The following is a 72,089-nucleotide window of genomic DNA, read 5'->3' as shown; positions in this document are numbered from 1 at the left end:
TGCAAATGTATCCCAACAATTGCGGCTGGGAGAACTAGGCTGCAAACTGGGACAACTATATGTAATGTTCACAACTATATGTAGGTAGATGGCTGAGGTAGTAAACTGTCAGTATTCGCTTGGTCAGTGGGTGCATGGGTCTCTCTCACCTGATCAAGTAGTTCGGCAGATCATAGTGGTCTGTCCTTCCCTGGACAGGGTCAAGTCAACGGACTCTCTGGTTCAGACTTGGTGTTCTGTCTGGTTTCCTGCTGTCAGATTGGCCTGCTGGGCAGTGTGGCAGACCGGATAGTCAGTAGTCTCTTTCTGAGGAACTCTTTCCAACTCTGGCTCCACAACCAGTGGTGTATTTAGGTTTTGTGCTGCCCTAGGCAACACAAAATTTGGATGCCCCTCCTCCCAGGCGTAGAGAGCTCAACACCAACCAACATCAGACCCCCTTCCCCTCCCCCTGCAGAGAGAGCCTGACAGACAGTGACAAACAACACCCCTGCCCCATCATCCCCCCCCCCACCCAAGAGAGCCTTTTCCTAACACCCCCCCCCAGCGACAGATAGAAAGACACTCATCTTTACAGCTTTGGACATCCCCAGGAACAACGGTCAGGCTCTGCATACATCATCAAGTAGCCTCTCTCAGATCCCACCTGGTCCCCATACTGCATATGTCCCTTCTTCCAGGGGGCAGTGCTGCCCCCCTAAAAAATGCCGCCCTACGCAATTGCCTTGTTTGCCTTGTGGTAAATACGCCCCTGTACACAACCTAGTTCAGCACTTCAGCCATCAGCACACCTCCTTCTCCTTCAGTCTTTCCCCGCACTCTCCTGGCCAATCTCCCGGACTTTGATATTTGTATGCCCATCTCACACGCTACCACTCAAGGGAAATGTAGTCCTTGACTGCCATGCTCACCAGCTGAGTCCTGTTGTACAGCATACAAGTTCCAGAGGGCTGTTCTGTCCATGTGAGTGACCCTGAATGGCAGACCACCACCATCTGATTTCCATTTTAATGCATTGCCAGCAATCACATTTCAATGGGTTACAGATGAATAAGTAGCACCATCACTATTGTAGGTGCACATGGAGGAACCTTGCAACTATAGGAGTAAAGGAACATACAACTGAGGTTATGGCCTGGAGTTCCATATTAACAGTTTATGATCTGAATTTGGCAAAAAAAACACTTCATTCTGACCATACCTTATCTGTCTCTAACAAAGGTTATCAAAATTCTATCTTCACATCATTCCCCCATCTGATTCATACCAGGAACCCTGTTTTGTGGTTTCTTGATGACTGACCATCTATTTTATCCTCCAACCATTCATGAGTTATTTATCTAACTGGACAGGCCAATGTGAGTCATTTTTTTAATTTTAAAAGCAATTCACAATTTCCAAGTAATCAATTAATAGTTAATGGAAAAACAATTGCCAGTTAAATACAGTCAAACCCCTCAATTAACATTTCATCAATTTACATTTCCAAAAATTGCCTGTTTTTATAGCTCATCTGACACACCATTAATTTCAGCAACTGTAATTTATTCTGCACAGGGTGTCAAAATAAATTACCTTTTTCTTTTAAACCTGGAACATCATAATCTATTAGAAATTAATTTTAAACAGTTGATTGGCAAACCTTCAGCATCACCTTTTTTTTCTTTCATGTGGACCTAATCTGTAAACTGTAAAATGAGGTAGGAAATTCTTGAAGCTGTGACCTCGATGTCGATATCTTTAGAGACACCCTATAATGTCTTTAAATAAATTAAATTAGCACTACTTACCTCTGATGGCCAATGTCTCCTTCTTTCAAGCACTTTTTAAATTTGTTGTTTTAGAGGACTTTTGCCCTGGGTGCTTAAGGCGCTTATCAGGTGAGGCAATCATCTTGGGTATACTTAGTTCAGCCAAATAGCTTACCAATATGATTATGAAGTGTGGGAGGAAAGTAACACAAGCACAGGGAGAACATGCAAAATCCATCCAAGCAGTGTCCTGTTTGGGATTCAAACAGAGGACCCTGGTGCTGCAAGGTAGAAGTGCTAACTACTAAGTAAAAATGTCTTCTGCAGTGTTTTTGGCATCTAATACTTCTGACAGTGTCAGATACCCAAGTCCTAAATTGCAAACCATAGTTCCATTCTCTTACTCCTATGTCACTGCTAAGTTCTGTTTTGTTTCCATTTTTACAGCATTATGGCAGCGATTGGAACAGCTGTAAAGGTAGTTGGAGGCACCAGAAGGTGAGGGGGGATCAGAGTTTTTTTCCTCATAGGTCTGTTTTGAGTTAAATGTTGTGTTTACGGCATATCTATGTAGCACAATCCTAGTTAGCTAGTTCTTATTGTTAGAGGCTGAGTAGCAGCCTGGGTGTAATAGCCAGATGGGTCAATTTTAGGTCATAGCTGGGAGGCTCTGAAGACCAGCACTTTGGGATTTCCCCCTGCTCTAGAACTTTGGAGAAAGGTCCAGAAGCAGTGGGCAGAAGTGAGCAGTGGCTGGTCCTGTACTCTTAGAGGATCTTGGCCAATCCCCAACAGAAGACTTGGGGGCCATGACAGCCTTAAAAGAGTAACTGAACCTACTGAGCTGGAGGAGAGGTGGAGGAGGATATTTAGAGGAGAGTTTGGGTGGAAGATGAGGAAGTGAGGCTGGAGAGCAGGAGCCTGAGAAGGGGCCCAGATGGGAGAGGGGCTCACCTCCAGGCAGAAAGATCTTGGAAGGAGGAAAGCTTGAGACTTTACCAGCCCCCAGAGAGAGGACCACCTGTGTGGCAGGGAAAGAGCAGCCCAGATAGAAGGCCTGGTAGCAGCCCTAGACCCACCAGCAACACAGGAGAAGGACTGAGTGAATAAACCTGCACCCCGTGGGCCAGATAAGGGAAGGGTCACTCTGGTGAGAAATCATATTAGTGACTACCTGGGGCTGTCTTACTTTAACGTGGCAGGCACTGGATCCCCTGCTCAGGGATTTCCCTCAGATAGCTGGATGAGAAGAGGATTCATCTAGGGTCTGGAGAGGTACAACCGGCTAGCTCTCCAAAGAGGAATTTCTTTCTAAAAACTTATATACAGTTCTAGGAAGTTGTCCTCTGTTTCACAGTCTCATTGGGCATCCCGTACAGCCCCAAACCTATCCCAATTCAAATCCCCTAATGAAACTTCAAAACAAAGCTCAAGGACTAGTTGCTGTCTCCTGGAAGTTATTGTGGAAATGCATGCTGTATGGCTGTGCAGGACTATAGTGAGACCCAAAACGTCAGCAACTCCTAAGAGGGTAGTGCTACATCAACATTTGGAAAAGATTTTAGCCCCCCTGCTATCATCTATAACAGGGGTTCTGAACCTTTATATGACCCCCTCAAGAAATCCCCATTGTGCATTACTTGTAGCTGGCATTTTATCTGACACCATCACTTGTGTATTTTCCAAACATACAATTCTATAAGCAAAGAAGGCTGTTGCTGTTATGGAGCAAGCCAAGGAATAGTCGGCAAGTCTGGAAAGCCTGGCAGCCCAGCATTGGCTATGGGTAACTGTCAGGGAGCGAGGAGCCAGACACACAAGGAGGTGCAATTAAAGGTAGGTTTATTAATATAAAAATAAGACAAGAGTCTATGCAAGTCCAACAGCAGAAATCGTAGCCAAAGCCGGGATCAGGAGCCAGGAAGAATTGTCACCAGAGACGGGATCAAGAGCCAGGAAGAATCGTCACCAGAGCCGGGATCAGGAGCCAAGAAGAATGGTTGCCAGAGCCGGGGTCAGAAGCCAGGAGGAGTCTTAGCCAAAGCCGAGTCGGTATCCAGGAAAGCAATGAGTAGCTAAACAGGAGCTTGTTGCTGTGCAAGAGACAGGACACAAATGCAATGGACAGCTACAAACAGCAGACTTATATGTGATAAACCGCCACCTCCTGGGGGAGGAGCCGCAAAGGTCTGAAAGCATAAAGGATCCCACAATGCTTTGCAGACACCTAAGATGGATGCCAGCACATGGAGCAGCACAAGCCCTGAGGAAAGGTAGGACCTTAACAGTAACCTAACAAGTCAGCATGTTTTTGAGCTCACAACAAAAACCCACCAAAAATGGGAACATGAATTTTAAAGTAGTTGTAAACCTCTGACATGAAAACCGACCAGAGCATATCCTTGTATAGTGTGTATTTGCCTTGATCCAAAGCACCTAGTCTGCTCTGTCATTTCTCTGCTATCTGCATGAGTCACTTCTTGGAGTCTATGTCAACAGAAGACAATCACGGAGGTAGCCCAAGCCTGCCAGCACACAGCAGGTGATTGCCAGCCTCAACTGTGCATGATTCCTTATGAGCTTGTGTAGAGGGTGTGTGTTTATTCCTTCCACTCAAATAAAACTTATAGCATGTATGAGGATTTATTTCATCTGTGTATCACCTGAGGGTAGTCACTTCAATGGTATATGAGTTTACAACCATTTTAAGTAGAGTTAGCCTTTAATACAGAACAGCAATTCTTTGCTCAACTACTCTATTTTCCTGCTTATTGCCTAAAACTTGAGTAATGTATAGAACGTCACATTTTTTTATGGCTTCCTTACTACCTTTTCATGCTACATCAAAGCAGTGTGTCATCCACACAACATAGCTGTGTAATTATTTTTCCTTATAAAGAATAAATTGATTAGATATCATGTTGTAGGGTCAATCTAGTTGATTTTTCTCTTAAGGAAGGATGTTGAAATCAAAGGCCCTAGGACTCAGGAAACCCTGTTGAAGATCATTAGCAGATTTGACTGAAGAGAAAAATCAGAGAGGCATTTTGACAAAGGACTATTGGCATCTTGATTCATGAACACTATTACTCCTCGTCTCCATGTTAGTCTACAACGCCGAAAATTAAAAATTGACGTTTTCTATAATAGACGTGTCCCCTGCAGCTTTAAATGAGTTCTCTATAAATCTTGGATTCAATGTACTAAACAAAAAGTAGAACTTGTATTTCTTTTGAAGTTCAACTCAAGCAAAAACTTCTATTATTTCGACTATTGCTATCTGTATCTCTTTTAAGGAGAACTCCCCATTGCTTCCTACCCTGGTGACAGGGGATTAGAAAATATCCTAGATAGAGACAGAGAGGGTAACAACTTAAGACTTAAAAGATAAGTTCACCTTCTGACTAAAAATAAATGCACATTTGTTTGCAGGTAAAAAAATGTACATTTATTATTTTTTTGTTTCTGGAGCCTGTAAAGCCTTGCACCAGCGATCAGGAGATCGCTGGTGCTATGCAGGTCTCCTGCAGATATGTCAGTATATCTGCTTGGCCATACGGGATGTACGTGCAAGCAGATATATTGACAGGAAGAATCAATTAACTACTATGGCGCCCCACAGTTCTGTGATAGTTTATGGAGAACTACAAGCCGACAGCCACTAAGGCTTTCAGGACTTGTAGTTCATTCATTCACAGAACTCTGTGAATGAATGGTTCGGCAGTATGGGTAGAGCCCCGCACGGCTGCGCTGTTTTAAAAAAGTGACAGCTAGTACAGGGAACTTCTCCCCGTACTGCTGTCACAGGCAGGCGGGAGGATCGGGCAACAGTTGCAGCATTGGGAATGTGTTACATGTTCCACCCTAGATACGGGTGGAGCATGTAACATATTCCCAAAGGTGAACTTATCCTTTAAACACTTGTAGGAAGGTTGACCTCCCTACACAGGTGGTGCTGTTAGCAACCACCATGCAGGGAGAGTGGAAGACGGGGGGGGCTTATGTTCGTCTTAGGCTTCTGTAAGTTTAATCAGGTTAGCAGCTGTCCAATTGGATGCTGATGCCTTGGATGATCTCCGTGGCCATCCTTAGCAAGGGTAGTGCTTAAGAAAGCAATGACTTACCGCAGTTGACTTGCATTTCACGTGTGATCAGGATAGGGATAGGAACCTGCTGGATAGGGAGAGTGTGCTTAGCATAGGGAAAGGTTCTAGAGGATGAGTGGCAGTATATGAACTGTTCATTATTGTTGCTGTGTGGAACCTTTCTGCTTCTAGTACCTCATTGCATACTACCTGCTAGCTGCCTCCTTCGCCAGGTGTTGCCAGTCTTTTGAGCATCGCTTTCCACGAGTACTGCATAATCATCTGTGTTTCTGCCAGATTGAAACCACTACATAGACTCTTTTATAATGTGTTTGGAATGTTCTTGACAATACACTTCCTTGAAATGTCAGACCTCCATGTGTCATTCCTTGCTTCTTGGGTGCCTACCACCCTATCAAAAACACGATAGAGGTTCTTATCCTTCCTTGCCCTATTCAAAACTGGAAAAAGTTGCCTAGAGGTGGGGAATTAAAGAGACATTGTCACCTAGCCCATGCAGGACAAAGGGATTAGTTTACCAAAGGTAAAGGTACTAGACTGTTCACTTTGTAAGGAAAGTTGAACTTCTGAAGGGAATTTTTCACCAGAGCTTCATCATCTGATCACGTGCAAGCAAAAATGCAGTTTTTTTATTTACCTTAAATGTGGTTGGGTATTCTTTGCAAAGTGAACTTTTACACATTCACTAAGCTCTGGGGAAAATTTACGTGCAAAGTTCCTTGCAATGTAAACAACCAATTGGCCTTTAGTAAATCAACCGCAAAGTAACAGTGGGTTGATATATAACCCCAATTCAAAAAAATTTGGAATACTGTGTAAAATCTACATAAAAACAGAATGTACAAATTTGTAAATTTTATTAACCCATATTTTATTCACAATAGAAAATAGAAAACATATCAAATTTTTAAACTGGGGAAATGTACCATTTTAAGAAAAAAAAAAGATCATTTTGAAACTGATGGCAGCAACACATCTCAAAAAAGTTGGAAAGGCGAACTAGAGGTATGGAAAGAGTTACCACTGTCACTTGTAGGGAGAGCCCACCTCTTCAAGATGGTGAGCTTCCCGAAATTGTTATACCCTCTTCAGACCATCCCTCTACTACTTAAGCATACGGACATTCTTAGACTAAACAAAGCGCTCTCTACATTTATTTGGAAAGGACGTCGATCACGCATTTCCCTGCATAAGCTATATCTGCCTAGATGTGAGGGGGGAATTGGTCTTCCAAATATCAGAGTATATAATCTCTCATGCATCTTACGGGTGTGTATAGATTGGCTGACCAAATCCTCCAATTATTCTAATCTGCAAATAGAATCTGCCATGGCCCATCCTTTCGATCTTGCAGCCCTTTTACATTCAAACCCTAACTCACTCCCTCCACACTTAAAGTATAATCCACTCATCCGTGATACCCTTATCACATGGAGGGAGATCAGACGTAAATTAGGCGTATCCCCATGGGTTTCCCGTTTCCTCCCCATACATCATAATCCTGCTTTTTCTGTCTCTCAACAACACGCAGCTTATGATCTATGGTTGGAAAGGGACCTCAAACTAGTTAGCCAATTATACGATACGGCCTCTGGCTTTCCTTTATCTTTTTCTCAGATTTCAACTTCTTTCAATCTACCTCCTCACCATTTTCTGTATGTTTTGCAAGTTTGTAATTATGTGAACAAGATAACATTGGTTAAATCTAGTCGCTTCCGTTCCTCGTTCATAGATATCTTAGTTAGAAATCGGAAATACAAGATATCCCACATTTATGGACCATTAAACCTACACTATGTGCACCCTCTAGAGGCCTCCACTCCTACTTCTCCTTGGATCAGAGACTTTGACAATACACTCTCAATGGATCAAATTCTCACTGGTTTCAACAATACCTGTGCCTTCAACTCCAATGAATTCTGGCGGGAGAAACAATTAAAGTTAATGCACCATGCCTATATGCCATGCCTATATGTCCGTGGGAATCCCTTGGTCTCTACCTACCCTTTGTGTGGACACTATAAACCTTCGCTAAAACACAGATTTTGGGATTGCCAACTAATATCTACTTTTTGGTCCCAACTACTCAGCTATATCGCCTTCATCACTTCTCTACAACTACCAAGGAACCCTTTACCTCTTCTCTTCGGCAACTTGGAATCGGTCCCCACAGGGGCTCATCCACTTCAGCTTGCCATTCTCCGAGCCACAAAACCATGGCTGTCCTCTTGCCTGATGGTCGCGAGGAGAGCCATATTGAAAAAGTGGGTCTCCAACAGTCCTCCTAATATCTCGGATGTCAAGTCAGCTCTTAATGCACTTCTTCATCTGGACCAGCTTCACTTCCTCACCTCATCCCTCCAGCACGGTGAGGATCAATATAATTGAAAATGGAGACTCTATGTTCAAAAATCCTTTCCAACCACAGAGCATCGGTTTTTCCTTCATGGCTCTTCTGTGATGCCCCAATCTGGAAACATGATCCAGTAAACCCAGACTTATTGTCTTGATTTATGAGGATTTAAGGTGTGCATGACTATATCTAAAACATTTACAATACTCGTTTGTTGCTGCTCTCACACCGCTTCTAGCCATCCTAGGCAACCAAGCCACATTTCCTTTCATCTACTTCCTTTACCATTTCCTTTATACTTCATTTTCATCGCACATTCTTTTATAACTTCTTCCCCCACCCTTAATCAGCGAGGACTCACAACACGTATATCACTTTTTGATACAGGGAGTCGCCTCTAGCTCTATTTTTCTCTCAAACCACAGCGCTCGGCTCATTACCAAATATTCTTAACGACTTCTTGGGAGGGGATCCTCTGGCCCGTTCCAACATCATTTTCCCACCTCTTTCTTTTTTTTTTTCTTTTTCTCCATCTTTTCTCCATACTAGCTTCCTTCTCAACTTTTTTTTTTTTTTCTCCTTCTGAATAGATCTACCTATCTCCCTTATCCTTCTTCTTTGATTATCTCCTCTACATACGCTTCTCTCCTACTTCAACATTCACGTCTTACGCATGACAACTGACATACTCTAAGCACCTCAGTTCCCATTCAAAGTTCAGTGGTATGTCCTGACCTTCTTATCTTTGGATATATATCATAGCTCACCATTACACATCCCCTACACACTATACTGACTTACAATGCCTCCCCTCTTTTGTCTCATTTGCCTTCAGAGTTTCTGTTCAGAAGTTCTAACTGCTGACATATCGTGAATCTTTCTGATCAGTTTTCTATGCAAAATATTGTATTGCTCATATTGGTCAATCTATCAGTACTGTTAAAAAAAAAAGTTACTTTGTTGCCAAGAAGCATCCTTGGAGTGTTTCATCCGCTGAGTTTATGTAAATTGAAAATTCAAATAAAGCTTTGTTTAAAAAAAAAAAAAAAGTTGGAACAGGGCCATTTTTGCCATAGTGTAGCATCCTTTCCTCTTTTACCAACAGTCTGTTAATGCCTACAAACTGAAGAAACAAGTTGGTGGAGTTTTAGGAGAGGAATAGTGTCCCATTCTTCCTTAATACAGAATTCTACTTATCGGGATATATGGTGGGACTGCCCAACTGCTTGAGTCTTTTGGACAAAGATTTTTCATATGCTCTCCACTTTATTTGGTAACCCTATAGATATATGTTTCACCAAGGCTCTGTTCAGCAAGAAACCTCTAGATCTAACCTTCCATCAGTTCAATTTACTGCTACAGTACTACATTACTACTGTGGCTAAGCAAAGCATTGCAAAGGCCTGGGAATCACCCCACCTTAGCGTACTTGAAACCAAACATAGGATAACTCAGGCCATGCTTCATGCAATGGCTGAGACAACTCTTATGGATAAGGTGAATAATTATGAGAAATTGTGGAATCCCTGGGTGAAACACTATTTGCCTACTGAGTGGTCATTTGAGTTACTGTTGCCTTTCTATCATCTCCATTCTCCTCTGACCTCTGGCATCAGAGGCATTTTTGTCCACACAACTGCTGCTCGCTGGATATTTTCTCTTTTTCAGACCATTCTCTGTAAACCCTAGAGATGGTTGTGTGAGAAAATCCCAGTAGATCAGCAGCTTCTGAAATACTCAGACCAGCCCATCTGGCACCAAAAACCATGCCATGTTCAAAGTCACTTAAATCCACTTTTTTACCCATTCCGATGCTCAGTTTGAGTCTCAGCAAGTCGTCTTCACAACATCTAGGTGCCTAAATGCATTCAGTTGCTGCCATGTGATTGGCTGATTAGCAATTTGTTACCAAGCAGTTGAACAGGTGTACCTAATAAAGTGGTTGGTGAGTGTGTGTGTGTATATATATGTATATATGTGAATGTTTATGTGAATGTTACTTGATACTTACCACCTACCTAAAAATTGTTGGTTACCAAGGACACCCCTTCTTGGAAACAGCATTCCCTGATTGCAGTGGCCTCTTTCAGGGGATAATGCACCCTGTCACATGCAAAAATGGTTCAAGAATTGTTTGAGGAACAAAAGCATGAGTCTGAGGTATTGACTTGGCCTCTCCAGATCTCCAAATCCTATCCATGGAGATCCTACTTTCACAACTTACCAGGTATAACAATTAAATGATCTGTTACTGACTGCTTGGTGCCAGATACCACATCAAACTTCCATAGGTCTAGGGGCATCCATGCCTTGTTGGGTCAGGGTTGTTTTGGTGGCAAAAGGAGCTGCTTTGGTGGCAACAGGGGGGCCTACTCAATATTAGGTGGGTGGAAATAAAGTTATGGCTATATACAGTCTCTATATATATATATATACATATATATATATATTACATATATATATATATTGTATATATGCTCAGTGTGCTCTGACCCCTTGTATTTGATTAATTTGGGTGTTTTATTTAGGAACATGCTTGGTGCATGTATAGATGGTTGCTGGAGCTGTCCACCCTCCTAGACATTGTGTATTTTCCCATTGTGGACATGCATCATTAAATTTTGGTCTATTGTCATATGTGAATGCTCCAAAGAGTACTCTAAATTGGCAAATAAGAGGTTGTCAATCTACAAGTTAGAGTAGGGACTGGCCAGAGAGGGATCACATAACAGTTGTCAAGCTGGAGCATGCACTGCTATATATGCAAACTAAAAATCTCCGTTTTTATAAGAAGAGTTTGCTATGAATGGGTTAATAAGTTGTTACATCTCTTTCTCATGTGTTTTATATATGGAAGCAACTTATGACCGGAACAGATATCTCTATTTTCACAGCATAGTGACGGTTAGTAATCAAAAGGGCAGGGATGCCTGAAGTTACTGTATTCATTAATATAAGATACTATGCTGTATCCCCTTGTATTTTATGTATTTAGATAGACTCTTGTTAAAGCTTTACCTTTAAATCCATATAAAGACAGGTTTGCTTTAAATACAACTCACATTAAATAATTCTATTTTTTACCTTACTTTAATAAAGCTATACTTTGATGTAGCTAAAAGGCAATTCTTTCATGAATGATTTGTCCATCTCATCCTCCTACATACTATTTTCCTTATTCCTATGACCTCCTCACTATATCTTCCAGACATCATATCACTCTGACCCTCAGCATCCTCCCCCTCTTTTCTCTGCCTAAAATCACCTGGCAGCCATTGTCTGGAACTGTGGAGGAGAGACTTCAGCTATTGTCCACTCTCCATGGTAGAAAAGAACTCTTTTTTACCTTATGACCCCCAAGGTAGTCTGTACTTTACCTAGAGTAATAGACCTATGTGATATAAAAGAGAGGTTGACCAGTTGTATCTTACAAAAATATCACTGGTCAAGAGAATGTCTCCCTTTTCGAACACACAGTTGTTCATTTTTTCTTCAGATGGTTCTCCCTGGCAGTCAACTTTACTTTTCTAAGGCTCTTTTTATGCAGTGAATTATTTGATTGAACAGTTTTCTATAAAATGTATTTACTATGTCTAGGACTGAAAATTGATGTTTTTGAAGCATGTTTTCTTTTCAGTCTTCAGGTGAAGGTCTAGCCTCATTTTCACATTTGCATATTCGTAGCTGCTCTGAAAGGAAAAAAAGTCTGTTGTTTTCAAAGCTCAACAGCTCAAGACAACATTTATACAAAAAGGAATGACTCCTGCTGTGGGCCCACAGGGGACACCCTAGTGATGTAGGAGTTGACAGGAGGTGTTGCAAGGGACCAAGACATCACATGACTGTTGAGTAGCATAGGCATAACCAATTATCTAGCCAACTATATGAAACACCCTTTGCCCAGTTTGCAAACAATGAAATCTCAGCTGTTTCTAGTTGGAATAGGAAGGTCACAACTTTATTGATATTCAGTGCACAAGTAGGCAGTTGTGGTCTGTATTCTCCACTGGAAACGCCCAAGAAAAATACCATTTGTATATGGTTTCCTGTGTAGCACTACCCCCATAGGATTTGCTGAATTTTGGGTCCCCCTATAGTCCTGCACAGCCAGGTATCACACATTTTCCACACAGACTTGCATCCAGGAGAGAGTAACAGTCCTTGAGCTTGTTTTTTTGGGAATTTTATTAATGGGTAAATAACTTGGGTGGGGTTAGGGGTGTATGGGATGCCCAAGGGAAATGGCAACCAAGGATACATTTCCTAGAACTATCTACAAGTTTCTTTACAGCAAAAATGATCTGGAGAACTAGCCAGCATCTCTTGTTGTACGACCCCAGACCCCAGATACTCCTCTATCCAGCTGTTCTGGATGAATCCCTGAGCAGGGGATCCAGTGACTGTCACTTTAAGAGATAAGACAGTCCTGGGTAGCAGCTAATTCAGTTTCCCACTCTTTATATACTGGCCCTGGGGGAGCAGGTCTACTCACGCAGTCCTTCTCCTATGAGCTTATGGGTCAGTGGTTGCTCTCAGGCCTTCTACTGGGCCACTCCTTCCCTTCTGCATAGGTGGTTCTCACTCTGGGGGCCAATGAGGCCCTGAGTTTTCCTCTTTTCCAGCTCCTCTGCCTGTAGGTGAGCCCCTTCCCATCTGGGCCCCCTCCCAGGCTCCTGCTTTCCAGCCTCTCACTTCTCCATCTCCTTCCAACAGCTTCATTGTGCTGTAACTGTCAATTGGTTGGCTGCAGCTTCAATTTTTTTAAAATTATTTTTGAACATAGGGTTGGCTACAGTTCCGGATCCACCTCCCTACTAACCACTCAGCATTAACCTTCCTGAATAAATTAGGGAACATGCAAATAAAGTAGTGTTAAACTCTTCTATTTTTCAAGAGGAGCCCAAGAAAAAAAGGCAAATTTTTCAGCTGAGTTTGAGGTTCAGGTCCACCTTGAGGGCTTAGAAGGATTTGGTTAAAGTAGTCTTAAAGCCTTTTTAGCTTAACACATTGAGCACAATAAAATAAGCATTCCCTAGATAACTATTTGCCAAAATTCTTACCTCAGCACTTTCAATGCTGCTGTGCTCCCTCCTGCTCGCCCAGTGCTGCCTCCCCTAACTTCAGTCTTCACAGGAATTAAAGCGGAACTGAAATATCTCTTCTACAATAAAATATACTTACCTGCCTGTTCACAATCCCCTGCAGAATGTACACAGAGCTGTGCATGCACACTGCCAGTGTGGTGGAATGACTGTATGGGATTGAAGTCATCCTGCACTGGCCAATAAAAACAGCAAAAGACCAGCACCCAGAAGAACCTGGAGAGAGGATGCCAGAGCTGGCAAAGGACCTTGCGGGTGTTGAACCGGTAGAGCATAGGTGAGTATTTGTGCCTTTGGTTCTGCTTTAACAGTGGACAGTGCAGTCTCAAGTCAGTCTCTTAGCTTAAAAAAGGATAAGAGAGGAACAGGGAAGAGCCTTGCTTCCCTAGGTTGGGCTCTGTATTTCTACTGACGCTCACAGCGTATGCAGTCACAACTCTAGTCCCTGCATGCAAGGCTGGCTCCATAGGACGTTGCAAGAGAAAGGATCCCCCCTGAAAGAGGAAAACTGGGGCATTGCACCAGCTTTAACTGGGACATAGACAAGGCATACAGAATAAAGAAGTTGCTTGCTCAGTAAAAGATTAAATCAGTTGCTGAAAGTGCTTAAAAAATTGAAGGTTTATTATCACTTTAACTCCTAAACATGTCCTACTCCCAAATTTTAAGAGCGCCGCTCAATATAGTTCAAGGGTCATTTAAGATGACCAAAAAACCCCACACAACTGTTGACTCTCCCTGCCACCTAACTACTTATCTCCGCATGACTGGCCTTCCAAATGGATGAAAAACAATGCACAGCATATTACTGCCTAGACTGAACTCTCGTTTCATACCTGGAGCTCAGCCCAATAAAATCTCTTTTAATTTCCAGCTATTTATCTAAACATGGTACAAATCTGTTTACACATTTCCCAGGAGGTGAAAGTCAAAGAAATAGACTCCGTAGCCGCAGAAGAAGCAGACAGCAACAAACACAATCTGATGTCCAATAAATCATTACAGAACAATTCCCGGCCTCAGCCTTGATGGACGGATAAATATGTGGGAGTTGCCTATCGCCACAGTCACAAATATGATTAATTCTCCATAATAACCTTCGGAACAGTCTGTTTTCTACTGCTGAGATTGCATTTCAAGGTGACACATATCTGTTCAGAGGATCTCGTCCGGAGTAAATAAGGAGGGTCTGACATCACTAATGCAGGCCTGATTGATGGTTGTTCACCGTCTCGGCATTTGGAACCATCAGATGTAATTATTTCTGTTTTTTTTTCCCTTTCGGGTGGTTTTATGTCATTTTCTGTTCTATGGAATGCTGGCTGTCTCCAGGCAACTCAAAGTTTTTATTTGACTGCCCCCACACCTGGTTCCTTGGTCAGCTCTATGTAACTTTTTATATTTCCTAAAAAGGAAATAATTCCGTGTCATTATTTAAAGGTCAAGTAAATTTACATGAACAAAGTACTGCATGAAAAACTAGTGAGAATATTAACAAATACTGTATCTATTTAAAGCTTAAAGTTATGTAAGGGATATTTTTTAAATAAATAATAAACATACTTACCTGCTCTGTGGTTTTGCACACAGCAGCCCTGATCCTCCTCTTGTTGGGTCCCCCGCAGGTGCTCCTGGCTCCTCCCCCCCCTGCCGAGTACCCCCATAGCAAGCCGCTCCCTTTGGGAAAACTCGTGTGAGCTCGATCATGAGCTGTGCTGTGTGTGTGTGTTTATTGACACACACAGCTCGGCTCAGATTAGCTCCACTCCGGCTCCCTCCTCACTGGCTGTGATTGACAGCAGCAGGAGCCAATGGCTGCTGCCTCTCTGACCAGTGAGGAGAGAGAGAGCAGAGAGACACACTGCTTTTGTGCACAGCATTGGATTAGAATCGGGCTCAGATAGTATAAGTGGGCTGGGGGTCAAGGGTAGTTGCACAGAGAAGAATAGAATGATTTAAGGTAAAAAAAACTTTTACTTTTAGAAACACTTTAACGGAATATTTTTTTTCAGTACCAGGGACAATATTTACATGGATGAGACGTGTCCCTTGTGCTGGTGGCTACTATGTTCATTGAAATCTTCATTCCTCTTCCCCCCAGATACCTCTGCAGCTGTGATCTTCCCCTGGTGTGGGCTTGTGAGCTACTCGACCTGTCACAGGCACTTGTCAAAGTTACCATTTATGCCCACCCTTTTCATCCCCTTTCTACATTCAAAGAAGCTCTACCATGGCTTCTCACAATGAAAAGCAATCTATCAATGGAGGAGGCAGACCTTTCATTCATCCACCCATCCTCCATTCATAGAGTGCTTTTCCTTGATCGAAGCTTCTATGAATGGAGCAGGGGAGAGGAGAAGGGCAGGCACTTTTGATAAGAGCACAGGGAACCATTTTCATCTGTTGTGAGTGTGTAGCGCTCACCTCTGAAGGGACTACTGAGAATGTACCAGGTCTCCCTTGATAGTACAAAGGCTGCCTATCACAAGCACAGTTCCATGCACAGGCTCAGTTTAGGGGATGTCTTTTTAGAATTTATTGCTGAATAACTTGGACTGGAGAGGAATTCAGGGATCAAGATACTCCAAACAATAGTAGAAATAACAGGAGGACAGCTTCTCACTAATTTTCTCCAAGCAGCCTTTCTTGGAGGTAACAGGGGATGGCCAGTATATCGAGGACACTCTAAGAACAGTCCTAGTCCATATCGCATCATCTAGCAGTTAGTTCCCCTCTAGTAGTTGAAAACCCAGGAGTTCATGCAATGTCTTTACTCACAGTGTCCTGCCTTCCAGCATCCACAGGTAGTTCCTCAGTTGTGGAGACAAAAGATCCTTCTCCAGACTGGGACTGCAGGATGATACATTCCAGCAAATAGTCCTTTGGCAATCTTCTCTTCAGCATCTGATGAGGCCCAGACTGCAGTTTCTTGTCTCACTAACTATCTTCCAAAGCTAGCAGCCACAGGAGAACTGAAACCCTCACTGGAGAGGAAAGAACACTCTAGAAAGACCTCTCAAAAAATTATCACCTCCCTAGTCACTTTCTAAATGCCTGTTTACAGGGATTGGCTTGAGCACGATAAATAAAAAAATATTCATATGTATTTCTTCAGTTGCTGCCTGGTTTCTGGCCTAGGCCAAAATGATATCATACATCCCAGGAGTCTTCATGGGCATTTTTTTCTTTCATCTGGCTTTTGCCAGCTAAGCACACCCTCCTGTCTGCATGCCTGAGGTAAGGTCCGATGGGTTCCAGGAAGTTGATGCTGCATTAGTCTACTGCCCTTACACAAGATGGCCATGGCTAGAAATGCTAGATGGGGGCTTGGGTTCAAACTGAGTTTTTGACAAAATAAAGCATGGAGACATGGATGGCTGAATGTGTTTTAAATATTAAAAATTAATTATGACTCTTTTCAGTTTGTGGTGCTCAGATACAATTAAGTTCTTCTTTAAGGGAACAGGGGTTAAAAATCATCCATTACCCTATCCAAAATGAAAATATTTAGATGTAAAGGGTGCAGGGGTTCTCCAAGAGGGAGCAGTGTCGGGTGAAGGAAAAAGGGTAGAGGCCAAGAGGTACAAGAAAAAAACAGTTCCCAAATTTTGGGTTCTTGTTGGTCAAAAGATTTGCAGAAATGACAGACCTCTTGCAGAACATTTAGAAGCACCATGCCAGTAAGCTGAGTGCCTTGCATCTATTCACAGCAAATGTTGATGTCTGACTGTGTCATACCTTTTAAATGAAACTATTCAGTGAGTGTTTTCCAAGGCAAAACTTTTACACAGTCAACTATTAAGAACAAAGCATTCATTTCAACCACGGCTGACAAACAAATCATAACACTGCAATCTGCTGGGGAGAACTAATTGTAGTAACCTGTAATTACATTAAGTAATTGCAATTGCTTTAGTACTTCCTTTTTTTTCTCTTGCCGTCTTATGGAAGTGTTAGTATTTTATTTCTTTTCATATTTTCTAATGTATTGACGTTTCAGAGAATGTAATTGCTCCATTGATTGCCTCGTGATTAACATTCTCAGCGAACTGCACAAACCTTTAATAACAAGATTTCCGCTAAGTAAACTTTCGCTGATCAGATTCTATCAGGCATATATATGCTTAAGTCAATCCTAGCTGATTTCACTGGAGATTGGAGCAAACAAATGTATAATAGCAATTTGCCCAGTGCCTCTCGGTTCTTCAGAGTTGTAAATGACTGTGTGTGCTTCTCTCCATTTGAAAACAGGCTTAAAGGGATATTCCACTTTCAATTGCAAATTGCTTCTAAACTTTATTCCTATTGTGCAGGTAGGGCCAGGGATGTAATTGTCATATTAGCACTTGGGGGCCAGAATTAGCCTCAAAAAGCTTTAAAAAGCACAAAACTCAAAGCACAATATGGCCATGCCACTGCTTAAAAAAAAAAAAGAAAGAATAAGAGATTGGCATGTTCATACAGTAATGTGCTTAGCACTCCATTGGCTTTCAGTCTCCAGAGCCAGCAGAGGACTTTTTTTTTTAATGGAGGACCAGAAGAAAAAAAAAGCTGAGAGAGGAGGCCGGTAAGATGAACAGGTCATGTGACCAAATTTCCTCCAATCATGAAGTTCTATCTGCTGCTTTAAAGTGGAGCTTTAGGCTAAGAAATAAAAATGGGTGAACAGGCAGGATTTGTAATGCATAGGAGACATGCTTCGTCTCTTTTGCATTAAAGCTACTTACCTACCTGTCTGCCCCCCCTGCACGTGTAGTTCACTGCACAAATTTGAAAATGCCGAAGCTGACAGAATGTGTGCTCATGCGCAGGAATGACATAATCTCCGCCTGGCCAATGACAGTGGCCGGCAATTGTGATCTGGAAGCCGGCCAGCTAAATAAGTGGCCGGCAAGGATTTCCGAGATGGCGCATTGCTGGATTGAAGGTGAATATAGTATCGCATTAAAGTGGTTGTAAACCCTTACACATACCCAGTGAAGTGACGGGCCTCAGGTGATACACAGAGATGAAACAAATCATCCTACATAAGTTTATCTACAACATTCTTTCATCCACATCCATTCAAAGTGCAGAGTTTACACAGGATGTCACAGTTCTAAAAAGCAGGGGGCGGGGAGCTGAAGTTGAGAGCTGATTGGAGGGAAGGGACACACCTTTCTTCACACAGCACACAAGAACAGAGCTGAGGCTGTCAATCAGCTGAAGGTCCCTCCTCTGTCACCATTTTTCTCTTGGTGTCAGGAAAATGTGGTGTCAGAAGCGACTCATGCTTATAGCAGAGGAATGAGTTAGTGGGCAGAAATGACACTTAGTGCTCTGGATTGAGACAAGTACACACTACAGAGGGATATGCTTTGTTCATATTTCATGTCTGAGGTTTAAAACCTTAGACCCTTAAGACACTCTTCTGGTTACCTTTTTTTGTGGGGGGGGCACTAAAATCAGCAACAGATTTGAGTCCGAAATTCAGACTGCATTAGATTTGGACTGAAAGTCATGAATTTATATATATAGATTTTTAGCTGAATGTAAATTACAATGTTATTTTTGCCATTTCAGTTTCTTACAAAGCTTCCGGGAGCTATCTGATTGCATTTATGCTAACCCAAGGCTGCTGCCATGTGCTAGATACAAACTTTGAGCAATATTTTACTATCACTGCTACAGTTTTCTGAATAAGTGTTTCATGCTATTGTGCATCTATTTCTATTGCTCTAGTTACCTTGTTACGCCAAGGCTCCTATCGCTTTCCAGGCCCAGGCTCCCAGTAATACCTTTGTATATCTGGAACACTACTTTAAATATATGTCTCACACTAGTTGTGCACCTATACCCTCTGTTCTAGTTATTCTGCGGCACCAAGACTCCTGCCACCTGCAAGGCCCAGGTTCTGCATAATATCTTAGTTTTCCTGGCACAAATTTCAGAATAAGTGGCTCATGCTATTTCTTATGCTTACATTGCTTCTGACCTTATTCTTACTGTTGCTGTCTTAGCACGCCAAATCTGCTTCCTCTTTTCAAAACCCATGGGAATACATTTTTTTCCAAGAAAGCTTACCACATAATGAACTTTCAGGGTTGCTAGCAGCTGCTTCTGTTTTTATGTAATTTTCCAAAACTTCCCAGATATGTCTTTATGTTGGCTTGATATGACTACATTATGTAAATTCATCTCTGAAAGCAAAATTCCCTTAATTGTCATGCATAAGCTTCACCGCTCCATGTCAAATATTACAATACACACCTGACTACCCAAAGAGATGTCCACTTAGCATAACAAATGTAGCACTGCCCAGTTAGGAGTCGCTGAGTTTTGAGTCCCCTTAAAGTTCTGCACATCCAGGCAACAGGCCTTTTCTTCCACACCTGCATGCTGAAGTCAGTAAACAGTCCTTGAGCTTGGTTTTGATGTTTTTATTAAGGAGTTTTGAACTTGGATTGGGTTGAGGGGTGTATGGAATGCCCAAGGGAACTGTCAACTTGAGGACAAACTCCTTAGCAACTATGTACAAAGATGTGCACAATAGTCTCTTTGAAAGTATTGCAGCCCTTCTGGTGTACCTGCTCAGACCCCAGATGAATCCTCCTCTTAATATAGCTGCCTCAGCGTATCCCTGGGCAAAGAGACCCAGGAATTGCCACTTAGCAAAACAGCCCCAGAAGAGAAGCTAGTTGGGTTTTCCACCTGACTGTCCTCTCCCCTTATCTGGCCCAGTGGGTGCAGGATTACTCACTCTGTCTCTCCTGTGAGCTTGGTGGATTTGTGGCTTCCTTCAAGCCTTACGCTGGGCTGGCTCCTTCTTTGCTCCACAGGCTGTCCTCTCTCTGGAGACAATGAGGCAGAGAGATCCTCTTTTCAGCTCCTGGCTGTAGGTAGCCGCTCTGCCTGGCCCCCTCCCAAGCTCCACTCTCCAATCTTCATTCCATCTTCCACCAGACTCACTACTCCTGCTGATCAGGCTCTTCCACACTTAAGGGCCACCCTGACCGCATGACAAGCCTCCTGCCTGGGGATTGGTCAGAGTCCCTTGAGCATGTAGATCAGCCCCTCCTCGCCCCTACTCACTGCCTTCTAGAAACTTCTCAAGCTTCCAGAGCAGGGGGAGGTATCAGGGAACTGACCTGTAGAGCCCTCAGCCCTGACCGAGAGTAACCTGGCAGACTCATCCCAGGCTGCTACTCAACCTCTGCAAAAAAACTAACTAGCTCCCCCTAGCTAAACATGAAGGGCTCTACACAACTATGACAAAACATATGTTGGTCTATATGGCCTTTAGAGTGTCTTTTTAATCTCCTAGCTTCCATGTCCCAGTGAAGTCTTGGCTTTGCATTCATGATAGCTGTCATTGCTCTCCACTGTCTGTAAGCTGCCCACCAAGTTGTTATGTTAGAGTGCCATTCCATTTGATGGGAGAAAGATATAACATGGAAAAGCTTCTCCTTGTGTTGTAATTTTATTAAAAATGTTACAGACATTACATGCGATGTATTAAAACTAAGCACTCATGTCAACTCAGGTGTTGCTTGATGTTTTTAATCTAGTAAGTGTATATCTACTTGGTTTCTTGGTGAAGGATTGGAGTGTTTGATGTGGAATGATGTGGCTTATACAATATTTGCACGGTAAATTTGCTACTAGTCTACAAAACTACAGCCAGAGGACATCATGAAAGAAGAGAGGTGGAATGTTGTACATTAGGAAGATCTGTTCCCATGATTATTCTCTTTTATTTCTTCCAAAATTCACCAATATCCTGGCCTTTTGAAGAACCTCATAACCCATTGGTGTGTTATAGGCATCTGAAAAGACATTTTCAAAAGTGACATTTTTACATAACACATGGTAGCTTTAGCACAATAATAACAGTAATGAACGAAGCAATACAGAACAAATGAAGATGGGGGGATAACATGGTGTAGAGGATGCATGACAAATTAGGTTACCAGGAAATAACAATCCGACTTTACAACCAGAAAGTTTTTGAAACTAGAAGAATGTAGGCAGGTGTAGAGTAGGCTCCACTGGGAGAAGGCTGGGAGACTAGGCAGGACCTAAGAGGAAGGTGGGTCAGACTAGAGAGGAAGAGATAATAGCAACATCCATCAGCTATGCTCCTGCTCTCCCCCTTCCTGGGTGTCCCAGGGCTCCCCATCCTAGACCCAAAAGAGAAGGAGAAACAGTGACAGCAGGTCAGTGCAGGCCCAGAAGAGAACTTTAGGAGCTGCTATACACTTCTGTCCCTCCCCTCCTTAGCCAAGGAAGAATATCTGGCTTACAGGGAGTGAATGCCTCTCTGTAGGGTCACAAGGAGCCACAAGCAGGACCTTGAACCAAAGATATGTTTACTGTTGGAACTGTGTTGGGGTCTGTGACCCATTGAAGTAATGAGGTTGGTTGAGGCTTTCAAGTAAAGAATATTAACCACATCCAGCCTTGTGGTGCCTTTATTCAGTCAGAATGCTGCTCTGAAGAGAGTTAGAGTTCTACAGATGTACACTGGCTGTTGGGGCTAAGAAAGGTGAGGTTAGCATCCGGAACCCCTGTGAGTGCGGGGGCAAAGCCACACAGCCAGGAAGGTGGATGGGAGATTGGTCTCCACCCACCACCCACAGATCTGGAAGAGACGTGAGCAAAGGTATCTTATTGTCCTGAAGGTCAGTGTTATATAGGGGGTTTGCTCAGCTGCTCATTGGACCGCGCAAGGCAACCCGCCACCTGCCTACAAGCAATGTGGAGAATGTGACAACGTGGAGAGATCTGTTACAGACAAAATGCCTTGAGGGTAAAAAAATGATACTGAACAAAAATAAGCAAAACCATGATTTGGTAAAAAATGTTTTGTGGTTATGCTTACTCATTTCACAATAGTGCAAGAACTTTCCGTGCCATTATCTTCTCAGAACAGAAAGGACCACTGGTTCTCAAAAGGCATGAACAAGGCCATCTGCCTCAAACTGGAACAACAATCCCTAAATGGAGTGGTGGGTCTTCAAAATCATCCCTCATCCAAATAGAATGCACTTTTACTTCCTTGACCAAGGCTATTTAACATAAATTTGTACCTTCAAACATGTAACTTGAACAATTAATACATGCTAAAGGCATCAAAACACCATGGGACTGGAAATGGATATAGAACATAATGGCGCCACAAACCTTCACACATACCAGCATGTTCTTGGACAATCAGCATATGTCTTGAAACAATACAAGGCAATATGCTGATTGGACTAAGGTGACTGAGTTGTAGATGAGGAAGCTATTTGGAAAAGAGATGGAATGTATTTTACATTACAGAACAGGTTCGGTTGAATGTGACTAACTACTACTAACTCTTCTCAGTGAGATGAGTCTGGGGCTCATGTCTATATTGGCTCCCCATGCAAGTTATAGTATTGAAGGCTTGAAATTAGGGAAGGCCCCCATCACAGAATTAATTGCACAAAGCAGGAATCTTTCAAGTAGAACCACTTTAATAATTACAAAACTTAAAACATACTTTAAACTTTGACCATGAAAAATCTCTTACATTTTCCAAATTAAAAACGTCAACGCGAAAAATAGTTGCTAGTCATACAACACAGAACAATTAAATCAGAGCAATTAATTCATTCAAAGCAATTCTAAGATGACGGATATTTCAAATAAATAAAGGGAAAGAAAATATTAAGCAATGTCTAGGAAACAGATTTCCTTGTTTAATTCTGACAAAGAGAGGAACTCTATTCAAAAAGAACAAAAAATAGTACTTTCAAGCAATAATAATGGCCGCATTCCATATTTCAAGCTTTTCTTTTTCTGTCTAGCCACGCTTTTGTTTTATTAGTGTCCCAGTGTATACACAGTATGAAAAGTGTGACCATTTTTTCTGTGCTTGTAGTTATTTGCCAGGTGGTCCTTTCCCCACTTCTTAACATCACTGACCCCTTTTGTGCTCAATAAATACAGCCACCAGCATCATCCAAAGAGAAAGAACAAGTACTCAGCCCCCATGTGAAAGAGGGGCTTTGTGGCTGGTTGTGTTTGTCACCAAGAGCACAAGTCCCTACCCCCACTCCAGCCCTGCTAGAACACTGTCCCTCCTGCTGAGGCTGAACCCTCCACCATCTTGTGTCCTGCTCTTTGCCATTGGTTTCAACATGACATTCCCTGCTATTGACCTTTAAATCAACAAGTAAGGAATGTACAGACATAAAAGTGATTTTGCTGCATTTTACTGGTGGTATTCAGGGAGTGGCAAAGGAGTCACATCACAAGGACATACATTCTGAATTCACTTGACATTACACAGTAAATCATATTTAGTGGACGGTCCACAGTAGTCACATGCGAAAGCATGTGCAGCACCTCAGCAGCCATCTCTCTTACAGTTTCTCATCTACCGGGGTCACCAGTACTTACAGGACTGTGCTGTCTGAAGCTACCTCCTCACTGGGTACATCTCACCTGGGGACCCTCCAGGGAAGCAGCCTTACACACTCACACAGGGATCTTTTGGCCTGGCCTAAAAAGCCTTGTGCATTCTGCCCTAACCCCCACTTCCATAAAGGACAGAAAAACTACAGCCGGCTCATCCTGAGTACAGGCCCACTTTTCCCAGCTTTTCGCTCTGTCCAGCGTCTGTCCACGTGTGCTGATTACATCCACATAGATGTGGGGTGTTTAACTCCCATGCCCCAAGTCTGTCTGTGTCCCTCCCTCCCTGCCTTATTTATGGGTGCTGACTCACCTCTGACATCACTGCAGTATGGCTCTACCTAAAAGGGGCCTAGCACCTGATGACACTATCTGATACAGAGCTACCTAGTGGCAGAGTAGATGACTGCACCTGTCTATACATGTACCCATCATGCAAGCTTGTTGGCTGTCTGGGCAACTTCTCTTATGCCAAGTGACTTCCTTTCTGAAGTATATTTGGCACCATTTGTACAGAGAAAAAACACATATAAAATCAATGAGTAAGGTCTCAACATCTGATCAGACTAGATGAGTGCTGCTGCAGCACAGTTTACAAATAGCAAGACTGTATGTAAACTTCATGTCCCCGTAGGTCAGGGATATTGCCAAGGGACCTTTAATGTCAGTGTCTGTAGCATAAAACTGCCAGGAACTATGGGCATCCTACAATTGATGGTCAGACACTGCAGGCATGCTAAAGAAGACAGAGAATGTAGTGCCATCAGGAAGCATTAGTCTTCATCAAGACTTAAAATGGGCTAGGTACTTTATGCTGTGTTTTATTAACATCAAAGCTCAAGCCCTGAAGAAGGAGGAGGGTTTTTGCCCCTGAAATCTGTTGGCTGTATTTGATGCTCTTAACCAAAAAAGTCCATCAAGTGAAATGAGCTTTTGTACCAGACGTGCCTCAGAACATATTCAAGAGAATGTAGGCATACTACACAAAATGGTCAAAGATTGCAGCCATGTTAAAGAAGAGGGTTAGAGACTACAGACATGCTACAGAAGAAGGCCATAGACTACATACTGTACATGTTGAAGATGTGAGATACTGCAGAAGTAGGTCAGATTCTACAGCACATGTGTCAAACACAAGGACTGTGGGCCAAATCCAGCCTACCAGGTCATCTCATGTTGCCCTTACATCTCTCCTGTAGCTGCGGCACCACCCTCATCTCCTCTTCCACCTTATCTTAGCAGTCAGCAGCAGAGGACAGAATTCCACCACCAGATCTTGCACTTCTCCATGCAGCTGCATGGCCTCCCCTGGCCTCGGTGTTCAGAAGACTCCAGCAGCTGACTCCAGCCCTCCCCTGGTCCTCCTCCAGTCCCTGCATTTACTGATTCCCAGGTCCGCCCCAAGCTTCTTCCAGACAGCAGCACAAGGTAAGTGGCGTGTAAGGCAGGAAGGGGTACTCTTGACTTCTGATGGTGGGGCTCTTGATATCTGATGTAAGGATGGTGGGTGCTCTGGACATCTAGTCTTACAGATACAACTGGCCCTTTGAGAGCAACCATAATACTGTTGTGGCTCACAATGAAATTGTAGACATGCTACAGAAAATGGTCAGACTACAGACATGCTACGGAAGATGGTCAAAGAGTTCAGACATGCTGCATAAGATGGTTAGAGTCTGCAGACATGCTACAGAAGATGGTCAGAGACTACAGAAATGCTGTAGAAGATGGTCAGCGACTACAGACATGCTGTAGAAGACAGTCAGAGACTGCAAACATGCTGCAGAAGATGGTCATAGACTACAGACATGCTGTAGAAGATGGTCAGAGACTACAGACATGTTGTAGAAGATGGTCATAGACTACAGACATGCTGTAGAAGATGGTCAGAGACTACAGACATGTTGTAGAAGATATCCATAGACTACAGACATGCTGTAGAAGATGGTCAGAGACTACAGACATGCTGTAGAAGATGGTCAGAGACTACAGACATGTTGTAGAAGATGGCCAGAGACTACAGACATGTTGTAGAGGATGGTCATAGACTACAGACAATGCTGTAGAAGATCGTCAGAGACTACAGACATGTTGTAGAAGATGGTTAGAGACCTCAGACATGCTGTAGAAGATGATCAGAGGCTACAGAAGTGCTGCAGAAAATAGTCAGCAAATACAGACATGCTGTAGAAGATGGTCGGAGACTACAGCCATGTTGTAGAAGATGGTCAGAGATTTCAGATATGCTGTAGAAGATGGTCAGAAACTACAGACATGCTACATAGAAGGTCTGAAACTGCAATCATGCAACAAAGAAGGTCAAAGGCTGCAGACATGATACAGAAGTGGCTGGAGAACTTGCTGCAAGAGATAGTCAGAAACTGTGGACTGTTGGAAACGACTCCTATTCAGGGGTGGACTGACCATTTGAGCACTCGGGCACTGCCCGAGGGCCCGGGGTCAGTAGGGGGCCCCATGAGATGCCCCTGGTACCTTTCATTGGCTTTTCATAGGCTTTTTTGAGTGTGGGCGAGGACACAGGGGCCCCATGATCCTCTATTGCCCGGGGGCCCCATGAGTTGTCAGTCCGCCCCTGCTCCTATTACACTCATTTTGTAAATTTACTTGTGTCCCATTTGATATTCCTTTTTAACAAGATCCATTGAAAAAGGAAAATATAATATAAAGAAAAGGGAAATGACAGCAGGGACACAGGCATCTGACACCCCTGAAGTGTGGAAAGCAAGCCTGCTGGATGCTGCAGCGCAGGAGTGAAAGGAAGGTAGAAGACCTGAACCACCGAAAAGTTGAGTACAGTATAAAAGTGTTTTAAATTGTAGGGAATTTTTGATCTGGATATTTTGAAGTGATAGAGAGAGAACACAGACATCACTCTTGAAAGTGTTGAACGCCAGAGACGCCTATGGAGGCTGCTGTGCTAGAGCAAAACTAAGGGGGAACAAGAGCCGCCGGAGAGGTTAGTATAAAAGCTGCAAATACCTTTCACCTGGATTATTATTTTTCTTAACCTAACAGGGTCACTTTATTATTTTTTGTAGGTAATGGCAATGTCATTTTGAGGTAACTTAGCAGTAAGAATGTTTTTTTTTCCAGTGAATTTATATAGATGAAATAAAAGTTTTAAGAATAAACTTGGGTTCTTCTTTAATCCGTTTGTTTGGACAAGTGACAAAGAAAGCCAAACGCTGAGTGTAATGTGGATTATATCTTCTCCACCGCAGACATGCCAGTGATTTCTTTTATTTTTTTTGTCACACTGTAAGCAATTCATAATATCTGATGTCACAGGAGCTCACAAAAGTGAATCCGAGTAATATCATGAAAGTCAGTGGGGACTTTTACAGCGGATAATCTTTCTTTCCCCGTGTCACTGGGTTGATGGAAAAAATGACTAATGATTACCTTAAATTGCAGCAGATATATTTCTTTAGCTAAAGCCCGAACTTTTATTCTCTAAGTCTATTAAGTCTTCTGTGTGTGTGTGTGTGTTGGGTGTGCTGTAAGTCATCTCGTGAAACCGATTTGCAAGATTTGTGAAACTGCAGAGTGTACATCAAAGTTTTCCGTCACAGGCGGCTCCTTTTATCCTTGACCAAATTCAATCTTTTCAAGAAGCTTCCAGCCCAGCTGTCCCATGTGTAGGACTGCAGGAGACGAGTGCAGACGGGATGTTCGAAAATCCTGCTATCTATAGAATCTCACCATTGGCAACGAGCATCTCGTATGAACTGTTGGTCTTTTTTTTTTCTTTTTATGGGTTTTTTTTTCTGGCAGTGTATACAATGTACACACTCTTCAGGTGAACAATATACTGTATTTTCCGGCGTATAAGGCGACTGGGTGTATAAGACGACTCCCTAATTTTCCAGTTAAAACATAGGTTTTGGGCTATACTCGCCGTATAAGACTACCGCCCTTCCGAGGCAACACCATTTAAAAACATCAGATTTTTTTATTGAAATGGTTGACTTACCGGTACTTAAAATCCTTCAAAATCCTCATGTTCATCCTCTGACATCATAAGTTCATGAATGACATCTTGTCATACATTTGTAAGACAGTCATCATATGGATCAAATTCCAAATCAGATGGTTACCGCTGGATGTGCGGTAATACGGTAGCTTTGGCTACATACAATATACAGTATATATACAGCCCGCTGGATGTGCGGTAATGTACATACAGTATACCGCGCTGAGCCAAGCTGGCTCAAAACAAATGTCCCTATGACAGATTAATCTGTCAGCCCGCTGGATGTGCAGTATATACAGTATACTGAGCCAAGCCGTTTCAAAACGTACCGGTACGTCCCTGCGGTAATCAGCCCGCTGGATGTGTGTATGTACGGTAGCTGAGGCTACATACAGTATACGCTGGGCCAATCACGGCGAGCGATGTATTCTACTAATGAATACAAAGCCTGCTCGGATTGGCTGAGGTTGTGACATCATCAGCCCACCTCTCTGACTCAGCCAATCCGAGCAGGCTTTGTGTTCATTAGTAGAATACATCGCTCGCCGTGATTGGCCCAGTGTATACTGTATGCAGCTGCAGCTACCGTACATACACGCATCCAGCGGGCTGATTACAGTAGGGACGTACCGGTATGTTTTGAAACCGTTTGGCTCAGCGCAGTATACTGTATATACCGCACATCCAGCGGGCTGACAGATTAATCTGTCATAGGGACATTTGTTTTGAGCCAGCTTGGCTCAGCGCGGTATATTGTATGTACAGTATTACCGCACATCCAGCCAGCTTGACCCAAACAAACTCAGGGTTCACATTTTATACCCCGCGTATAAGACGACCCCCAATTTTTGGGGTATATTTTTAAGTATAAAAAGTAGTCTTATACGCCAGAAAATACTGTACATTGCAAGGATTGCAAACGCTACTGCACATTCTTAACTGCATCTGTTCTGGAGGTGTTGTAGGTATTGCTGCCACTTTTTATAAAGGCTGAGAGGGTCAGCAATTATTTATTTATTTTGAGTTCTTATATAGCACATTCGATTTCCGCAACACTTTACATAAATATATTGTATATTGACATCAGTCCCTAACCCTCAAGGCGATTACAGTCTAAGGTCCCTAGCTCACATTCATACATACACATAATAGGGCAATTTAGACAGGAGCCAATTAACCTACCAGCATGTCTTTGGAGTGTGGGAGGAGACTGCAGTACCTGGAGGAAACCCTACACAGACACAACATGCAAACTCCAGGCAGATGGTGCTACGGTTGGGATTCGAAACCAATGACTCTAGTACTGCCAGGCAGAAGTGCTAAACATTTAGCCACTGTGCTGCCATGTAATCACATGGTCAGTGTTTATTGCTTCTGAATCACCTTGATTCTTAGGGTTTTATTTGTAAATACATTAGTTGCCCAAATGTCACAAGCATTCACCCATCCAAGATGAATTCTATCATATTTTGCTAAATACACTCATTTCCTAAGATTGTCAGCTCCATCTAATGGCCATAAAGCTGCATTTTTCCTGATACACCTCAATCAGGACAAATATCACATTATGGCCACTATATGGAACAGTCATAGGAAATCACTGTATTAAGAAGCTGCCCGCCGCCCTATAGCAGAAATACTGCTACAGTGTGGCAGGGCTGCACAAATTCACGTATATTTATGTGATTTGCATTTCCAGGTAGGGGGCACACGCATGTGCCACCCTACCCCACCGTTGGTGGCTACAGATGTCAATCACCGCGTCCTGGCTAAAGATTTTCCGCCAACACCCGGCGATCGCTGAGTAACACTGATGGGAGAGAGCAGCGTGTAAACAACACAGGTCTCTCTCCTGCCAGCAACAATAGGCTGCTGTGTATTTCTCTGCTGTTCTTATATATTAGGTTATTTATTTTTATTTATTTATTATTGGCCCTGGTATGTGTATGTATGAATGTGAGTTAGGGACCTTAGATTGTAAGCTCCTTGAGGGCAGGGACTGATGTGAATGTACAATATATTATATATGTGTAAATCTCTGTATAAATTAGTGAGTTTAAATAAGTGCGTTTTCAAAGATCGCCTAAAGGCGGACAGGGTGAGGGCTGACCGGACATACTGCAGTAGGGAGTTCCGGAGGATGGGAGAGGCTCTGGAGAAGTCCTGGAGGCGAGCATGGGAGGAGCTGACGAGGGAGCTAGAGAGCAAGATGTCTTGGGAGGAGTGGAGTGGGAGTTTTGATATCGTCCAAATCGCCCGCTCCGCTCCTACCAAGACATCTTGCTCTCTAGCTCCCTCGCCACACTTGCCTCCAGGACTTCTCCAGAACCTCTCCCATCCTCTGGAACTCCCTACCGCAGTATGTCCGGTCAGCCCTCACCCTGTCGGCCTTTAGGTGATCTTTGAAAACTCTCTTATTCAGGAAAGCCTACCCCACCTCCACCTAAGAACTGTACTTGAGCCACCTCCATCAGAACATCGCCTACAACTATCACCCTTTGTACCACCTCCCCCTTCCTTTAGATTGTAAGCTCCACGAGTAGGACTCTCCTATTCCTTCTGTACTGAAATGTATTATAATTGTACTGTCTCGCTTACATTGTAAAGAGTCGCGCAAACTGTTGGCACTATATAAATCCTGTATAATAATAATATAATAATAATGATAATAATAATAATAAATTGACGGCACTATGTAAGTATCTGTAATAAATAAATAAATAAATAAATAAAATATTTTGTATTGCAGAAGGCAAGGAATTTCTCATGCACCCCATTTCACTTAAAAAAAAGAAAAACAAATAGATCCTGCTTGTTTGCTAATTGGCTAGTAAATGAGATGCAGGGAAAGAGCAAACTCCTTGAGTGGACTAGCATGGGCTCTAAATACATTGTGAATCCATAGGACTCATACCTCCTATCTGCCAAATTTCTGCATTTTCTTCACTATCAAAGCAAACCAAGGTAGAAGACGCACATAGGCAATGTGCTGTGGGTGTCACAGGTGGAGTGATTGGCTGGTCCTGTTCTGTGCATTACCCGGCTGTCAAACTGACAGCTCAGTCCTACATACAGTATTACACTTGGTGAGCTGATGTCAGACAGCGACAGACATGCACTTCTTTTAGCGATACCATTGATATTGAATATATATATGCCATGTGCTACTCCTTTTTTTGCCGATATTAACTTTAACCAAAAATTATCAGTATATGATTAATAAATGATATATATGTGTAGCCTATGGGTCTTATTACTCTTTATCTACTTTGTTAAAAAAGAAATCGCATACAAATTGAGGAAATTTGTCAGCCACTTAACATAATCCATCTCCCTCCCCTGATTTTGCCAAAGTTGGCAAGTTAATAAATTGAGTCTTTGTATTTTTTTAATAACAAATATGAATCATTAAACTTTAATTATGTGGGAAGACAATTTACTGTTAATGTTATGTTACAGTAATTTAGGTCGCTAATTAGTATTATTAGTCAAGTGAAAATTACTTTTTATTTAATAGTCTAAGGAAAGGCAAAATTCAGACAAAATCCAGAATTGTTTGCAGTACGCACAAGCGTTTGTCGGCACACTTTTGTAGAAGTAACAGGACAAACTTTTTTTTCCTTCAATAAGATTCTCCTTCTCATGATTATAACTTCATTCATCTGGCAGGTATTCTCTGAACCAAAATCGGAATCTAGTATTTATGGCATATGTAAAAGATTTGATCTCCCTGAGGGTATCAGTGGCTGCTATGGTGCACTGAGCCTAAAACTATATGGAAAGCCCCAAATCTACTTTTTTTGGTATAAATGATAGCATGCTTCAATGTATACAGTTGTTAGGATTGCAGGCTGACAAGGCTAAGACACTAACTCACAATTAGCAGAAATATTGCCCGTCTGTTATGTGCACTCCTTCATTTGGCCCTTGAACTGATTATTTGAAAGACTTGATAGGCAGCCCGACAGACAACTAAAGGGCTGTACTTGGCAGGATGACAACGATGCTGTAAAGTGAGAGGTCATGGCTTGGTGTTGTCAGGCTGCAACATGAAGTGCTGCTATTGGCAGGATCTCCAGTTAAGAAACTGAAAATTTTTCACAAGGGAAAGGAGAGGAAATAGATCAGAGGAGACGGAATGGAGAGGAGGGGGAGAGGAGGGGAGAGGAAACAAGGGGGGAGGTGAGGAGATAAGAAGATGGGAGAAGAGAGGAGACAGGGAAGGGAGAGAAGACAGAGGAGAAAAGAGGAGAGCAGAGGAAATGAGAGAAAGGGAGAGAAGGAGAGAGGAGGAGAGAGGAGAAGAGAAAAGGAAAGAAGGGAGGAGAAGAGAAAAGAGGGGATGGAGAGAAGAGGGAGAGGAGAGAAGAGAAGAGTACAAAAGATGAGATGAGGGGAGAAGAGAAGAGGGAAGAGGAGAGAAGAGGGGATAAAGAAGAGAGGGCATGTAGAGGAGAGGAGGCAGGAAGGGGAGGGAGAGGAGATAATACAACAAGAAAGGAGAGGAAATGAGAGGAGGGGAGAGGAGAGGGAGCGGAGGGGAGAGGAGAAAGAAGCAGAGGGGAGAGGAAAAAGAAGAGGAGAAGAGCTGAGGAAAGAGGAGAGGAGGAAGGGAGTGGAGAAGAGGAAGTGGAGAGGAGGCGAGAAGAGATGAGAGGACAGGAAGGGGTGGGAAGTGAAGTACAGGGAGGAATACCGTATTTTTTGCTCTTTTGCTATTTGCTATTTTTTAAGACACACTTTTTTCCCCCCAAAAATGGGGGAAAATGTCTGTGTGTCTTATGGAGCGAATATGGAGAAGCCGGTCAAAATAATTAAAGAAACTTTGTCACCAGACTATTCATTTCAGCAGCAATCTTTCCATAAGATTATATGTGCAACAGTATAATCAATCTGTATATGCAATAAAGTATGCTTGTTATACTCACTGTGGAACCTAAGGGGTTAATCCTCTGCATTGTGTAAAAACACTGTTTTATCCTGACTTCTGTGATCCTCCCCTTCTTCCAGTGTCCCCGTCTTATCTCTTGATAAGACATATCATGTGGAGTTACCCGGCACATGCTCAATTTGGTGTATTTTGATAGAGAGGTTTTTTTTTTCTTAGGAGAGTGCATGTGATGAGCACAGGGCCAATCAGCACTGTCCAGACAGAGGTCAGGGGTTCTGCATCCTGCTAGAGCAGAATGAAAACTCCTCCTACACACTTTAACCAGTGCTCTGCCAGGACACTGATAGAAGTTACAAGACTGCTCTAACTGCTGATAAGAAAATGTATTTAGCAGTTTATATTTACTAAAATAATTACACTTCCGTGTTCTGTGTACTGTGGGAGACCAGATATAGTGAATGCAGGGTCCGGAGAGACCAGATATAGTAAATGCAGAGTCCGGGGAGACCAGATATAGTGAATTTAGGGTTTGGGGAGATCAGATATAGTGAATGCAGGGTCCAGGGAGACCAGATATAGTGAATGCAGGGTCCAGGGAGACCAGATATAGTGAATGCAGGGTCCGAGGAGACCAGATATAGTGAATGCAGGGTCCGGGGAGACCAGATATAGGGAATGCAGGGTCCGGGGAGACCAGATATAGGGAATGCAGGGTCCGGGGAGACCAGATATAGGGAATGCAGGTTCCGGGGAGACCAGATATAGGGAATGCAGGGTCTTAGGAGACCAGATATTGTGAATGCAGGGTCCGGGGAGACCAGATATAGTGAATGCAGGGTCCTGAGAGACCAGATATAGTGAATGTAGGGTCCGAGACCAGATATAGTGAATCCAGGGTCCGGGGAGACCAGATATAGTGAATGCAGGGTCCGGGGAGACCAGATATAGTGAATGCAGGGTCCGGGGAGACCAGATATAGGGAATGCAGGGTCCGGGGAGACCAGATATAGGGAATGCAGGGTCCGAGGAGACCAGATATTGTGAATGCAGGGTCCGGGGAGACCAGATATAGTGAATACAGGGTCCGGGGAGACCAGATATAGTGAATGCAGAATCCGGGGAGACCAGATATAGTGAATGCAGGGTCCGGGGAGACCAGATATAGTAAATGCAGGGTCTGGGGACACCAGATATAGTGAATGCAGGGTCCGGGGTTTAATAACACTTTAAGTAGTCAAATGTGAAAAGCTCATGAATAAAAAAATATTTATGACAAGGAAAACGAAGCTACAAGTAAGCACTTAAAATACTTCTATTTTTTAAGTTGGTGGCAAGGTCTCTTTAACTGATAGCAACATAGGTGAGTACAAAGACTGATAGGACAGACTCAACCCCCATTAAAATTCAACGTATTCTTCTCCATAACATTTTTATTTTTTTGTAATGATATGGAATATGAATCGAACGTGTTGTATGTCAGTGACAAAGCGCAGTGACTTTTGGAACTTGGAACATATGGTTTCTGTCGGCATTCACCGTACAAGCCCCTGCAACCAGCTCGACAAAGGCGTCTTTTATTTTACTGGCATAAACGCTCACCACATGGATCCGGCGCTTTATGATTCTTCTGTTTAAAAAATCCGCAAATGAAATTCAAATTTCTCCGAGAAGAAAATGGGATATTGTTATATAACAGGTGCTCCAAATGTTTCCACAATACGACTCGTAGTATCATCCTTCTGGCTAGCATAAATATGTATAGGTACAGCACAATTCTGCTTGCCTTTTCTCCAGTCAATTCATCATATTTCTGTAACTTACATGTGATTTATGATTTATCCTGAATTGTTATGCAAATGAAGTGCCAACATCTTTTTTTTCCTTTTTTCTTTTTTTTTTGAGATGAGGTGCTAAGACTACAGCGTGCATTGATTGCCTACAATATGTTCCTGAAAACATAGAGGAGCTTTTTTCTTTAGATACACAGCTTTACTATTTTTTACTTTGTTACTCTTGTAACTATTTTGTACATTTGAATACATATTGCAGGTACAGCTAGAGTACTGCAGTACAGTAAGATAAGTACTGCTAGATAAATCCCCTGTGATTTCATATGAAAACTAGCTATAATAACTGATACAATAATTCTGTTTTAGCAATAGTCAGAAATAATAATTTTTGTAAAGAAAAAGGATATAAAAAATATAATTGTGGCATTTCGTATACTAAAGGTTAATCCATGGCTAGGATGTAGGCAGGTGTTGGGCTGCTGTTTGTCCTCCAAACCTAATGGTGGCGCTGTGCTTTTTCAGGCTTTTAATGCATGCAAGAGTAAATGCTTGTTTTGCTAAGGGTTGATAAATAAGGTGAAATACTTATCAAATTCAATGTTTCTCTGGCATCCATCATTCTCTTTTGCTTTCAGGCACTCTCAGGATGTAAGTAGGCCTTTGGTATCCTCATGTACTACATGGTATTGCATTGTGCATGATGACATCAGAGATCAGGAACTGGAAGGGAATTAAGAGAAGTGTCTTGGAAAATTGGTCTAAGGCAGTGGTCTCCAAACTGCGGCCCAGGGGCAAATGCAGCCCTTTGCTTGCTTTTATCTGGCCCTTGGGGCACAATTCATCAACTGATACCAAGATTGGGACATAATTCCCTCCATTGACACCAATAAAGGGGCACAATTTGACCCAATGACACCAATGATCGGGCCTAGTGACACCAATGATTGGGCACAATTTTTCCCAATGACACCAACAATGGGTTAGAATTCCTCACAATGACATTAATGATGGGTCAAAATTCCTCCCAATGACACCAAAGATAGGTCACGATTCCTCCCAATGACACCAACGATGGGGCACAATTCCTCCCACTGACACCAACAATGGGCCACAATTCCTCCCAATGACAGCTATGATGGGCCGCAATTCCTCCCGCTGACACCAAAGATGGGACATTGTCTGTTCCCACTGACGTCAGGACCTTTTCTACTCCCAATAGCCAAAGTCTGCCCCCCCCCGTAAAGTCTCAAGGACAGAAAACTTGGCCTTTGTTTAAAAAGTTTGGAAACCCCTGGTCTAAGGGCTCTTTCACATGTTGACAGTGCTTATCAACCTCTGAAATGTGGTCCATGATGGATCCCTTTCCAGAGGGTGGTGTAGCAGCTGGCAGGTGGTTTAATCCCAGGGTGGGATTTGAACTAAACTATATTTGGTCTTCCCAGACCCTGCATTCACTATGTCTGGTCTTCCCAGACCCTGCATTCACTATATCTGGTCTCCCCAGACCCTGCATTCACTATATCTGGTCTCCCAAAGTACACAGAACATGGAAATACAATTATCTTAGTGACTATAAACTGCTAAATACCTTTTCTCATCAGCAGTTAGAGCAGTCTTGTGACTTCTATCAGTGTCCAGCAGAGCATTGGTTAAAGCTCATAGGAGAAGTTTTCCTTCTCCGCTGACTGTATTATGAGGCTGCATAACCTCTGACCCTCTATGTGGACAGAGCTGATTGACCCTGTGCTGATCACATGCACTCTCCCAAGAAAAAAAAAATCTCTCTAACACTACACACCAAACTGAACATGTGCAGCTTGCCCCCAATGCTCTGTTCCATCAGCAAATGGATTGGGGACAGTAGAAGAAGGGGACGATCAGAAAAGTCAGGATCAAACAGCCTTTTTACACAATGTGGATGATTAACCCCTTTAGTGCCACAGTGAGTATAACAAGCATGCTTTACTACATGTACAGACTGATTTTACTGTCGTGAGTTTAGTAACACATTAATTTCCGATTAGCTCAATCAGGTGTCCTGAAGGAATCATCCCGTAATAAATAACGTAGGAAAGAAGCAAACATTGGGACTTTAAATGTAATCTTCAGGAGACCATAATATGGAATATACAGAAATGTAAAATATATAAATGTTTACCAATTTAAAACAGATAGTGATGAAGAACACCCAAGGCATATAAAAACAAAATAAATTGCCATCATAGGGTATAACAAATAGTCATTCTGTCTACACGTTTCATGGGGACCACTTCATCAGAGCTGAAGCACCAATCTTCATAGGTATTGTGATAGTACTTATGAAGGTAGGCACCTCTATCCTGATGAAGCGGTCTTTGCAAAATGTGTAGACAGAATAACTGTAACAGATAGGTATTATCACTATACTTATGAAGATTGGTGCTTCAGTCCTGATGAAGCAGCCCACATGAAATGCGTAGACAGAATAACTGTAGCAGATAGGTATTATCACTATACTTATGAAGATTGGTGCTTCTGTCCTGATGAAGCAGCCCACATGAAATGCGTAGACAGAATAACTGTAACAGATAGGTATTATCACTATACTTATGAAGACTGGTGCTTCTGTCCTGATGAAGCAGCCCACATGAAATGCGTAGACAGAATAACTGTAACAGATAGGTATTATCACTATACTTATGAAGATTGGTGCTTCTGTCCTGATGAAGCAGCCCACATGAAATGCGTAGACAGAATAACTGTAACAGATAGGTATTATCACTATACTTATGAAGATTGGTGCTTCTGTCCTGATGAAGCAGTCCCCTTGAAATGCGTAGACAAAATAACTGTAACATATAGGTATTATCACTATACTTATGAAGATTGGTGCTTCTGTCCTGATGAAGCAGCCCACATGAAATGCGTAGACAGAATAACTGTAACAGATAGGTATTATCACTATACTTATGAAGATTGGTGCTTCTGTCCTGATGAAGCAGTCCCCGTGAAATGCGTAGACAAAGTAACTGTAACAGATAGGTATTATCACTATACTTATGAAGATTGGTGATTCTGTCCTGATGAAGCAGCCCACATGAAATATGTAAACAGAATAACTGTAACAGATAGTTATTTTGTCTATGTGTTTCACGGAGATCACTTCATCAGGACTGAGGCACCAATCCTCATGGGTATTATGATAATACCTATCTGTTACAGTTATTCTGTCTACGCTTTTCATGTGCACCGCTTCATCAGGACAGAGGTACCAATCTTCATAGGTATTATCATAATACCTATGAAGATAGGTGCCTCTATCCTGATGAAACGGTCTCTGCAAATGCATAGACAGAATAACTATCTGTTATGGCGCCATGAATGCAATATTATTTGTTTATACATGTATTGGGTGTTGTTCATCATTATCTGTTTTTAAATTGGCATAATAAACATTTACATATTTCTACATACCTGTACATTGTGTTTTAGGGTCTCCTGGAGGATATATGTAAGTTTTGTTGTGGAATCAATTTTTGGATGAAAATTTGATTTTCGGAAATTCAGATGTATACGAATCTCTGAATTCGGTCATAGTACTGAAAGTCAATAAATCCAAAAAATGTTATAACGATATTAATGAACGCATTTGTCTCATTTGGATGATGTCACATGATGCAATAGTAGTTTGGGCCCATGGGGAAATTGATACAGTTTTTGAATTTGTTTGATAATCCAGATTCTAGTAAATTTGTGATTTAAATTGAATTTCTAATGGTCACAGTCAGTCAGTTCCACAATCTAATGCAATTCTTAGGTTTGAAAAATTTGGGCCGCCGGATTTTGCATTAATTATTCTGTTGCATCTGAAAATATTGAATCCTTCTGAATAGTTTTGATATATGAATAATAAATGCACCCAAAATTTCAAAATCAAAAACTAAAATATAGAAATCTTCCAAAAAAATTAAAAAACCTGCAAATTTTTTTTAATCCACCCAGAACAACAAATATATGTAATGAATGTCAAAGATATGAAACAAATTCTGAAAAAGAAATTGATTCAACATAACGAATATGACAAAACGAAATTCTTCAGTGAACGAATGCATCCATGACTAAAATTTCCAGCATGCATGTCTAGTTGAAAGTCTCAATTTTTCTGTATTTTCTATCTGATTGCTGTGACAGCCAACCACAGTTGTCACATGATTGAAAATCCTGACTCTGTCTTCTGGTGATAAGAACTCCTTTAAAGGGTTGTCTCCTGCAGAGATGCTCATCACAGTCCCTGATACACAGGAGACCACTGGAGGGAGCATATACACATGTGCATAAAGATGGCAATGCATATATCAGTCCTATTGTACAATTTCATTTGCAGCTTTGGCGCTGGTATACATGAGCATCACTTGCTATAATCATTCCATGAAGTGGTTAAAGCCCATCTCAAATTTGCAAATGCCAGCTGTGCAGTGATTCAAGCGAAAACAGAGAGATCGTTCACCTCTCGTTCTCAGCGATAAATTCGCCCATCTAGGGCCCGTCTAACACTCCCAGCCAATTCCTATTAGCAGACAATTATTTTGGCGCTGGTCGATAGTCCTCATTCACAGCCGAGTGTTTTCCATACATCTTGTTTTATCATTTACGTCTTTCAGCTCCATATAAATCCCACATGTTTTCAGCTGCTCGCTATCGCTCACTTCTCACAACAGCGGCTCTGCTCTCCTGAGTTACCCCGACTCGGCACGTCCTTCAAATAACACTTTTTCTGACAACTGCTGTCAACTCCATCATCCGACTATCCACTTTCACTCATTGACTCCCAGCAGATAGCCGCGTTCCCGGCTCCCTCGCACGGCGCAGCACAAATAGGTCTTCACAGCTGCACGTTGGATAATTCCTAACCGATTCCTGCTGCTATTAATTGTCTTCCCATATTTCTATTGAGATGATCTGATAGAATCTGACAAGTTGTGAAAAGCAGAGAAAACTAAAGTTTTTGTGAGTTAGCCAAGAAGAGTATCCTTTGATCTTAACCTGTGAACCCGTGAATATTTTTTACCTAGAATATTGCCATTATTACATTGCTTTTTAGTATCCTTAAAGGGACTCTAACCTAAAAAAAATGTGTGCCCAAAAAGAAACAATAGTCTTTTATTAAAATGTGATTGGCTAAATCAACATAAAGAGACCCTGTCACCGACTTAAATGGCTGCAGATTAAAGCACACAAAAGTCAAGTATTTTAAATGCTTACTTCTAGTATTTTTCCTTACCGTGAAAGATTTTTTACACACTTGCAATATGCCTTTGAACATTTTATAAAATGTACTGTCTGTGCTGCCTCTCTCTTCAATTCCCTACATAACCTTTTAAGTAACTGCCATGAAGGGGAATACCATGGTGTAGCCTTTCTCAATCTTTTTACTCCAGAAAAACTCTTTCCGAAAATAATTTTCAGGTCTTAGGTAAAGCCTGCTAAAAAATAATTAATTACGGAAAGTGGGAAGAATACCCCTAATATTGATGGTCAATAGAAATAATGTCCCTCTTACATTGATGACCAGTGGGAAGAATGCCCCCCTTAGTGTTGTGGTCATTGGGAAGAATGCCCTCCTTACAGTGGTGGTTAGTGGGAAGGTTACCCTCATTACAGTGGTGGTCAATGAGAAGAAAACCTCTCCCTACAGTGGTGCTCAGTGAGAAGAATGCCCTTCTTACAGTGGTGAACAGAGGAAAGAATGTCCTGCTTACAGTGGTGGTCAATGAGAAGAATACCCTCCTTACAGAGGTGGTAAGTGGGAAGAATTCCCCCTTTACAGTGGTGATCAGTGGGAAGAATGCACCCCTTACAGTGATAGCCAATGAAAAGAATGTCCCCCTTACAGTGGTGATCAGAAGGAAGACTGCTCTCCTTACAATGATGTTCAGTGGGAAGACTGCCCTTCTTACAACGGTGGTCAGAGGGAATAATACCCCCCCCCCCTTAGAGTGGTGGTCAGAGGGAAGACTGCCCCTCTTACGGTGGTGGTCAGAGGGAAGAATGCCCTCTACAGTGGTGGTCAAAATACTGTTCTTAACAGAAAGCTAAAAATATCTCTAGAGTCATTCTGCTGGCTCTAGAGATATTGAACCTAGAACATTCTGCTGGCTCAAGTGGAATTGAACCTAGAACTATACAGGTATCATCAGGTAAAAGGTCAATCATCCATAGCTGAAAGAACCCCTAGCAACGTGTGGATGAACCCCAGGATTCCAACCCTGGTTGGGAATGGCTGCTGTAGTGTACATCCAAGGTAGTGGTGCCCAGAAGCGGTCTCAGTGCTTCTGCATGCCCACATAAAGGATGATTGTACAGGAAAATAAAACGGATGCACGTTAAATGCACATATAATCTTATGGAGAGATATTTTTGTTGAATAGTCTGGTGACAGGGCCCCATTAAAGTATAGCTGTGGGTAAAATATAAAATTACACATATAAATTATGTGGTCAATGACACAGGCCCCATGTGGCACTCATTAAATTTGCCACCGCATTATATTGGTGGTCAGTGGCAGTGTGATAAACATAGGGGCATTTTTATAAAGCAGTTAATTTGACAGTCACCAAACATTTACTGCAAGTAAATCTTCCCGGAGCATCTGTTTTAAATCAGATTAATTATTTCACAACCAGTGAATGCTTGGGGAAATTCACATACCCTACTTGATAAATATGTCCCTTAGTATGCTACCACTGGTCTAGGTCTGTTGGTTGTGTTTTGATGGAATGCAACATTGGTGTCAATGGTTTGCGTGGAACAGAGCTTGCACTGTTTGGGGTCCTCTCTGAGTTGTGCATTGGAACCAAGCTGGCACAGATGAACATCAAAAATGATTTTCAGATAAAATCTACAATAGTAAAACATTGTCTCGTCCAACCATTGAATGGATTTTATAAATGTGGTAATACTTCTAGTTGGTGCATGGTAAAAAAGCAGCAAATGGCCATTGGTTTTGTAAATACTACATTTTATTACACCTTCTCATTTCGTATATCGTTTTAGCCATCTCCTGCTTTTTCGAATTTTTGCTGGTCACCACTGATGATTTATTAAAAAAAAAACACTAAACGTTGCTTTCTGCTAAGTCCAAGCCACATTATTTTATCCTGCTGTACTCTAACCAGAATTAGTGATACAGTTGTAGATACAGGTGAATCGCTCACCCCTTAAAGGGCCTGCTGTTTAGATCCCAAGGTTCTTTCCCAGTATGTGTACACAGTCACAGTCACTCTTTGGCTCAATAATTAGTCTAGGGGTATTCTTTTCAATGCTTTATTGCTAAATTGAACTAGGATTGGTTCAGGGTAACTGTGGGAACCTCTAGCAATGTTAACCCCTTCCCACCGGCGCCTCCCGGCCCTTTAAGAGTTTCAGACGCCGGGAGGCGGGGCGTGGTTTAGGGATCATGTGATGGCCGTGACGTGTCGTCACGAAGTTCACATGATCGGGAAAGGTCCCGATCAAAAGAGCAGACCGGGACCTTTCCGTGAGTACCGGACATGTGTGCTGGGAGCGTGCAGGATGCGCGCTCTAAGCACATATGTTTTTTGTTACATGAGCGCAAATGTGTGGCCGCTCAGCGTCTAGGCCCAGATGCCGGGAGGCCGCACATTTTTATGCGGCCGGCTTAAAGGGGTTAACTAGTAACTTTAGGACACCTAGTATATCTTCCTTTTAACCATTTGCCCTCCTGAGGATTTACCCCCCTTCATGACCAGGCCATTTTTTGCGTTACCGCGCTGCGTTACTTTAACTGACAATTGCGCGGTCATGAAACGCTGTACCCAAATTAAATTTACATCCTTTTTTCCCACGAATTGAGCTTTTTTTGGTGGTATTTGATCATCTGTGCGTTTTTAATTGTTTGTGCTATAAGCAAACAAAGACCATCAATTTTCAGATTTTGGACTTTTTGCTATTAAACATGCCCAGTAAAAAAATGTAAAAAATCAAAATTTGTCATAAATTTAGGCCAAAATGTCTTCTGCTGCATGTCTTTGCTAGAAAAAAAATCCCAATAAGCGTTGCATCATGTCTTTATATTCTGTAGCTTTAACAATACCATTCGCTGGAAACACATGAACTCAGTCATTTAGAGTGGTGTCCATGCTGACCATGTTGCTTGTGTGTGTATATGTATATACTACAGGGGCGGACTGACAACTCATGGGGCCCCCCGGGCAATAGGGGATCATGGGGCCCCTGTGTCCTTGCCCAAACTCAAAAAAGCCTATGAAAAAGGTACCAGGGGCATCTCATGGGGCCCCCTACTGACCCTGGGCCCTCGGGCAGTGCCCAAGTTTCCAAATGGTCAGTCCGCCCCCCTATACTGTGACCCCCCTAGTCCTTTCATTCTATGCTATTGGCATTGACACAGCAAGATCCTAGATATTCTAGATAGAGAAAATTCTCACCTTAGACACTCTTACAGCTTTATGATATAAGATCCTTTACAAGACTTTAGTCTCTAAAAGTTTTATATTTCATATAAATTCAAAGTGGATAATTATTTGGTGCCCATCGATAAATACAGGTAATGTCTTGCCATGTTAATTCTGAGAAGAGCAATTGTGTTTTCCGCTGGGGAGCAGAATCTATGGCAGCGGTAGCGAGAGATTGACATAGCCATGTATCAGCAAACTCATTACTGATAATAACATTGACTGCGCCACTCACCAGCAGTGAACGAACGTGCTAAAAACGGCTGGGTTTCTTATATATTAAAATATTGTTTTTCATTTTCAAGACGTATTAAATAACCCGAAACTCACTGGTGACATTATAACTGGTTCTTTGTAAATTAGGTTTAAATAAATAGATGCTCTAAATAGGAGCTTGTTGAGTGTATTTTTCTGTTTACTGACGCCTTGGAAGTGTTAAAGTAGAACTCTTGACTAATGGCAAAGTGAGATATTGTTTTAAATGAGCAGCTGCTTGAATCAGTAAATAAAACAAAAAAATAATTGTCTACTTCCCTTGCAATGGCATAACAACTACCTGGAAGGATCGTAAGTTATATCCTCTCATGCTCTGTGTCTGTGTTCTCTCTTCTACTATAACAAACTGATTGACATTGTACAGATCTACCATGATTCCTTTTATTCACTTGAGACCTGACTCAGCCCATTTCCCTGCATAGGTGCCAAGTGACCTATATTTTGCAAAACAATCCTGATTACGGATGATGCGAAGTCTAAGCAAATTTGCAGAACATGCCTAAAGTTAAATGTGAGCCCCCTTAAAGGAGCTGAATGTTAAAAAAAAAAATAGAGGCTATTTTCTAGGTTATTAGGCAAGGGGGTGTCAAACAAAGTGCCTGGGGAGTTGGACACTGCCCTGGGGAGCATGCACCAAAGCAAAACATTATTTGGCAAAATTGCAATAAATACAAAATTCCCTAAAGTGGCTGTACACCCTTACATATACCAAGTGAAGTGACTGACTTCAGGTGATGCACAGAGATTAAACAAATCCTCCTACATAAGTTGTACCTGTTTATCTGCAGTATTCTCTTCTTTTTTTTTAAGTCCGCAAACATGTGAATAACAAAAAAACCCGTAAGTGAATCACAAAAAAAGTGCAAGTGCAAAACACCACACGAAAAAGTGCACTTAGGGGTGTGCTTTGTCCTTCCCCCGAAGGGGATGGACCTCTACCCTGATCCCCCGGGGCACGAAGCTCCTGACAGGGACAAGGTTCCCATTTGGTCCACCTAGCCAAAAGGCCTGGCGGACCACTGTTCCTTGTGGCCAGCCGAAGCCAGCCACACAGTACTTGATCAGGGGGCTCTACCGGAGAGAAAACCCCCTAGGGACAGGGGAGGAAGGAACCAAAAGGCCACACATCCTCCCCCTAGACTTCAGGGCAGGCCCGAGGACCCACACCCTCCATCCTGTGAGGAAATAAAACACACACATAAGAGTGAAAGTGACATAACGTGGGAAATAAATAAATAAAAAAATAAAAAAGTGGTCATGCCAAATGTGCACAGACCAGGCCCTGAGGCCTGTACCAAAAATTGCCCCGAACTTAGCCAGAAGGCCTGGTCCCAAGGGCGCTGTGCAGAAAAAGTGTTTAAACACAGTGACCATGTGCCTTTTCACGCCTTGGGGTCCCACACCCAAGTGCTACTAAGAGCACCCCTGAGGCGACCACTCAGGGGGCACTGGTTTGCGGACTTTCTGCCTTCCCGGCCCCTGGCCAGACAAGGTAGATCCGCTCAAATCAGGAGGTACTGGGCCCCTCTGGCATTCCAAAGGGGAATTACTCCCGGGCCCCAACTTTCTATGGGCACCACGGTTTCTGTTCCCCCTGTATTAACCATCAGGACCCCCATCATACCAGCAGGGGTACTATACAACCAGTCATCCCCGCAAAGCTAGAATGACCGTGGAGCACCCCTGCTGGACACTGATAAGAACAGATACTACACTTGATCTTAGCCAAAAGGCCGAGAAGCCGTGCGGGTGCATGTGCCAGTGACATCCTGGCAATGCCTGGAACCATGTTTGAATGAACGGCAGCAGAGCAGCACGGCAGTGGGCATGCCTCCCGAGTCCCTACCCAGAGACCAGATCCTGGTCTGCACCATCCCACCACCATGCTACTGTGAGAAACATGGGCAGGGGTCCCAGGCACTGGACCCCTTCCCTGCACTAGCCATCCATGGCTGCTGGAGACTCCCACCACACCACCGTGAGCATGGTCACAGAGAGTCCAAAAGGCCGGACACCCGCGTCATCCATCAATGACTGCTGGAGACTCTCACGGCACTGTGAGCAAGGCTATGGCCAAAATCTCTGGCTATCTTTTGTATCATGTTCATACAGTCTCTAACCTTCTCTTGTATCATGTCCACTATCTCTAGCTATATCTTGTATCATGTCCGCAGCCTTTAACCATCTCTTGTATCATGTCCGCAGCCTTTAACCATCTCTTGTATCATGTCCGCAGCCTTTAACCATCTCTTGTATCATGTCCACAGCCTTTAACCATCTCTTGTATCATGTCCGCAGCCTTTAACCATCTCTTGTATCATGTCCGCAGCCTTTAACCATCTCTTGTATCATGTCCGCAGCCTTTAACCATCTTTTGTATCATGTCCGCAGCCTTTAACCATCTCTTGTATCACGTCCACAGTCTTTAACCATCTCTTGTATCATGTCCGCAGCCTTTAAAGCGGTAGTAAACTATTAATAGAAGAAAAAATCTCCTGCAAGGTAAAGACATAATGTGCCAGTATGCATCACATGCTAGCACATTATGTAAAACTTACCTTAAAACTAAGCCCTTCAGTGGCGCGCTATCACCACTGTAGAGGCTTCCATCTTCACCTGATCTTCCTTTTGGGTTGGCGAGCTCTGGCCATCTGATTAGGTGGGCCGTGATAAGCTTACCTGTAGGTAAAAATATACAAAGTGAGTTTACTACCACTTTAACCATCTCTTGTATTATGTCAGCAGTCTCTAGATATCTCTTGTCTGTGGGGGGGCGGAGGGGGTGACATCATGTTTTACAGCACGAGGAGACACCAACCCTAGCAATGCCCCTGCCTAGACAAAGGTCTCAAATGGATGTTAATCAGGGACCTTCACACATACACACACACACAAAAAAAAAGGATCTTGCGAAATAATACTTCTCTTGTCCTGCAAGCTGGATGTGACTCTCGGTATCTTTTATTATGTCTCAATAGATATGATATGGTATCTTCTTGTTCACTAAGTGCAATGCACAACTTCTTATGTCTGCTCAACATCTACGTCAATATCATTACTGTTCACATTCATAAGTTCCTCTTTTTAAGCCATACCCCCAATCAGTTTATCTATGCCAAGTTTTTTCTGCAACACGTGCCTTTTCATTATCATCTTATAAACAGTTCTCCCATCTCCTTATACTGCAGAGACTGCTAAATGTGAAGACTACATAGCCTCCCTACCAGGGGTGGACTGACAACTCATGGGGCCCCCGGGCAATAGGGGATCATGGGGCCCCTATGTCCTTGCCTAAACTCAAAAAAGGCTATGAAAAAGGTACCAGGGGCATTTCATGGGGCCCCCCACTGACCCCCAGCCCTCGGGCAGTGCCGAGTTTCCAAATTGTCAGTCCGCCCCTGCTCCCTTCTGTCTATTACAAAGAGAATCACCCGTGTCACCCATCAGTGACACCCGTGTAAGTGTATTCCTGGCCAGGACCTGAGCGAAGCTATGTGCGTCCATAGACACACAGTGTTCCCAGCAAGCCATGCCCTTACACACTCCTCCACAAACTGAATTACAGCTGCAGCAGCCTATCACTCCACTACAACCTGGAAGTTTGGGAAAATGGCACAGTGGGACCTGAAACAGGTGGCATCGTAGATGAAAATGTAAGTGTTTGGAGACAGAGGCTTACAAATATACAAAGGCATTTCTTTGCCTTAATGTTGTCAATGCATTAAAGTGGTCGTAGACCTCTGAAATGGAAAATGAACAAAGCATATCCTTCTATAGTGTGTACTAGCCTCAATCCAAAGCACCAAGTGTTCCTATCTTCTCTCTCTTCCCTCTGCTATCTGCATGAGTCACTTGTGACAGGTAATACCGACACAACAGAATTCTGAGGGATGGTCCCTCCTCCAGCATGCGGAAGGTGATTGACAGCTTCAGCTATGCATGTTTCCCTATAATACTGTTTGGAGGGGTTTGTCCATTCCCTCCACTCAGGTCTCAGATTCCACTCCCTGTGTCTCTGTGTTCTGCAGTGTGTGACCTTAGATCCTACCCCCTGCCTGCTAGACCTCAGAAATGCTGCATAAAATGTGAGCATTATAAGACTGTAAAGGAGAGAAGACTGCAGATAAACCCCCTAAGGAGCCATTGTATACTTGATTCCTTACCCCCAGTTCCCTCGGTTATAGTGCACACAACCAGGCACACAATTTCTCTACTCTTTCACTGGTTTAAATGAGCAGTCTAGGGGTGTCTTTTTAGGGTTTTATTGAAACGGTGAACTTGAATGGGGTGAAGGGAGCATGGGATACCCCAAAACAGGTGAAGTGGACTCTTTGAGGACTCTTCTCTATCTTGCTGAGCTGCACAAAATGCCCCACAGAATCTCTAATACTGACAGGTGACTATACATAGTCACTAACCTCCAGCAATTGGGTCATATACTCACAAGGTCACAGTTGCCTCCTTCCGATATCCACTGGGCACTCTTCAGTGAGGGAGATTCAGACTCACACCACCATAGGACAGCTGGACACTTTTCCCCCAACTTCCTCCTGGCACTCTCCAGTGAGCTTCTCCAGACCCAAACTGACTCCAGGACTAGGCTTTGTGAATAGGTCCCCCAGCTAAAACTCCAGCTATGACCTCGGTGTCTTCTAGATGGTATGTCCGGTAATCCTGTCCCAGGGGCAGAGCATTTGCACAGGGTTCTCCTCCATCAGGACTAGACACAGGAACTCTCTCCCCTTTCCTCAAGCCTTTGACTATTTATGAGCTCTCCAGCCACCTGCTAAGTGGGGATATAATCAACATGTATAATACATAAGGGGGATATGATCTCCATGTATAATACATAAGGGGGGATATGATCTACATGTATAAATACATCAGTGGTTCATATAGTGAACTCGGTGTAGAGCTATTCACCCTGAGGTCATTACAGAGGACAAGGGGGCACTCTTTACGTCTGGAGGAAAAGAAATGTAATCTCCAAACACGGAAAGGTTTCTTCACAGTAAGGGCTGTTAAAATGTGTAATAGACTCCCTCAAGAGTTGGTTCTGGCCAGCTCAGTGAATTGCTTCAAAAAAGGCCTGGCTTCTTTCTTAGATACACAAAATATAACTGGATGCTAACATTTACAGGTAAAGTTGATCCAGGGAATATCCGATTGCCTCTCAGGGGATCAGGAAGGACATTTTTTCCCAGCAAGAGCAAATTGGATCATGCTTTGCTGGGTTTTTTTGCCTTCCTCTGGATCAACTGTGGGTGTAGAATTATAACTTTTTTTTTTATAGTTGAACTGGATGGACTTTTGTCTTTTTTCAGTCAGACTAACTATGTAACTATAAATTAAATTTATCTAACAACCTGCACTAATCTATGAGGGCTCTACAAACAGGTACAACCTATGCAGGAGGATTTGTTTCATCTCTGTGTATCACCTGAAGGGTTTACAACCACTATGAGGTAAAACATTCCTAGCATCTAGCATTACTTTAATAACATTAAAAAAAAGACTAATGTCAGTCAAGTTTCAGTGCTAATATTCTCCTTTGTCACAAGGAATTTTTTTTTCTATACTACCCTATATCTTCTGTTTTCCAGGAGGCCCAGAATGCCCAACTTCTCAACTCCCAACTTCTCAACTCTAAAGGCCTCAAAAGTTTGGGAATCTGTCCGAGATAATCGCAAAAGAATTGCAAGTGCAAAGCCATGTGTGGAAGACTCTTTCACTACCATGTCCTCCCTTCTCATGAAAAACTACCCCTCCGACAGAAAGCCGTCTCCGTTTTTATTTCACTCGGGAGGCAAATAACTAGTCAGTCAGGCCTGAGGCACTCATGAGTGATATGGGCCGTGTAATATGCTTTCTATTGCGTTTACTATTATTAAGGACTTCAGAATTAACTGTGACAATTATTCTATCCAGAGTTGGCATCGCCATTAGCTTGCGCCGTTTACTGCTAATAAAACTTTTAATTGACTGTTACTAGTAATAACCTTCCTGCTACCTTTCCGATAGGAATTAGACTAAAAGCGTTGTTCCCCAACTCGCCTATTGATATTTTCAAGAGGTGCAGCACAGCGGGGTGGTAATAGGTTCCTAAACATCATTATTGAGAATTATTTATAAACGGCGTATGTAAAGTAGATCTCACTCACCACTGAGCTGATAAATGGAATGGGCTCGCTAGCAATATTCAACAGTTACCATTGCAGACGATTAATCCGGTAGACCAGTCACCACTTCAAGTGATTGCCGCTTAAGCACGAGGCAGTATTAAAACCTGTTTCATCAGATACATAGTAAGTGTTAATTTTTGTTCTCTTTCTGAAGGAGGGAAAGAAAAAAAAAAACAGCCGACGGATATGGAATATTTTATTCTCTTTTAAATAACATTCTGCTATCTTTTTAAAGAGGCTGGTGTGTAATAGACAGACTTGAGCATAGTGCTAAATGCATGACGGATAGGGTTGGAGAAGTTTTAAAGGGATTTTCAGGTTTTAATGTGATGTTTTTAAACAATGCAAAACCACCAAATGGTCACAAGCAAGGATGGCTGTGCTGAGTTGATATTTGTTATCTATATGACACTCAGAGAACTAGTAAAAAGGTTCGTTGGACCCTTTACAAGTTCACTTGGGGACCTCTGACTGTGCTAGCAACTTTATACTTTAAGTTCCTATGGTGGCATCATTGAATCATTTTAAAGAAAACCTGGGCTGAGAGAAACACATAGACTGCTGTTACTGACTTCTCCTTCTGCCAGTTCTAGTTACCGGCTGTCAAAGATTTGTGTAGGCACAAAAGAGGTTGTAGCTAGAGGTGCAGGGACCAAAAAATACACTGTTATGGGCAGGGGCAGACTGACAACTCATGGGGCCCCTGGGCAATAGGGGATCATGGGGCCCCTGTGTCCTCACCCACATTCAAACCACACCCAAAAAATCCTATGAAAGGGACTAGGGGCATCTCATGGGGCCCCCTACTGACCCTGGGCCCTCGGGCAGTGCCCGAGTGCATGAATGGTCAGTCCGCCCCTGGTCATGGGTCTCTGCAGGCTCAGAGAGGGTGGTACTGGAACCAGGGACACACAGTTATAGACTTCTGCAGGTTCAGAGAGAGAGTGGTACTGGCAGGGGCGGACTGACAACTCATGGGGCCCCTCGGCAATAGGGGATCATGGGGCCCCTGTGTCCTTGCCCAAACTCAAAAAAGCCTATGAAAAAAGGTACCAGGGGCATCTCATGGGGACCCCTACTGACCCAGGGCCCTCGGGCAGTGCCCGAGTTTCCAAATGGTCAGTCCGCCCCTGGGTACTGGAACCGGAGAACACATTGGCAATGATTTCTGCAGTTTCAGAAAGAGGACAGTGCTGGAACCAGGGAACATATAGCCATGGATTTCTGCAGGCTTAGAAAAAGGGTGATGCTGGAACTAGGGTACATATAGGCATGGATCTCTGCAACCTTAGGGAGAGAGCAGTGATGGATTCATGGAACACGTAGCCATGGATTTTCTGCAGGCTCAGAGGTAGATTTAGTCATTAGCTTGTTCTGTAGCTAGAGAAGCTGGAGTTGATTACTTGGGTCTGTTCATAGTTTTCCAGGTGATGAGATTGATTATTTTCCCGTCTCTGTTGAGAAAGTTCCAGAGTTTAGGGAAATGCAAATCTCTCACCTGATTATATGCTACCCTCTGGTCAATCCCTGGGGAGGTATGCCCAGTAGGTGGTCAGAAAAAGGGGGTGGGGAATTGTCTGGATCTGTTTAGACTTGTTTCTGATGAGGAGGGAAAGAGTAGGGACTCACTTTTCTGGATAGGAGCCTCCCTCTTGGGACCAGACCGGCCAGGCCACGCTTCACCCTCTGCAACAGATGCTGTCGGCACCTCTCCTCCTCTACATCTGATTGCATTGAACTGTAAGCTGATTCCCTAGTAGTGCTCTCCCACCAGGGTGTTTGTAATGTTGGCATTCTGTCTATTACAAGTTCCAAGTTTTGCTACAACTCGACTGTGTATTTACTACCCACACCATTCTACCTCCCCACACTCTGATCTGCAGTTTTATCTATGGTCCTCAGCTGTGGATATAATAGACTGCTCCAGTGTGCTGCAGTGTGCGCTTTCTCTATCCTGTGGTCATCAGCTGTTCCAGTTTACTTACATGTTCTACTCATGCACTATTATTCTCCCGGGAGATTGAGCTGAGTTTGAAACAATGTGTTGCTACTGTCTAATGGAGAAGTGCCTCTGCTAACTTTATGCCTAATATTCTCCTGGTCTACAATTGGGAGTAAAAATAGAGTCTTCTAGAATCAGTGTCATCAACAAGCTGTGCTTGCTCTTTGGATGATCCCATACCACATGTGAGGCAGCACAGTGACTAAGTGGTTAGCACTTCTGTATAGCAACACTAGGGTCGTCAGTTTAAATCCCAACCACGGCATTTCCAGCCTGGTGTTTGTATGTTCTCCTTGTGCCTGCATGATTTTCCTCCCACACTTCAAACACATTCTGGTAGGTTAATTGGATATTGTCTAAATTGGCCCTAGTATGTGTATGAATGTGAGTTAGGGACAATAGATTGTAAGCTCCTTGAGGGCAAGGACTGATGTGAATGTACTGTACAACAAAATGTGTAAATTGCTGTGTAAATTGGCAGAATTATATAAGTACCTACAATAATACCATCCTATATGCTCTCCAAGTTCATTCTGCAATAAAATTACAGAAAGACATCCTCTAGACTGATTTCTGAGTGAATGGCCTGTTGCTGTGTGCCTGGCTGCCTCTAAACTACTGTGGAAAGAAAAGAACCTGTCTAACTCAGCGGCTCCTTAGAGGGTAGTACTACAGTGTCAGGGATCGCAGCGGCGCATTAGGCCGGAGTTTGCGCATGCGCACTGGCGTTCGCGGGTGCGTGCCTGGCACCAATGACAGCGCAGGGCGCGATATTTAAATCCCCCTGTGCTGTCACTGGTTGCCGAATGGTCTTCCTGTGATTCCTGTTCCCTGAAACCTGTGATTGTGAGTACTATTGACCCGGATTGTCTGACCTTTGCTGCCTTCTCCTGTCCTGACACTTGGCTTGCCTGACCTCACTCCTGAATGTCCCTATATAGATCTGATCTCCTGTTACTGACCTGGCGTGTGACCCGACCATTCTTTGCCTGCTGCTTTGTACCGCACCGACCCCCCGGCTACCGACTCGACTTGTCTGACCTAGCTTTAGCTCATCCATCCATCTCACTGGGACCCCCCGGTCCCCTCACATCACACTCTTGCCCTGCGGGAGCCTCTGACGGACTCCTCTACCACTGGTGGGTATACCCGGTAGTCGCGACCTGGTCTCGGAGCGCTCCAAGTCCATCCCCACCATCAGGGGCCCTGGTGAACAAGTGCTCCGGAACTTAGACTCCGCGCTCCAGGAAAGCCTGACCAGTGGGTTGCTAGAGGTGCTGTCAGGTGGTCCCTTACATACAGGAACAGATAGCTGTGGGCTTCTGTAGACTTAGGGAGAATTCAGGGGACACATAACCATGAATTTTTGCAGTCTCAGAAAGAAGGTAATGCTTGAAAAAGGGGACTTATAGCTATCAAGTTCACAGAAAGGGATGTGGTGGAATTAGGGAACACATAGCTGTGGATCTCTGCAGGCCCAGAGGTAGGGCAGCGTTGCAGTCAGGAAGCACATAGCCATTGATTTCTGTAGGCTCAGCGAGAGGGTGATAGTAGAACTAGGGAACATTCCTAGATTGTAAGCTCGAAAGATCAGGGCCCTTGAACCCCTTGTGTTCTGTTTTGTTACTGTATTGTCTCATGTTCTGTCCCCCACTATAATGTACAGTGCAGAGAAAACCTTTTAGCGCTATATAAATACTGTATAATAATAATAATAATAATAATAATAATGTAGCCACTGCTTTCTGCACAGCTGAGACTAAGGACAATGCTGCAACCAGGAAATGCATTGTCTGGATTTCTGTAGGCTCAGGGGATGGTGCAGAAAACCTTTCATTACATTGATTATAAGTTCTTTTATACATTAACATTTATCCACAATTTGTTATTCTAGATAGGTCTCTGTATCCTGCTCTGCTTGTGGGGAGGTGCAGCATGGTGCAGGCAATAAATACACAGTCTGGTTGCAGTAAAACTTAGTACAATAAAAATCCTAAGTTACAAATACCCTGGCGGGAGAGCACTGCTAGCGAAATAATTCACAGTTAAATATAGTCAGATGTAGAGGAGGAGAGGTGCCAACAGCGTTTGTTTCAGAGGGTGAAGCATGGCCTGGCCAGTCTGGTCCTAGGAGGGAAGCTCCTATCCAGGATAGCGAGCCCCTAATCTTTCCCTCCTCATCAGGAAGCTTTCCCTACCATTAGTTTTTTTCTCTAACAAGCAGAGTCTCTCTCCTTTCAGTAGCCACACACAAGAAGCTTTCCAAACCCTGAGGGCAGGGACTTATATAGATCCTGCTGACCCAAGGTGGCCGCCGAGGGTCACATGGTCACAGCATAGCCTACCAGAATGCTACTTCACTGACTCCGGAAACTACAGAGAAAAGTTGTTTCCCTTGGACTTCCTTTCCAGGCTGTGGTACCACTTGAATGAGCGTCACCCACAGTGGAGGATACAGACTGCACCTGCCTACATGCTGGTCTCACCAAAAGGATGAGTGTCACTGGTTGGCATCTTTCAACAGGACCTGGCTTGACCAGAACTCTTTGTCATCATATATCATGATCTCTGTAAAACCTTCCTACCATATGTACTCTGAGCCACTGGTAGAAGATACAACCTCTAGACTTCCTTGCTAATCTCTAAGCATGAGTAGTGGGTCACCAAGGAACTTGTCCCCAAAAGTCTCAGCTGCCTTATAACTCTCAACTGATGCAATTCTCTGTCATTTTCTACACAGCAGTAGTAGCAAAGTCAAACATGCTGTAAAGATAAGCACACAGTGTGCGTCTGGGAATTCCACAATCCCCAATATCTCATTACACAAATGCACTACTTTTGCTCTTTTATTCTTTCAATAAGATTGACATAATTAGTAGATTAAACTCTAAAGGTAGATCGGTCTTTTCATGTTGTCGCTGTGTAACAGGGAAGCTTTTTTTCCAGTGTTTCTGTCCTCTAAGTCTTTGTTCTATAGTCGCATCAGGGGAATTCCAGCTACTTGTATTTCAAACTAAGTGAGTTATGGAAAGAATAGATATTTAAGCATACATTATTTCAGCATGCTTGCAATGTCTGTTTACTCATCAAAACTAAATTCTTGTTTGGGTTATAAATTATTAATTGAAAGGGTATACTTGATTTTTTTAATTTAGACTTGTATTACAAAAAATGTGTTTTCTTTGTGTTTTTCATGCTACACTGCCCGCTGTGTTCTCCTCTGCCATTTTCCAGGGTCCTCTTTTGGACTAAATGATGGCCAGAGTCATTCAACTCCTTCCTGTGAGCTCAGGTTGTCATGGACATTCCCCCTGGGGTGCATCATCAGACTGGTCTGTGATAGCAATACTTCAGCCCTGAAATGAGCTAACATATCATTATATGTACTGCATTCAGTGCTGCAATAACAACCACTCACCACCTATGAGGGTAAGAAGAGAAAGGACCCATGACATCACTGGCCTGGCCAGATGACTGGATGAACTAGGCTACAGGGTAGAGAGGGGGTTCAGGGAGAGGGTGAAAAGACTATGGGGGGCTGGAGGTTTGAGTTAAACCATTTACATATCCAGCCAGTTCCAACTGCACATGTAATTTAAAAAATACCCAATCATCTATTATCTTCAGTACCTTCATCAATTTGGTATGGAGGATTTGGGTGTTCCTCACCTCTTCGCCATTGAGCCTTTTGGGCCATTTAGAATGCAAATTGCAGCTCAGAACAAACAAAAACTAAATATGTTAGCCAGCACAACAAAGAAAAAAAATACATTGGCTAATAATTTGCATTAAAAACAAAGTTTTTAGTCACTCAACATTTGCAAATATATGTGGAAGTGACACTGCCTCCTCAAGGCCCTCTGTATAGTGCAGTCCAAACTTTAATACGGGAATTAAAAAAGGAGTAATTTTTCAAGGTGGTGTTATCAATGTCAACATTATTGTTTTGAGAAAGGTGAACGTTAATGAAGCTATGTTGGAAAATTCCTCCTCTTGTAACTCCGGTTGAGTGCGCCTACTGCCTGCTACATGTTTGACGTACTTTTTCCTGTGGATTGTACCCAGGCCAATACCCCTGCAAGCATGTGTGGTGACCCATCTCTAATATATATATATGTATATATATATATACATATCATATACATACAGGTGAAACTCGAAAAATTAGAATATCATGCAAAAGTTCATTTATTTCAGTAATGCAACTTAAAAGGTGAAACTAATAAATGAGGTAGACTCATTAAATGAAAAGCAAGATAGTTCAAGCTGTGATTTGTCATAATTGTGATGATTATGGCTTACAGCTCATGAAAACCCCAAATCCACAATCTCAGAAAATTAGAATATTGTGAAAAGGTGCAATATTCTCGGCTCAAAGTGTCCCACTCTAATCAGCTAATTAAGCCATAACACCTGCAAAGGGTTCCTGAGCCTTTAAATGGTCTCTCAGTCTGGTTCAGTAGGAATCACAATCATGGCAAAGACTGCTGACCTGACAATTGTGCAGAAAACCATCATTGACACCCTCCATAAGGAGGGAAAGCCTCAAAAGGTAATTGCAAAAGAAGTTTGATGTTCCCAAAGTGCTGTATCAAAGCACATTAATAGAAATTTATGTGGAAGGGAAAAGTGTGGAAGAAAAAGATGCACAAACAGCAGGGATGACCGCAGCGTGGAGAGGATTGTCAGGAAAAGGCCATTCAAAAGTGATGGGGACTTTCACAAGGAGTGGACTGAGGCTGGAGTCAGTGCATCAAGAGCCACCACACACAGATGGATCCTGGACATGGGCTTCAAATGTTGTATTCCTCTTGTCAAGCCGCTCCTGAACAACAAACAACGTCAGAAGCGTCTTACCTGGGCTAAAGAAAAACAGACCTGGTCTGTTGCTCAGTGGTCCAAAGTCCTCTTTTCTGATGAGAGCAACTTTTGCATCTCATTTGGAAACCAAGGACCCAGAGTATGGAGGAAGATATGGAGAGGCACACACTGCAAGATGCTTGAAGTCCAGTGTGAAGTTTCCACAGTCTGTGTTGATTTGGGGAGCCATGTCATCTGCTGGTGTTGGTCCACTGTGCTTCATTAAGTCCAGAATCAACGCAGCCATCTACCAGGAGATTTTGGAGCACTTCATGCTTCCTTCCGCAGACGAGCTTTATGGGGATGCTGACTTCATTTTCCAGCAGGACTTGGCACCTGCCCACACTGCCAAAAGCACCAAAACCTGGTTCAATGACCGTGGGATTACTGTGCTTGATTGGCCAGAAAACTCACCTGACCTGAACCCCATAGAGAATCTATGGGGCATTGCCAAGAGAAAGATGAGAGACATGAGACTGAACAATGCAGAAGCATTCTGGTCTTCCATAACACCTCAGCAGTGCACACAGGCTGATAGCTTCCATGCCACGCTGCATTGAGGCAGTAATTGTTGCAAAAGGGGCCCAAACCAAGTACTGAGTACATAAGCATGCTTATACTTTTCAGAGGTCCAATATTGTTCTACGTACAATCCTTGTTTTATTGATTGCATGTAATATTCTCATTTTCTGAGATTGTGGATTTGGGGTTTTCATGAGCTGTAAGCCATAATCATCACAATTATGACAAATCACGGCTTGAACTATCTTGCTTTGCATGTAATGAGTCTATCTCATATATTAGTTTCACCTTTTAAGTTGCATTACTGAAATAAATGAACTTTTGCATGATATTCTAATTTTTCGAGTTTCACCTGTGTGTGTATATATATATATATATATATATATATATATATATATATATATATCATCCTTAACAGTTATAACCTTTTGTATCATGTGACCTTCCCTTTAAGATTGTAAGCTTTAAGGATTAGGGCCCTCCTCTGATCTCACTTATATTGAATTGTCTTATAACTGTGCCGTTTACTTCCTTGTTGTAAAGAGCTGTACAAACTGTTGGCAGCATATAAATCCTGTATAATAATCACAATAAATTGAAGGTAGCTATTCCTGAAGGCAGTCCATCCCCTTTTCTCACTCAACACCAGTACCTGACCCTACAAAGTTTGGTTGAATGGGCACATACTGCAAAATCTTTTGGAAAGCGGTGGAGGCTGTTCTAGCTGTAAGGGGGGGGGGGGTGATTTTCCATATTAACCTCCCTGGCGGTATTCCTGAGTGTAGCTTGGGGTAAAATTTCAGTACCAAGAGCGGTAACCCCGAGCTACACTCGGGCTTACCATGCGGCGCTGCATAGGGATTCCCTGCAGAGCTTACCTTGTCCTTCGCTCCCGCGATGTCCCTCCTGCAGCATCCCCGGCCATCTCCTCCGGCAGTTGCAGGCATCCGGCTTCCGTGTTCTGGTCCCTGTGACGTCGGGACGTATGGGCGCCGGAACCGGCGGCAAATTTGAAATTTTTAAAAAATTTCATTTTTTTAAAAATGATTATTATATAGTAAAACATTGCTGTTTCAATGCATTTCACATACATTTTGTCCCTACTGCTTTGTCCTGTGCCCTGCCTACATTTTGACTGTTCTTTCTGCCTGGAAACTTAGAAAAGTCCATGGCAGCCAAAAAGCGTCCCTTTATGTCAAAAGCGGTTTTAGACCAGCTAGAGAACAGCGATAGTAAATTAGAACCACTTGCAGAATTGAGTGATAATGATTCGTGGGGGAAATTCATCATCAGACACTGAAAACAATTTTGCGACTTTGCTCAGCAATGTGCGAATTTGCCTCTGTAGTTCAAATTTCAGTGTTTTTGGTTTGATTATATTATTGAATTTAATTTATTATTATATTATTTTTTTTTTATGATTAATAATTAAATTATAATTTATGATTTAGTGTTTAAAGTTTTATCATATCCGGAATGTTTACTAGACTCTTGTTCGGACAGATTTCAGTGAGTTATTCCTAAAAATTACAGCCTACAATAAAAAACTACATATTTCCATGCAAAAAAATGGTACCGCTTTCAGCACCAAAAATCGGAAATGATCATACCGCCAGGGAGGTTAATGCCCATGATTTTGCAATGGAATGCCCAACAAGCGCATATAAGTGTGATGGTGAGATGTTCATAAACTTATGGTCATATATTGCACAAGACAAACAATTTTAATTAAACATTTGTAAATGCCTAGATCTATTTGCTATGGTTGCAGCGAATGGGAAAATTTGCCTTTCACCAAACTATTTATTGCTATAAGCATTAGCAATGAAATAAAATACAGATCTGAAACTTTCTTGCCCTGGGCTTGAACCTATGTGGACCTTTAGCCACTAATCCAGAAAGGTCAACCTTATCTGCACAATATATGTTTTTTCCATTTCAGTGATATTGTCCCCATTATAAAGCAATCCCTTTGGTTGCATGCTTCAGTTTTTTTTGGCTTGAGGCTTTTAAAGTGGAATACTGTGTAAGATAATACAGACAAGTGATATCAAGCGGGATCAATGGCAATTGTTCAGCGGGATATAGTTTTGGGGGCTTTGCGCGACACTCACTACAATATATTTAGTCTTCCCCAGCACTGCAAGTGTGTTAAGAGGCTCTCAAAAATCAAATTTCTGATAAGATCGTGCACAGAGGGAATATCCTGCTGTTAACTCTTGTCAGCGAAGAACCTAAACAAGTTCCTCCAGCCAGGATCAAAATGGAGAGAGGTAAAAGGTCACCGTTGAATGGCAGAGGTCACATCAAAGCTCTGCAAGGATAAGCTAAAGAGCTTATAAATGGGAACAATAAGATCATTTTTTCCTCTCTTGTTTCCTCAGATCAGACACTCCGAGCAATAACGCACCACGGGACGCCGAAAGAAGATGCATGGAAAGTTGTTGAGAGAAGCAAAATCATTTAGAAATTATTGATTCAGTCTTGGATTCCATTTCATGTTATAAAGCAGGAGATTCTGAATGAGGAATATATTTCTGAAAGTTTTACACCATCTGAACTGTATGATACAGAGGGATTTGGGATTTAATACATTGTTCGTGCCCGGTCACCGTCCAGTGTAGTCTGCGGCAGATTTGTAGAATTAAGAAGTAATGACAAATGATCGGAGAACAGCAGAACTTTTGTAGAAGTTTGTATGTAAACAATGATTTTTACAAATATGTTCACTGTATTTAACTTCTGTTTATGTACCAACATATCAATCACAACCTTGTATTACTGAGATATGTTATTAATAATTTTGAATTCCTATATGTTTTTTTTTTAATTCTACCTTTCATACAACCACTGGCATGTTTAAAGAGGCTCTGGGCCAGATAAACTGAGACGGCTGTGAATTGTTCTGCGTGACATCTTTTTTAATATCACAGTGCATATTATTTATTTGGCATACTGTATAGTAGAATGTGTAACTGTCATCATCATCATTATCATGGCAAGCTACCACACACCTCTATTGAACCAAAATATTGGCAAACTCCTATTTTGCACCATTATTTATTTGGCACAGAATGTGAGACTTTTTGTGCGAAATGGGATTTTTTTATAACCACTTCAGAGCCGCCCGCAATGTATTGGACAGGTGACCCATATAGGCACAGCAACATATTGTACCTGTATGCTGTTGGCCTCTTCCGGGTAAAGGGCAGCATGCACACCCCAGGCGCGGACTCCTGCTGTGATTAGACACAGTGAGATTTCGTCAGCAGGTCCCGGCCAATGGGATCAGCAGGCTTGGACCTTCTGATCCGCTGTGTCCAATCACAGCCCAGAGCCCTGTGTTGACAATCAACACAGGGCTCTGTGCAGGGGAAACAATCTCTTTGTTTCAAAGCAGCACATCATTTGTAAAAAGCAGCACGTTAACACTTGTTAGGCACACATTTAACTGCTTGATTACCCTGAAATGTTAACCCCTTCCGAGCCAGTGTCATTAATACAGTGACAATGTATAGTATTATCCCTGATCACTGTATTGGTGTCAGTGGTGATGTGTCAGTTATTCAGTTCCCACCCAGTGTCAGTGTCAAGTTGCCTACCAAACTATCCCAGTCTCTGATCACCGCCATTACTAGTATTATAAAAGAAAAATAAAATTCCAGTATATATACCATAGGTTGTAGACGCTATAACTTTCACACAAACCAATCAATATACACTTATTCTGATTTTTTGAATTTTTACATTTTATTTTAGTGGATATGTTTTATAGCAGAATGTAAAAAATATTGTTTTTTTTTTTTCAAAATTGTTGGTCTTTTTTCGTTAATATAATAAAAAAATAAAAAACCCAGTGGTAATCAAATACTACCAAAAGAAATATCTGTTTGTGTGTAAAAAAAATTATATCAATTTTGTTTGGGTACAGTGGTGCATGACCGCGCAATTACAAGTTAAACTAGCACAGTGCTAAATAGCAAAAAATGGCCTGGTCATGACAGGGGTAAAAAGCGCTTAAACAATTGCCACTCTAGAAACATGATTCTTTTCAAACCCTTAAAATTGAAATGTTATTGGGCAATTCCAGAATTAGGCCAGTTTTCTATTGTGGCAAAAAATATTGGCACACCGACAATAGTTTATCTGGCCCTCTGTCTCAAGAAGTAAAAATACCATTGTAGGCATACAATGCGGGCATCTACTTACCTGCAGCCACTTTAATAGACCATTACATATAGCTAAATGCCAGACTTGTATGTCAAAGCTTGCCACTAAGTCCCACCCCTTACATTTATATTGGCCCATCACTATGATGGGCTAACTCATTGGCCAATTGGATTGTGCAGGGGTGGTAAGGGGGGTTGAGTGGAATTGGCACTGCCAGAGCTTTACCTATTAGAAAGGAGTGGAATATAGCTGAACCTGTAGGCTTTGTAAAGCTATTGCTGGTATGTGCAGGCATTTTAGGTGCCTTTACTTTCTACCTGCAGCAGTTGTTTTAGACTTTTTTTCTTCCAGAGACAGGATATCTTTAAATAATTTATGCAACCTAACACCCATTTCTATCCTTTAAAACATGTATTCTCAACTACAGTCACAAGCAGGCTTGTATATATGTATGTATATTGGCAGCATGGGTAGGAGAAGACCTTGTAGCAGAGATGCTGAGGGTGCCAAAGTTTACACTCCTTGCTTTTCCAGGGAACAGCAGTGAGTCACATACTTACATCTAGTTATTATTGTAGTCAGGATTGCTCAAATTTTGCTTATCAGGGATACTGAGCGACATATCAGACTGGATGTCGCTCCACTTCCTTAAACTGAACCTCTCCAAAACCGAGTTTCTTCTCTTCCGCCCAGCCCGGACACCACCCTCCATTGACTTCTCCGTCACATCCAACAATGCCACCATCAAACCCGCCCCGCAGGCCAGAGTACTTGGTGTCATTCTGGACTCCAACCTATCCTTCCAGCCCCAAGTCCAATCTTTAACAAACTCGTGCAGACTCCACCCCCGCAACATCGCCAAAATCCGCACGTTCCTAACCCCAGAAACCACTAAACAGCTCATCCACTCCCTCATCATATCACAACTCGACTACTGCAACTCCTTCCTCACTGGCCTGCCTCGCCGCTAGCTATCCCTGCTTCAGTCGATCCTAAATATGGCTGCCAGACTCATTCACTTTTCCAACCGCTCCATCTCCGCCACCCCCTCTGCCAATCCCTCCACTGCCTTCCGATTGTGCAATGGATCAGATTTAAAATCCTAACACTGACGTACAAAGCCGTCCACCATACTGCCCCGTACTACATCACCGACCTAATATCCAAGTACAACCCAGCACGCACACTCCGCTCCTCACAAGACCTCCTTCTCTCTAGTTCCCTGGTCTCCTCCTCCCATGCCCGCCTCCAGGACTTCTCCAGGGTGTCACCCATCCTCTGGAACTCCCTGCCCCAACCCATCAGATTATCACCTACTCTCCTCTCCTTTAGGCGCACCCTGAAAACCCATTTCTTCAGGGAAGCCTACACCACCCCCTACTAACCTGATGACCTCCTCCACTCTTCCTACCACTCCATCCCCCACAGCTATCTCCTCCTGTACCGGGTGTCGGCAACCCGCGGCTCCAGAGCCGCATGCGGCTCTTTTTCATCTTTGCTGCGGCTCCGGAGCACACTGCCCACCAGGTGACAGGCAATAGGGTTTCAGTGGTCGGCAAGCCGCGGATCGCAAGCCACATGCGGCTCTTCTGTGTGCCGGACGCCCGCTCCCCTCCCTCCTCTCGGGCGGCCGCCTCAAAAGTCAGGACTCTTTTAATCCGGCCCGCGGAGCGTGGAACATTGGCTGTCAGGATGTAGGCGGGGCAGCCAGGATGTAGGCGGGGCAGCGTGACGAACTCCTCTCCTCTCACAGTCCGCCCTGAAGACCGGAACACAGCGCGGGAACACAGCGAGAGGAACGCGCGGAGCAAAGGTAAGTGAATTGAGACAATATGGGGAATGAATTACTATAGGGGGGATGAATTACTATGGGGGATGAATTACTATAGGGGGGATGAATTACTATATGGGGGATGAATTACTATAGGGGGGATGAATTACTATGGGGGATGAATTACTATATGGGGGATGAATTACTATGGGGGATGAATTACTATATGGGGGATGAATTACTATGGGGGATGAATTACTATATGGGGGATGAATTACTATATGGGGGGTGAATTACTATATGGGGGGTGAATTACTATGGGGGATGAATTACTATATGGGGGATGAATTACTATATGGGGGATGAATTACTATGGGGGATGAATTACTATATGGGGGATGAATTACTATATGGGGGATGAATTACTACATGGGGGATGAATTACTATACGGCGTAGCTACTCAACGTGGTTCAGCTCCGCCTCGCCACGAGTACAGTGCCTGGTGACGTTGGGATTTGTTTTAAATGTTGCAATGGTTTTGCGGCTCCCAGTCTTTTTTTTCCCTTCGGAAACGGGTCCAAGTGGCTCTTTATGTCTTAAAAGTTGCAGACCCCTGTCCTGTACCACTATCCCGTCCCTTCTAGATTGTAAGCTCGAAAGAGCAGGGCCCTCAATCCCCTCATGTTTTGCATTGTATTGGTATTGTTCTGTCACATGTTCTGTCCCCCTTTGTAATGTACAGCGCTGAGCGAACCACTGGCGCTTTATAAATACTGTATAGTAATAATAATAATAATTTGGGTGAACTTCAGAAAGTTCCAAAAAATGTTGTACATGTGGTTGATACATGAAATACTTAATAATATCATCCATGGTCGTGCAAATGCCTATTGCACTTTTGAGTGACAGTGGAATTCTTTAACATCAGTTTCTAGTGCATGAAATGTACAGGCTAATGTTTGAACAGCTGTCATATAAGTACCTGCAGACACACTCACACACTGTAGGGCTGCTTTACCTTAAAGGAAATTAACCTACTAGAATCTTTTCACTGCTTGGAATTAACAGAGCCCCAAGGACTGTGATATAACCCCTGTAAATAGACCTGTAAACAGCCCAATGTTACTGAAAAAGTACACAAATCCTTTTGTGGGTGAGCATCTGCAGCAGCTAAATGTTCTCTTTTCATATAAGTGGGTGACAAAGGCAATTATCTTTGACAACATTCTTTGCAAACAATTTAAAAAATGCTAAGATGAACGTATGCATGTTGTCAGATAGAGATGACAGTCCACAGGCACACTGTGACAGCAGATATGCCGTTAATGAGTGGAAAAAAGACAGGTTTGGTGGGGCTGATTTACTAAAGGCAGATAGGATGTTCACTTTGCAAGGGAACGTGAACTTTGCAAGGGAATTTGCCTCAGCGCTTAGTGAACTGGTTGAAGCTCTACTGACACCCATCATCCAATCATTGGCAAGCAAAAATGCATTTTTTTTTATTTTACTTGCATGTGACCTTCTTTGACACTGTAAGCTGTGTACCGGGGTGGGCTCCCCAGGATACAGTGAAGTCACGAACGAGGAAAGCAACTCCAACACCAGCTTTTGCCACAACAGAATTTTACTTAGATGTGGCAAATAAGCACAACCACAAATGCTGGGAACATACAATAAATTTACATACACCCAGCCCAAAGTCTGAGACCCTTGTGCTGCACAGCACGGCGCCTTCTGGTGGATGAAGGTAGAAAGTGAAGTAATTTACCTACTGGGGGGCACAACTAAGCTGCCACACCTTACCTGTTATTACCCTAAAAGAGCAGGAATCAGTGTATGGGTGTACGGTATGGGCTAGCCTGCGGTGCAGCACAACAGCTTACAATCTTACACAAATCTACAGTATTCCCTCTCCCATAACTGGTCCTGTAGCACATGCCTGAGTTTTCTTTCTGAGCAAAATACCAGTCTGGCTTGAGTTTGTAGGATTTTATCAGCTCTCCAATGTGAAATGTCACTTTAAGTTGTGGAGTCCTTCCAATAATCAGTAACAACACTTGTGGCCTGACACAAACAGAGACCCTAACTATTTATAGGCCTGGTCTCAGTCTCTAGGCGCCAACACTGAAATGAGGTGCGTACACGATCTTACCAACCCAGGTCTGCTTTTCATCCGCTGGTGACTCTGAACAGAACAAATGTCTCTCCAACAAGCATGCAGTCTTGCCGTATATGTTGTTTAGTTCCTCTGCTCTCATCAGCCTTCCTGGCAGCAATCTCATCAGCATTCCTGGCAGCAATCTCATCAGCATTCCTGGCAGCAATCTCATCAGATTCCTGGCAGCAATCTCATCAGCATTCCTGGCAGCAATCTCTGGTTACTGAGGGACGCTTTCACACCTGGATGTCATCAGATTCTAAGCTCACACGGCTCCTTATTCACCATGCTCCAAAACATGGCTTCTCTCTCTCCTTCCTGTTCTCTCCAACTCTGTGTGCAAAACCCCACCTCTTCATGAATATACAAATATCTATGCAGTCTAAGGCTGTGTTAGAAAAACAGTGACATCTTGTGGCTAAACCGCAGAATGTCAGTCAAAACATTAATTTACTTCCACGTAAACAGTGTTCAAACAATGAGAGCTGTTTCCCCATCTCACAACACTTCACTGCATTCACAAAGCCAGCCTTTCTCAACCAAGATTCTATGGAATCCTGAGGTTCCTCCACAGGTTGCTAGGGGTTCCTTGAACTGTGGCTGATTGATCCCCCCATCTGATGATATCTGTACAGTTCCAAAGTCAACGCCACTTGGAAGAGCCAGCTCCATGACATCTAAGTTCTTTTTAGTTGTCTATAAGGGTGGCATTCTGACCACCATTGTAGGGAAGACATTTTGCCCACTGACCATCAATGAAAGGGGCATTTTCTCTCTAACCAACAATGAATTGGTTTTAGCAGGGGTTCCCTGAGTCCTAAAAAGTATTTCAAAGGTTCTTCTGGAAAGGCTGCACTAAGTTTTGGGGCAAATTAATTTGCACCAAACCAGGCACTTAAGACCAACGTAGAGATAGGTGATCCATGGCTAACGGTGAGTGCACATCCATTTGGGGCACCAATTGAGCACAGAGGAGCACCTGTCATTTTTTTTCCACGAAGTTCACCAATTAGTATTCAACACTTGGGCACTTCATTTTTCCGAATTGGGACTGAATGTTACATTTATCCACTTTGTATATGTGAAACATTATTACTCATGTATTGTCAATGCACTTAATTTATGCGCGGTCCTCCTGGTATTTTGTTTGTTTTTGTGTTATTGATTTACAAATTAGGACTGCAGCGTATACTTATCAAAGTTGCATGAATATCTATTCCAAAGCGCAACAGCACTATATTTTTTAATTCATTTTTCCTATTCGCGCCCTTTAGTCTGTAAAATATACCACTGAAAGAGTTTTGTCTTATCTGTTTGATAAGTGAAAAAAAATCCCTCTTCATCCTGCCAAATGTCCAGTTAGTTTTTGAGTTTATGTGCTCTTTTGTAGGCAGGTTGCCTACAATAGCTGGCTAGCAGAGGCTGTCCCAGGCAAGGAGAAGGGGTTAAATTGTTTCTCGGGCTTTTTCTGAATCCAGCCTACCTGCCCTGTGGTGGTAACATAAGGTAAGGGGAGAAGAATGGGGCACTAGTCGGAGGGAGATGCTTTTTGCCTTGTCTACGGTCGTCTTGGGCTAGGACTGCTGTGACACTGTTCTGTGGAGGGAGACTGCTGGGACTTGCAGTCTCTCCGGAGATCCCAGAGAGCTGCCAAGTTAGGGACTTTCATCAACAATGGACTATCACCTTTATAAGGTATGCTTGGGCAGCCACACGCTAGAGTAGTTAGATAGGGATGAGACTCTCTGGACTGTGTTTGCACTATAGCCTGTTATGCTGCAGAAGCTTCAGTAAAGTTTGTTAATCGTTTCATGAGAATGATCTGAAGTTACTTTAAAGGGGTGCATGAAGGTAAAGGCAAGCAAATTAACTTGGGACAATTAAAGCAAATATGCGTTATGAAGCAAGTCAGTCACAAGAGGTTAACTTGACATCAGGAGTGAAGGAAGATTGCCGTTGCCAAGGGTAACCAGATGCTGGAGTCAAGCGAGATGCAGCATGTTGTGAAGCATGGTGCCTGGGTAAAGTGAAGTGCCCTCTGGAAGCGAGGGGGTCGGTGTTCTGGTTTAGGGTTAGAGCATGGGTGGACTGACAACTCATGGGGCCCCCAGGCAATAGGGGATCCTGGGGCCCCGTGTCCTCGTTCACACCAGGGGCATCTCATGGTGTGAACGAGGTACCAGGGGCATCTCATGGGGCCCCTTACTGAGCCCGGGCCCCCGGGCAGTGCCGAGTGCTTCAATGGTCAGTCCGCCCCTGGGTTAGAGGACTTAACCCTTGTTATAGAGACCCTCAGCCTGGCCAAGCGGTACAGGAGAGAGAGCGAGGAGTTAAGCGTGAGCATGTTTGAGGTACATGATAGATGCTCATCGGGACTCCATTCTGTCACTGGGAGTGAGGTGGCAGAGGTACACTGGACAGGTGAAGAGGGCACGGGCTCAGCAGTGTCACTCCTAAAGGCAACAGTTCACAATCAAGGTGCAGTGACATGGGATGACTTGGAATTCAGTATATTCATTTATTGCACGCAGTGCATGGCTCATCTCTAGGTCAGGGGCCTGACTTAAGGTTTATTTCACCTGAATGCGGCCACCGACTTGACCTGGGGCATTGATGAGCATATACTCAAATTGTACCCCATGTACAGGGTAAGTGATCCTACCCACTGCCTGGTGTAGCCCAAGAACCCTGTGGGCTTACAGCCACGCACAAAAGCAGGTAAGGGCCACCTGCCAACCAGCTCACACTCTACAGTGTTACCTCAAGCAGAGTTAACTGTCCAATTCACCTATGTGAACTACAGAACACTTCCCCCATGTTATAAAAAACAAAGAAGGGGTTCTGCATTTCTAGTTTACTTCCTTTATTAGTGTGGCAATGCTGCTTCTTCACAGATACATTACAGTGAGTGAGTTTTGTCACTCTAGGTCAGGAAGTTACTGGCAGGATCGCCATTGAAAATAAAGGGGAAAATCCCATAAAAAAAAAAAAAGGAAATCAACGCAGCCTCATTTTCTAGGGGCTAGTAAGCTGTAATATATTACATTTTAATTTTTGTTCTTAGGTTTAGATTCACTTTAAATCCAAATAAGTAAATAACAAGCTAAATACATGACTTGTTTTACCTCCAAAAATGTGATTTTGTACAGTCCAGTTTATGATTCACACACCCCTGAAGTGCTGTGTAGCAAGGTGAGTGACAACACTTTCTCTGTTAGAGATAATGTATACTCTATATGTATATATTACAGACAAGGAATATACAGACAAGTCTTCTATACAGTATACTTTTTTAAATTGATGTTTTGTATGTTTTGTTACTAATTATATCCAATATTAATTTTACATACAAGCATTCAATATAGGATGCACCCAGACACTAGCGTCAAAGAACCTTATGGGTTCTCAAAAGAGAGAGCAGAAGTGGTTTACCTTCAGACTGTCTCTCTCTGATTGAAATTTTGTATGATTTTACTGGAGCAGAGAAGGCAGGAAGTAGAAAGAAGAACCTATTCAATCATGTGTGTACATTTTAGTTTCAGATATTTAACTCTATAAAAAAGGTTGTTGAAACTTGTCTCAGTTGTGATATCAATAGCAGCCAGTCAGATCCCTCTCTTCATACTTTCATTGTGTTAGATGATTAAGGAAAAAATATGATGGTACTAAGCAACACAGACAATTCTTGTGTACCCCCTGTTAGTTGAAGCCTAGACTCCCTCACAGCCTCAGCCATGTTAGTCCTTCCTAATTTATAGATGAAGCCCTACTGCTGCCCTTTCAATATACCTACAAGAACTAAAGAAACATTTTTACAGAAGACTTTGACCTTAGGCTGCATGTTGTGTCCTGTTGACATGTTTCTTTATCCAGCTCAGAGATCATTTAACTGATGGACTGCCAGTTCACAACCATACATTTCCAATTTTCTATCCTTGAAAAATGTCTTCATTATTAAATGGAATTCCTGACATTCCAGACAGCCATCATGTATTAAAACTTTTCCGGTGCTGGTGAGAACTCTGTCCATTTCCAGATGTTTACGTAAGACTCTATGAAGTGTTTTGTTTAATAGCACGTGGCAGGTGCATTCCGGTAAAGCATGACACACACACTCACACACACACACATGTGGTACTCGTGTAATCCAAGACTATACAAACTTCTTCATGCCTGCTGGCCATTGTCCAGGAAACAACACAAATATAATATAGCTGTTATATGAAACTGGCCTACTGATCTTCATCCAAGTGCACACTGTACTGTTCACATTGTATTCACATACACCTCCCTCCATCTGAAATACATATGTAGCACTAAACCCTTGTAAATTGCTGAAGATTTGGGTCCCCCTATAGTCCTGCACAGCCAGGCAACATGCATTTTCTCAGACTTGCATTCCAGAGACAGTAAAGAGTCCCTGAGCTTGTTTTTCTTTTTTGGATTTTATTAGGGGTAACAAACTTGGTTGGGGTTGAGGGATGCATAGGATGTCCAAAGAACCAAGGACAACGTCTTGGAAACTATGTACAAGTCTTGACATAGGAAAACTCTTCTTGGAGAGCTCTCCAGCCTCTGCTGGTGTACCATCACAGACCCCAGATAAATCCTCTTCTTTACCCAGCTGTCTGGAAGAATCCATGGGCAAGGGGATCCAGTGCCTGTCACTTTCAGATGAAAAGTCCTGGGTAAGAAACTAATCAGGTTTCCCACCAGAGTGCTTTTTCCACTCAACTGGCCCAGGGGGTGTAGGATTACTCACTCAGTCTCTTTTCTGTGAGTTGGTTTAGGTAGGTGGCTGCCTTCAGGCCTTCTGCTGGGCTGCCTCCTTTCCTAACTCCACAGGTAGTCCTTCCTCTGGGGACTGGTGAGACTGAGTGATCCTCCTGTCCAGGTCCCAGCCTATAGGTAGGTCCCTTCCCATTGGGCTCCTGCATCTCTTCCTCTCTCACATCTTCCACCCAAACTCTCCTGCTGCTGAGCATTCTCAAACATAATTAAAGTCTGTCCCAACCCCATGCCAAGTCTCCTGCCTAGGATTTGTCGGGATCCTCTAAGTATGCAGATCAGCCCCTCCTCACTCCCGCCAAACTGAGTTCTAGAGACTTCTCCAAGTCTCTAGATCAAGGGAGTTATCAGTGAGCTGATCTGAAGAGCCTCTCAGCCCTGACCCGAATTTGACCCCTCTGACTATTTCCTCAGGATGATACTGAACCCTTCTAACTAAAAAAAAATTAACTAGCTCCCCTTAGCTAACTAAGAGGGTGCTACACTTACAGAGTTAAAGCCCAAATCCAGCTTATAATTAAAAGTAGCAACCTCCTAGAATAGGTTGATAGAGAGGTTCAGGTAAAATTAGTTCCTTTGCTCCTTTGTATTCAGTGGATCAGTGTGTGATTATTTTTGGCTGTTCTAGGTCTTGCTGACTGAAGGCTTAACTACTTCCTCCTGCCTTCTAGTAGATTCTAGAATATAGTGAGTTGGAAGCAGCAGACCCTGGGTCTGAATATTCAAGTGGTGCCAGTCAATCCCTGGGCAGGAGAATACCCAGTAGGTGGCTGAGGGTTGCATAAATTGTCTAGGGCCTTGAACAGCAGCGTTCATGTCCAAGAGAAGACCCAGCCTGAAGGGCTGATGCTCTTCTGGGCAGATTAGCTGAAGTCTTTAGAAGTTCATTGAAGTTCCAGCTCAGTGAAAGCTGGGCGGCCTATTTTCTGAGTGGAGTTGGAGCCATTTCTGAGGGGATTCCCTGAAGATCTGGCCTAGTGGCTCACAGGAGATGTATCTGGCTGGTATTGGACAGAGGCATCCAAGTACACAGGGATATTGTGAGTATAGGCAGGAGTGATAGATCTTAGTGACTGCTGCTGTTTAACCCTTTGAGCACTTGCTCCAGAGTTGCTGACTTGGGGCTACTCCTGCTTTAGGAGTCTCTACTGCTATACCTGAAGGGGGCTACCCTGAAGGATCTAGTTAAATCAGAGCGTGCCCTCTGCTACTTTGTGCACTAATTTTGGAGTAGCCCTTGGCTAACCCTGCACCCCAACCAAGTTCAACAAGCATTAAACCCTAAAAAGACCCTCACTGCCTGGTCATTGTGTTGTGAGACTGTGGGAACTGCTGTGTGCCTGGCTGCTTTGCACTCAGTTGGGTATAGAACCTGGGGAAACTCTGCAGGTTCCACCAGGGGTCTGCACTACATTAAAAAGAATGAATAGCCAAACCAAGTTAAAAAACAGAGCTACTTTGGTGAGATCCCCTGCTGTAATTTTGCATTTACAGTAGATGTCCCCAGTTGAATGATACTAAAGAGAATGAGCTGACAGCAACACATCAATACTGGCAAAGAGGAGAAGGATTAGACAGGAGAAGGAAATTTGACTTTAAGAAATATGAAAGAAGTCTAAAGGCTGTAGTCCAGGGGAGTCCAACCTTTTTATGTTCCTGGGCCACGTTGGAAGAAGAGGAATTGTCCTGGGCCACACATAAAATACACTAACAATGAAGATAGCTGATGAGCAGAAAAAGTTGTGCAGATCACAAGTTAATAATCACTGATATAGATAGTGTACCTATTTGAGTAATAAAACTTAATTTTGTTTGTAATACTTTTTATTATAAAAACAAAAGAGGGTAAAATAAACTAGTGCGATATTTGACACTGTTTTTGATAAACTAACACATCAACATCTGGTTGGATGGATGTAGTAGCAATTCTCAACAAATTCTCAAGGTGCTCATCAGATATTTTCATTCTAATTTTGCCCTTTGTGTGCTTCATCCTTGAAAATAGTTGCTCACAAATATACAGTAGGTGCTGCTGAAAACTGATGACATGATTAAGGTGTGATTGTGAAGAGTGGGAGATTTTCCTTTCAGAAGATAAAAATTATAAAAGTCTAGTAAAGAGACACTGTCAAAATGTTCTTGTAAATGCATTTTTTACAAAATAATAAAAAAAAGTCAACAATTTAAGTAAGTTTACAATTTTGTGTTGGGCTGCATTCATAACCATCTTGGGCTGCGTGTGGCCTTTGGGCTGCAGGTTGGACTCCCCTGCTATAGTCTGTACACATGACTCTGAGCACCTACTAGTTTATATCACAGATTGAAGTTTTGGACATATGACTAGTTTTACTTATTGGAAATTCAGTTAAAAAAAACACAGCATTTTTGGGGTAGAGTAAAACACAGACAGCTTAGTTTTTATCTTTCTTTTGACTACATGACATATGTGTATAATATAGAATGTGTCACTAAATTGTAT

The 72,089-nt window shown here is 42.9% G+C and overlaps 1 pseudogene; it reads right to left on the bottom strand.

The window, feature by feature from the left end:
- Positions 1-44,739: 44,739 nt before the first annotated feature.
- On the bottom strand, positions 44,740-44,901 carry LOC149456790 (U2 spliceosomal RNA; annotated as a pseudogene).
- Positions 44,902-72,089: the final 27,188 nt, after the last annotated feature.

Source organism: Staurois parvus, unplaced genomic scaffold, assembly GCF_062004578.1.
Source record: "Staurois parvus isolate SC_StPar_1 unplaced genomic scaffold, SC_StPar_1.0 ptg000347l, whole genome shotgun sequence".
NCBI classification, from domain to species: Eukaryota; Metazoa; Chordata; class Amphibia; order Anura; family Ranidae; genus Staurois; species Staurois parvus.
The sequence above is the reverse complement of the archived record's forward strand: the minus strand, read 5'-3'. Positions and strand labels throughout refer to the sequence as shown.